Source organism: Glycine soja, chromosome 6, assembly GCF_004193775.1.
Source record: "Glycine soja cultivar W05 chromosome 6, ASM419377v2, whole genome shotgun sequence".
Classification (NCBI taxonomy): Eukaryota; Viridiplantae; Streptophyta; class Magnoliopsida; order Fabales; family Fabaceae; genus Glycine; species Glycine soja.
Window position 1 is genome coordinate 601,794 of NC_041007.1, and position 71,018 is coordinate 672,811.

General features: G+C 33.7%; 8 protein-coding genes and 2 pseudogenes across 12 annotated transcripts in view; 3 read left to right on the plus strand and 7 right to left on the minus strand.

Annotated features, from left to right (window-relative positions):
• The first annotated feature begins 2,289 nt into the window (after positions 1-2,289).
• On the plus strand, positions 2,290-5,152 carry LOC114414448 (arginine decarboxylase). The gene has a single exon (XM_028378716.1). It carries the CDS (start codon positions 2,740-2,742, stop codon positions 4,813-4,815), a length of 2,076 nt encoding a protein of 691 aa, XP_028234517.1. The 5' UTR covers positions 2,290-2,739; the 3' UTR covers positions 4,816-5,152.
• A 6,237-nt stretch (positions 5,153-11,389) lies between these two features.
• On the plus strand, positions 11,390-15,759 carry LOC114414449 (annotated as a pseudogene).
• A 1,617-nt stretch (positions 15,760-17,376) lies between these two features.
• LOC114414451 (30S ribosomal protein S31, mitochondrial-like) lies at positions 17,377-18,010 on the plus strand. The gene has a single exon (XM_028378717.1). The coding sequence runs from the start codon at positions 17,430-17,432 to the stop codon at positions 17,679-17,681; it is 252 nt and encodes an 83-aa protein (XP_028234518.1). The 5' UTR covers positions 17,377-17,429; the 3' UTR covers positions 17,682-18,010.
• Positions 18,011-21,372: 3,362 nt separating this feature from the next.
• On the minus strand, positions 21,373-24,089 carry LOC114414452 (NADH dehydrogenase [ubiquinone] 1 beta subcomplex subunit 9-like). Its single transcript, XM_028378718.1, has 5 exons — positions 23,873-24,089; positions 23,747-23,788; positions 23,444-23,525; positions 22,637-22,692; positions 21,373-21,657 (listed from the first exon to the last, which is right to left on the minus strand). Exons 1-5 carry the CDS (start codon positions 23,996-23,998, stop codon positions 21,616-21,618), a joined length of 348 nt encoding a protein of 115 aa, XP_028234519.1. The 5' UTR covers positions 23,999-24,089; the 3' UTR covers positions 21,373-21,615.
• Positions 24,090-24,758: 669 nt separating this feature from the next.
• On the minus strand, positions 24,759-31,763 carry LOC114414453 (kinesin-like protein KIN-7E). Of its 5 annotated transcripts, none has more exons than XM_028378723.1 (15): positions 31,202-31,763; positions 30,307-30,532; positions 29,658-29,747; positions 29,462-29,562; positions 29,197-29,310; positions 28,919-29,000; positions 28,778-28,845; positions 28,626-28,691; positions 28,414-28,538; positions 27,495-27,831; positions 27,073-27,174; positions 26,833-26,962; positions 26,077-26,711; positions 25,295-25,593; positions 24,759-25,202 (listed from the first exon to the last, which is right to left on the minus strand). In XM_028378723.1, the coding sequence occupies exons 2-15, from the start codon at positions 30,524-30,526 to the stop codon at positions 24,929-24,931; spliced, it is 2,643 nt and encodes an 880-aa protein (XP_028234524.1). In that variant the 5' UTR covers positions 30,527-30,532; positions 31,202-31,763; the 3' UTR covers positions 24,759-24,928. The 5 variants fall into 5 exon arrangements, with proteins under 5 accessions (XP_028234524.1, XP_028234523.1, XP_028234520.1 ...); XM_028378722.1 differs by having other exon boundaries at positions 30,307-30,622; XM_028378719.1 differs by having other exon boundaries at positions 30,307-30,669.
• An 8,893-nt stretch (positions 31,764-40,656) lies between these two features.
• LOC114414455 (endoglucanase 24-like) lies at positions 40,657-44,835 on the minus strand. Its single transcript, XM_028378726.1, has 4 exons — positions 44,343-44,835; positions 42,826-43,125; positions 41,820-41,981; positions 40,657-41,642 (listed from the first exon to the last, which is right to left on the minus strand). Exons 1-4 carry the CDS (start codon positions 44,757-44,759, stop codon positions 41,037-41,039), a joined length of 1,485 nt encoding a protein of 494 aa, XP_028234527.1. The 5' UTR covers positions 44,760-44,835; the 3' UTR covers positions 40,657-41,036.
• Positions 44,836-49,302: 4,467 nt separating this feature from the next.
• Positions 49,303-61,077, minus strand: LOC114414454 (zinc finger CCCH domain-containing protein 19-like). The gene is made up of 10 exons (XM_028378725.1): positions 60,127-61,077; positions 59,955-60,034; positions 57,655-57,839; positions 54,605-55,478; positions 54,379-54,506; positions 53,595-53,654; positions 53,460-53,510; positions 52,794-52,864; positions 51,686-51,840; positions 49,303-51,600 (listed from the first exon to the last, which is right to left on the minus strand). The coding sequence occupies exons 1-10, from the start codon at positions 60,870-60,872 to the stop codon at positions 49,520-49,522; spliced, it is 4,431 nt and encodes a 1,476-aa protein (XP_028234526.1). The 5' UTR covers positions 60,873-61,077; the 3' UTR covers positions 49,303-49,519.
• Positions 61,078-62,240: 1,163 nt separating this feature from the next.
• LOC114414456 (protein SRG1-like) lies at positions 62,241-63,861 on the minus strand. The gene is made up of 4 exons (XM_028378727.1): positions 63,698-63,861; positions 63,336-63,624; positions 62,804-63,114; positions 62,241-62,619 (listed from the first exon to the last, which is right to left on the minus strand). Exons 1-4 carry the CDS (start codon positions 63,788-63,790, stop codon positions 62,428-62,430), a joined length of 885 nt encoding a protein of 294 aa, XP_028234528.1. The 5' UTR covers positions 63,791-63,861; the 3' UTR covers positions 62,241-62,427.
• Positions 63,862-64,846: 985 nt separating this feature from the next.
• LOC114414040 lies at positions 64,847-67,064 on the minus strand (annotated as a pseudogene).
• A 1,004-nt stretch (positions 67,065-68,068) lies between these two features.
• The window catches only part of LOC114414457 (zinc finger protein GIS2-like), a 5,254-nt gene continuing 2,304 nt past the window's right edge, over positions 68,069-71,018 (minus strand). The window contains exons 2-4 of the mRNA XM_028378728.1: positions 70,391-70,607; positions 69,986-70,078; positions 68,069-68,976 (exon numbers count right to left, since the gene is read on the minus strand). Of these exons, the coding sequence (XP_028234529.1) occupies positions 68,415-68,976; positions 69,986-70,078; positions 70,391-70,515 (780 nt within the window). The 5' untranslated portion in view covers positions 70,516-70,607 and the 3' untranslated portion in view covers positions 68,069-68,414. The remainder of the gene's footprint in view (positions 68,977-69,985; positions 70,079-70,390; positions 70,608-71,018) is intronic.

Genomic DNA, 71,018 nt, shown 5'->3' on the forward strand with positions numbered 1-71,018 from the left:
ATATTTTATATTTAATAATTAATTTAATTATATGATTTGAATTGGATCAAATTAAAAAATAAAAACTTATTATCCAACTCATAAAAGACTAAATTGAGTCATGATTAACCTACACTCATAAATATCTCTCATTGTTTCCCGAATTTCTTTAATTGTTGATATCACTTATAAAAATGAAAAAGAAATTACTTAAGAGTTAACCATTGGTTTTAAAGTCCCACACTTCCAACAACAATATTTTTTTCCCCACTAAAAAACAACATTATTTTAAAATTAACAAACTAATATCAATAAATACTACAATAATTGAGTAAATTAATAAATATTACTACTAATGAATTAGTAATATGCTGCTACTAATAAGTTATCAAAATAGAAGTTCATATTTTCAATAAAAAAGGAAGTTTGTATTTTTGTAAAAGAAAAGACTAGTGATTGTAATGAGTGAATGGTAACATATTAAAGTGCCAATATAAAAAAAATCAGATATAATAAATACTGCTTATATTTTTAATTATAATCAAATATGTTTCTAATGTAAATAATTACAATGTTCTTAAAATAAATAATATATTTCGAATTATATTCAAATAAAAAATAGTTTTGTATATTTGTAGAATGTCTAAATATTTATTTTTTGAAAATGCTTGTTTAAATGATTTCGTACAAAGTTGTTGATTCTGATTCCTGAATGTGAGGCAGTCAAATATATACGCCTACTTCTTTCGTTCAGCAGTCAACAGATGTTTTTGTTTTTTAGAACAGCAGTCAACAGATAGTTCATAGTAGTAATAAAGTAATAATATCGAAGGCAAAATAACAAAGCGGATACTAACGTATGATGACGCGGGTCGATCTAGGCCGTCCACTGCAATCACATGTAAACATTAAACTCCTTGTACAAACCTATTGGCTCTCAAAATTGAAATGTGGCGAAATTTTGGGCAGTTTGTTTAAATTATATATATATATATATATATATATATATATATATATATATATATATTATTTTCTTTAACGTTTTTATTCAAGAAACATATTTTTTTCTGTTTTTTTTTTAAATATTTGTCTAAAAAGTATTTTCTTTAAAGACCATGTTTGCCAAGTTATTTTAACTCATTACTAACTTTTATATACTTAAAATGCTTATAAAATCTATTTATTAACCTTTTAAATAAAACAAAGATTAATTATTTATTTATCTTTCCACTCATTTTTCCTACACACTTTGTATAGTTCACTATTTATTTTAACTATTGTAATATTTATAATATTTAATTTATTATTTAATATTTTATTTTATGAATTTGACAAAGATAAATGTTAAATTTATTTATAAATTTTTGAATAATTTTATATTAGATAATTAATTTTAATTATTACAATGTCTACTTAAGTATGTTATTTTATAAATTTTTGAATAGTTTTAATTATCATAATAAAAATATAATGTCTACTTTTATGTTTTTTAATTTTATTTTAAACTTGATTAAAAAAAACTGAAGATATAATATAAGATTAGTAGTAAAAACATAATATGAAAAAATAATAATTGAAACTAAAATACAATGAAAATAATTTATTTATAAATAAAAATTACAAAAGTTTAAAGTAATTAAAAAAATAAAATTATAAAAATACAAAATATTTTTTTCATAAAATAAAACTTAAATTTACATAATAATATCATATAAATATGTTTATTTTATTATTTTACATTTTTCTAATTACTTTTTACCATATTTTTATCAAATACTTTTTTCATCTTTTCTCAAACACTTAAAGTTTAATAAAGTAAATTAAAAATTAGTAATTTTTAACTAACTTTTCAACCACAGTGATTTTTATCGAATATAGTCAAATATTTTTTTTTTAAAAAAATTTAACAAACTGAGTCGTTATTATTATACTTTAATCATCTCACTGGCATTACAGATTGCACGATATATACTGCCTCTCGAAAGAGAAGGGTGAAGGAGGAGGTCCCACAGTGCAGAAGCCACGCGGCAACTCGACGCCGATAATTGCAATTATGAAGCAGAATCGTCCTAAACTCCAAAAATATAGTAACTACCAGGAGTACATTTATTTAAATTTAATAAATAGAAAAAATGGATAAATATTTAATATTTATTTATCTGGTGATGGCAGCGTGATGAACACGGAAATTTGAATAATATTAAGGGCCAGGGCCAGAGAGCAAGGGCCCAAGAAGCCCAATACGTTTGTTTTGCCTTCCCCGTCTTCCTAGTTGCTTCCCTCGCTGATACCCTCTATAAATTGGCTCTTACGTTCATGCAAATCTCGCCCAGTAGCACCTTCGTAGGACCCTTATCTCTCTCTCTCTCTCTCTCTCCCGAATTATTGTTCGTTCGACCCTTTTACTTAGTATTCCCTGTTTCCGGTATTCGCTCCCTTTTTTTCTGCATTCTGGTTTTACTTAGATCTCTGTCCCGCACCAGATCTGGTGCAGGGTGAGAGGGTTGGGTTCATTAATTTTGTATCAATCTTCCTTCTGAGCGGTAGGCGTGGGGATACCAGAGTCTTTTCGGGAAGCAAGAGAGGGTTCTCTCCGTTTTCAATAGATCTCTCACTGTCTTCTTTTGAGGGGGAAGCCGGGGCCTCGGCCTCGGCGGCTTTCAAAGCCCCCACCTTCACAGCCCTATCAACAAAAAACCCTAACCCTATTTTTTTCTTCATTTTCTAATTCTTTTTTGATCGTCGCCGCCGCCACTAGAGATGCCTGCCCTGGCTTGTTGCGTGGATGCTGCAGCACCTCCCGGCTATGCATTTGCCGGTGACATCTCTTTTCCGGCGCCGGTCGCCCTTACTGGCGTACCTCCGGCCACGACAGACGACAGCAACAACAACCGTTGGTCGCCGTCCCTCTCCGCTGCGCTCTACAACGTCGACGGCTGGGGCGGCCCCTACTTTGCCGTCAACACCGCCGGGAACATCTCCGTGCGCCCACACGGTTCCGACACGCTGTCGCACCAGGAGATCGATTTGTTGAAGATTGTGAAGAAGGCCTCCGATCCCAAATCTCTTGGGGGTCTCAGCCTCCAGCTTCCTCTCATTGCCCGCTTTCCTGACGTTCTGAAGAACCGGTTGGAGTCCCTCCAGTCGGCGTTCGATTATGCAATCCAATCTGGAGGGTACGAGTCTCATTACCAAGGAGTTTACCCCGTGAAATGCAACCAGGACCGGTTCGTGGTGGAGGATATCGTGAAATTCGGTTCACCCTTCCGGTTCGGTCTGGAGGCCGGGTCTAAGCCGGAACTCCTTCTGGCCATGAGCTGTCTTTGCAAAGGCAACCCCGACGCGCTTTTGATTTGCAACGGCTTCAAGGACGCGGAGTACATTTCTCTTGCCCTGGTTGCCAACAAACTTGCCCTCAACACCGTGATTGTTGTGGAGCAGGAGGAGGAGGTTGATTTGATCGTTGAATTGAGCAAGAAGCTCTGTATTAAGCCCGTGATTGGGCTTCGTGCGAAGCTTCGGACGAAGCATTCCGGCCATTTCGGTGGGACTTCAGGAGAGAAGGGGAAGTTTGGGCTGACCACCGCTCAGATTCTTAGGGTTGTGAAGAACCTGGACCTCGCGGGCATGCTGGATTGCCTGCAACTGCTGCATTTTCATATTGGTTCTCAGATTCCCTCAACAGCGTTGCTTGCTGATGGTGTGGGAGAGGCTGCGCAGATCTACTGCGAGTTGGTTCGGCTCGGGGCGAACATGCGAGTCATCGATATTGGAGGTGGACTGGGCATAGATTACGACGGTTCCAAATCGTGTGACTCTGATATTTCCGTTGAGTACAGTCTCGAGGATTATGCAGTCGCGGTTGTTCACGCGGTTCAGTGTGTGTGCGACCGAAGGTCCGTGAAACACCCAGTTATCTGCAGCGAGAGTGGGAGAGCCATCGTGTCTCATCATTCGGTCTTGATTTTCGAGGCGGTTGGCACCAGCAGCACCACCGGGGGAGGAGCTTCCCCTGCATTGTCCGCTCAATATCTGGCGGAGGAGCTGTCGGAGGATTACCGCAATCTGTCGGAGCTGGCTTTTAGAGGGGAATATGAAACGTGTCTGGTGTACACGGAGGAGATGAAGGAGCGATGCGTGGAACAGTTCAAGCAGGGGACGGTGTGTATGGAACAGCTGGCAGCGGTGGAAGGATTGTGCGAGTTGGCGAGGAAGGCGGTTGGGGCGGGGGAATCGGTTCGGAGATATCACGTGAACCTGTCTGTTTTCACGTCCGTTCCAGACGCGTGGGGAATTGAACAGGTGTTTCCCATTATCCCAATTCACCGTTTGGACGAAAAGCCTTCGGTGAGGGGTATTCTCTCGGACTTGACTTGTGACAGCGACGGGAAGATTGACAAGTTCATCAACGGAGAGTCCAGCCTGCCGCTTCATGAGATGGAAGGAGGAAGAACTTACTATCTGGGAATGTTTTTGGGTGGGGCTTACGAGGAGGCGCTCGGTGGAGTCCACAACTTGTTCGGCGGCCCCAGCGTGGTCAGGGTGTCGCAGAGCGATGGCCCTCACAGCTTTGCGGTCACGCGTGCCGTGCCGGGGCCATCCTGTGGAGATGTTCTTCGAGTGATGCAGCACCAGCCCGAGCTCATGTTCGAGACACTCAAGCACCGCGCGCAGGAGTATGTCAGCCACGACAACGCAGCAGCGCTTCTGGCTGCTGGCCTTGCTCGCACCTTTGACAGAATGCCTTATCTGCTGTCTCTGTCTTCCTTTGTGGCTGACGATGTTGCCGCTGCTGTTCCTGCTGCTCAAGATCTGGGGGAGCAGTGGTCTTATTAATGGATGTGCTTCAATTCAAATAGTCTCGCACTAGTCATCATTCCCTTTGTTTCTGTTGCTTGCTTGGTTGTTCTTCTTCTTCTTGTTGATCGTCGTGGTCGTTGAGGTCTTCAATTTTTTTTTTTTTTATTATTCCGTTTTCGCTGTTTTTAGTTTTGTCCTGGATGCAATGCAGGATAAAGACAGGGTCAGTCAGTTATTGTTCTCTGCATTTTGTTCCCAAATGAAATGTCTATGACTTTCGTCGTCAAGTTCTAGGGTAACAAATTTTATTGTTGCCTTGCTTGTTATTATTATACTTAGAATAAAAATGTTCTCGCATGGACAAGTTCTTTTATTTTGTTTCGCTCCTTTTCCTTTTTGCTTTGTAGGTATTGTTTTGTGGCTTGAGTTTGAATTGGCTTCATCGTGTGTGCTGAGGCTGTGTGGTGAGGGGAGGAGATAGCGTAACAGAAGAAAAAGCTAGAGATTCTGATTGTGGTACCATTATTGTTGGTGGGGGCCTTTTTCTTAAGATTTTTGGCGTTGTATGTCGTAACAGAACCTCAACGGATGTTTAAAATGTGGTTGGTAAAATATGATGCTTCTGGGTAGTAGTCTTATTCATAGACTTAGTAGTTATAGAAAAAGGTTGAATTTACTTGTTACTTCGATGGTTGAACATTAGGATGGCGTGCTGCATTTGTTGAATTCTTTGCGTGTGGGGTTGATTGGAGGATGTTCGGCGTAGGCAAGTAGTGTCCGTTGCGCAATGTGTGAGACACACGAGTCCTGTTTATTTATTTAATATTTATACGACGTTCACAAATCACATGTTACTGCTACATATGTTTCCGTAGCAAATTCTATTTACTAAATTAATAATAAAAGGTTCTGATCGCTGCCACAATCCGAAAACAAGTTTCCAAACTAAGATTTCATATCTTTCTCTTGCCCGTTGAAATTTCACTTCATTAACAACTTACTTCACCCAGTTAGGACTCGCTCTTCGGGTTCATTTTCCATTTTTTTTATTTCATCTTAAATACAATAACAGCACGTTTTTTCTCATTAGAGTTACCCACGGGTCTGATTCACTTGAAGATTTTTATTTTTTTATATACCATTTCATACTTTCGCGTTAAGGTTTTCATTTCACCTTTTGTTTATTGAGTAGTGAGACAAAAATGTATCTTTATGTGAATTTGGTAATTGGCGTGTGGTCATCGATGAAAAAAAAAATTGGGATTGGCCATTTGGACCCATAGAAGATTAGAGATGGTCTAATTTTGAGAATACTCATAGTTTAAAGGAGTTGTTGTATGCTGTAGATTCTAATGTTTTATTTTGCTAATCCAAAAAAGAAAGTAGTATGCACCATAACTTAAGATTGGACCGGTTACATGGGAGCAAAAGTGTTTAAATCAAAACGTTGGACATGTATTTTGTACCAATTAATTGTGGCTTGTTGAGGTTGAATCAGGTTGAGTGATGTAATTTCTTAAAATTGTATTTTATCTGTAGCTAAATGCCTTTGAGGGAGGGTAATGTTAATGTGCATATTTACTTTATTCCAGCTTTAAGGCAAACAGTATTTGAGAGATCTAATGCATGGTTCCTTTTAGAATGTTGGTTAACAGGCTTTACTTTGCCTATGGGATGCTTTGTGCTCAAACCATCAAATAGTAAATATTGCTGTCTACTGCAGTGGCATTTGCAAGACCTTTCTTCCTTCAGGAAGCCAAACTATTGGACATGCATTGCGCATGCTGTGACAACAACATCTGAGCGTGCTGGCCTTTCTGCATCAAAAGTTTCAAATGGCAACTTAAGGAAGGATGATCTCAATGAGAACCCCATAATGAAAAATAAAACACTTGTTTCTAATGAAAACAGTAATTGCAATCTTTATTAAAGTAAAATTTCAATTTCCTATAACCATGTATTGTAAATTAAGCAATTGTCTTTTATTTTTCTTCTTCAAATTATATATCCTTTGGTGTCAATTTCAAGTAAACATTTGATTAAGGCATGCTCTTAACATGCAAGGTGGTTATTCAAATGGGTAGCCAGTTAGTTAGTGAGATCAAATTTGTTTCATGCATGCTCTATTTATGGTTTGGGTACAGATTTTGTAAGCTTTAATTCATTTACCTGAATACTCATAGTTTTTGTTGAGAAATAATTTTTGTTCTTATTTAATTATGATTAAAGGATTTTAATGGTTTATAATTTGGGTATTTTAACCAAGTGCAGATTTTTACATTGCAGCTTAGACCACTTTGATAAAATTATCCTGCTTGACTACTCGAGATACTACCAAGGTGACATACAACAACAAAAATTAGTAATAGATATTATAGAAACAAAGCTTGGTAATGAAGTTATAAGCATCATCGAGACAGACTGTGAGGTGGACTTTACTCCTCGCTTGGATTACAAGAAACTCAAAAAGCCTATATTATTGCAAGCAAAACACTAGAAAAATGTTTTCATACCTGTTCTTATCTGGGAAATCTGACTTGAATTTTGGTTCTTTTTGTATATTATCTAAGCCATTTTCCTTGAGGATGTAGCCAATAATTAATTATACTATATTGCGCAGTAATTTAATTTAGTTCTACAGGAAAGATAATTGAACACAAAGGCACATTAGTAGTCTTCAGTTATGCAGTTATGCCTGTTCTTTTATCAGTTTTTTCTGAACAAGAATTAAATATGCTACGTTCACCAATCTTGACCAGGCTTTGTACACAAATCACATGTCACTGTTACACATATTTCTGTAGATATCTCCTGCCCTATCATCGTCTTATACAATGTTCACAAATCACAAGTTACTGTTACATATGCTCCTGCAGCAGATTTTATTATAAAAATTAAACAAAGGGTTTAAATATATAGAATAATTTAAAAATGAAAATAAATAAAAACCCAATTACTTAAATCCTTTCACCACCTTTAGCTTTCACTTGCTCTGACACGTATATTCCCATGTGATGTCCAATTCAATTTTTGTGGTCGTGTATGATGTGCATTTGCTCGAGCCAAATGCTCTAGGTGATTCAAATTGTTCATTCACAAATAAAAGGTGGTCTTGCTAGGGATAACAATGATACTCGATCAATTCAAATTGATTGAATCTTTATTGAATAAAAAATTGGCACACAGCAAAGCAATAACAGAATACCAAAAGGATAAGAGAAGGATAATTCAATCACTGGATGTGCGTGAATTTTGTTATGAACAAGCATAGTAGTTGGTTATGCTCTTTTAGTACGAAGGCCACTATACTTTGTTGCTTGATTGGTTAATTGGTATGCTTTGCTGCATATATTTGGAACATTTTCAAAGTTTTGTGGTGGATATTTTTTTTTAAAAAAAATTATGAAAAAGAAATTAAGAAAAAAGAATGGATTGCGTTACTCTCAAAAATTAAAACCAATTTTTATAATATATTAAAATCAATTTATACATTTACCTTTTATAGAAGTTCTATTATTTAAGTTTTGTTCAAAAATTAAAGTGTATAAATTGATTTTAATTTTTGAAAAATCTTTTTTTTATCTTATAAGTATTTATAGAAAAAATTATTCATATAAACATTTAAGGATTTAGGGATGCGATGTAAACACTACACCTTTTGCGTTCCTCGTCTACAATTTAAGGTATTCCATTTTTTCTTTTATATTTTTTATGATATTTTTAAAGGCTTTTTATTTTTTATGATATTAACTTATTAAGGTTCCACAATTTTCATACTTGTTGTGCTTTAGTTTTGTCCACATGTATTTAAAAGGTATAACTTAATAATACACATTAAATTTATAATTTGTAAGAAAAAAAACACTTGGCTTCAACCCCTAACCAAGTTTCGAACCAAGAAAATTAATTCTATAACCAATTTGTAAAAATATTTTAGAATTCTATTATAGAACTAAAGATTCTAATGAGGAACAAATCTACGCCAAAGACTATGAAATAATTGTCTCATTAGTTAAACTTTTTTACTTAAATATATTAAATAATTAGGATTGTCCACGTAAATTATTTTTTAAGAAAAAATGCAAAAATTATTAGAGATAAAAAAATAAATTAATACTAATTTTATTCACTTTATAATTTTAAATTGATAGAAACATGAGTGTTTTGATTTTTTTTATGATAAGATTGTGCATTTGTAAAAGTTTATAATATTTTTTTCTCTATAAAATATCATTGATTATTTTTTACTACCACTAAAAAAGTTTTCTTGATCCGTCGCTGATCCTAATTATGATTATTAAAAAAAAGAGTTTTGTGCACGTGTTTTATGATGTTTATTTTATCCGGTGTCCACGGTTTGACATATGATAGGATCGACTTCAATTTTAAAATACACCTACTTCAACACTCCTGTGGCATGTACAACTTAGAACTCTCAAAAATATAAATAAAAATGTACAACTGAGTGGGGGAGACACATAACAAAACAAGAAAGAAGCTCCATAGTAAGTGCTAGATTGGAGTTTATTTTCAATTTGTTGGAAATATTTTAAGATTTATTATAAGATTAATAACAGTAGAATACACAATATAAAAAAAATATTTTACACTAAAATATAATTAAAATAATTTATCATTTTATAAATATTCTCAAAATATATTTTTATTAATAAAATAAATTAATTTTTATATAATATATTATATTAATATTTTATTTTAATAAATAATTTTACTAAACACTTGTAATTGAATAATAAACTAAATGTTACTTTGCAGCTATTGCATTTGTAATTTCATTCGGATTGAATAATATCACTTTTGAAACATATGGTAAAGGTGTTGTTGACAAGATCACCAGTGCAACAGTGGATAATTTGAAGTTGAGCTGGGTTATTCATAGGTGTACAAGTTTATTAAATCTTAATACATCATTTTGAGTTGTATTTGTCGAAGAGACAAGTCAATAGTATAACTCATGAACTTGTTAGAGTTGCACCATTCTTATCTAGTCTTTACACTTCTCATCATGAGATATCTTATATTGAAAGTTTGGTGATGAATGAAAATGACTTAAATGTGTTTCAGTAAAAAAGAAGTTAAAGATTTTAGAGGAATAATAAGCTAATGGTATTGGCATTGAATTCTCGTCGAATAACAGTGAATCGAATAGATATATAGGAATTATGTTGAATGAATTGAACAAGTACCCGCATTGGCAGCATGCCCAGCATCATACGCCAATCCATATTCCACCAAAAAAAGAATGCACCACTCCATAGGGGTGGGTATCTTTACGATTAGATAATTGCATGCGATCGACAACTTTACGGAAAGCATTGAGTTGACAAAAATACAAAAATAAAGTTAAACGGAAAGCATCTGTTATGCTATTTATGACGGTGAATTCATCATGCTCCCTGGATATTCTGTATAGTGAATGTTCATTATTAATGTTTTCACTTTGTGACGTTAATTAGTATCGTGCACTTAATAATTAGAGCTAGAGTTCCCAAGTACTGCTGTTTGTTGAGGATTGGGGAGGAACATATCATCGCTTTAAAAAGTGAGGGATTCATCAATTTTGGCTGAAAGACTGGAGTATCATATTCCACTTTCTGAAGTTTCAACTGATTAGCCATTAATTATGTATCCGTAAAAAAAAATAGCCATTAATTATGTAATGTTGTATGTACAGCGTTCATTATTGTAAAGGGAAATTACGTAATAGTCAATGGAATATTTGCTAGGCATTTTATATGTCTATCTTGTTCTGCTTTAGTGCCAAGAAAATAATGATGAGAAATGCAAATAAGGATAATATTGACAACGTTTAGGAAAGTTTGGGTTAGGTATACGAGTATCCTTCATTTTACATCCTAAATATTAATTAGGAGTTTAGGTATAAAAGTATGTTTGCTTGTTTCATTGGATCAAAATTCTAAGGTGCGTGTATTTCATACTATCTAAGACACATTGTGTAAAATGAATTTAGGCACTCCTTTAATCCTTTTCTTGAAACAATGATACATATCGATCAGCTCATATGTAGTTTTCAATAGTTTATACGAGATCTTAGGGTTAAATCTCGTCATCGTTATATAGTCTTATAGAAGTATAGTACGTAATAATAATAATACATATCACAAGCCTTCCACGCATAGATGTAAGAATATTAAGATAACATTTCACTTTACTTTTTTAGGATTTAAGAATTATTTTACAATTAATTAAAGTTAAGAGTAATAAGAATTTAAATTTAAAGTTGTTTGTGTTTAAAGAGTAACAAGAGTAATTAATTATTTATCATAAATCTAAAATATAATATATATTTTAAAAATGATTATTTATTATAAATTTTAATTATATACAATAAGAATTTATCTTGTATATTCCACATGTTAAAATACTAGCCATTCATACATTTTTTCCTATGCAATTTTTTTACAAAATACTTCTTTTTTTTTTTTAAATATATTTTATTCTTTGGTATTTTGGAATACAATTCTCAAGGGAGAAGGTAGCAGACTAATAGTAGACCCGATTCTACTGTTGATCTTGCGTGCGTACTTGTTAAGCAGTATTAGCACGACGCTACCCAAGAACATATACCATGTAGATATAGTCATCTAAACTTTTAACCAAAACACGAAGCACATGGTTATCTTATCTCATGACGATGACCTTCAAGAACAATAATAAATATCGTTTTTTTTTCTAGTTTCCTAGTTCTGCAAGCTCTCCCCTACTTCCAAGTTTCCACCCACTACTATTCCACACATTGAATTTCGTCTTATTTGATCGAATAGCCCGAGTTCCAAAGCTTGGAATTTGGAGGTTTGCTCATCTACTATATATATATTGAACTCTTTTGACACGGGAGAGAGGAGGAAAGAAAAATGGTATGCTCTACATATATACTACTTAGTATCATGTTGAACATGTTATTCCTAAATTATTTATTTCAACTTTATTAGCTGTAACACGTTTTCTTTATATATCGTCATATTTTATCATTCTATAGTCTATTAGTTAATAGTATTTAATAAGCATGCTTTTACCCGTTTTAACATAGACAATGAAATAGTACCGTGATGAATATTTTTTTGGTATACTGGCAGTTTTTTGACGGATACGGGTATCAAGGGACATCATCATTTGAGCAGACATTTCGATGTTACTCTGCTTCATTTATTGAAAAGGTCAACATAGCTTTATTACGTGAATGATGACTTCTATTGATGATTCATTACTATTCATACTAATTACCGCTGTTAAAATTCACTATTGTGTTTAACTGTTTATTAGTATTGTGATAAACTAAACTACAAGCATGGAAACTGTTTGTGAATCTACCTAACATGTTTGACCGGGGAATCGGTTCATTCGGTTGAGAGTCCGGTCTGAGCTTACTATGTTATTTGATTAGTTTTGCGTAATATTAAGTACAACCCATTGGTTGAATTAATGAGCCAGGAATATGGGTCAAGTTTAACAACATTGAATTAATGAGCCATCCCATACATTTTATTGATTAAATAGTATTTAGTATAGCACATGAATCATTTCATTTTAGAAGAGGTATAGTAGGAAAAGATTTTACAAAGTACAGACCTAGTGTGCTTCCGAAAAAACTTGCATAGACACCTGAATTTCTGTATTATACATATAGACTCAATTGTCAGCTCTGTTCACTTCTCAGTGAAAAAAATAAAATGATTTCCTCTACTTAATTTATGCATGCTTAAATACCAATATCTGATTGAAATAAAGTCTTTTAAGCGAGTTGGAATAAAAAAAGGAAAAACAGGGAGAGATCAAATATTGAAGAAAAAAAAAACAACACAGAAAGATTAAATTACTTTAATCTCTTAATGTGAAGCAAATAATCTTAAATGCTGCAAAATCCATCATAAATATATCTTACAGAAAATTATTCTAACTACTACGTTGTTTTCTTCATGAATTTTGCAGCCCGAAATTGAAAATGGTGATAAAAGTAAGTTTCCTCATCTAACCAGGTTTGGTTTTATATTGTGTATGGTTATCTGTCTAATGTACTGAAAATATGTTATGATTGTTGCTGCTTCAGTTATAGTTCCTCCTTCAGTCCTTGACCGTCTAGGTTAGTTTTTTAAACTCTGATCTTATATTTAATGCATGTTCTCTAATCTTTCCACTGATGTTGATGTCCAATTGACAAAAATAACAAGACTAATGTCCAGTGTAATCTTGCAGCATTTCTACGTATTGATTATCCTATGATGTTTAAACTCAGAAATGGTGCTTCAATTCTGAGCGGGTTTCTCATTGTGGGGTTCTGGAGTTCATTGCAGATGAAGGGACTATATATATGCCATACTGGGTAGGACCAGAGGAACTGAAACATTATGAATACCTGGTTACCAGTAGAATGGTTGTCCAAGTTTCTAGTTTCTTGATGCATGCTAGTTTTTAATGAGATGTTTTATACAGATGATGCAGAATATGCTTTTGCAAGAGGGAGACACCGTAAGACTGAAATATGTATCACTTCCAAGGGGAACATTTGTTAAATTACAGCCCCAAACAAAGGACTTTTTTGATATTTCCAATCCAAAAGGTATGTGAGTTGCCGGTGATCGTATCATATTGGATGAAAATAAGGAATAGTCGAATAGCCATAATGTTTATTGAACAATATAAATCTATATTCCTTTAAAAGCATATCCTTGTAGTTACGTCAATTCAGTCATGAGCTTATGCATGGGCCTCGTTATAGTGGGTTTTAAGAATTTAATATATGTTGGGTCTTGAAACATCTACGGTTCTCCTTAGAGTGGGTACAAGGTTATGTAGTTTTGACTTCAGTTAGTGAACTATTTATAATATTGATATGTACGTTTAGATGTTGGTTCGTATAAAATAGACTTATTTTTTAAGAATGAAATAGTCTCAATTCTCAAGTGACAGTAGGTACATTAATTTGTTCTATGCCTTTTGTTATTATTTCCATCTTTCTGTATAGAAATATTAGGAATCCCTCGGCATTTGTTTGTGTACAATTTTTAGACTTTGATCATATTTTACAATGCAGTTTAGAGACCACTTTGAGAAAATTTTCCTGCTTGACTACTGGAGATACTATCATGGTGACATACAACAACAAAAAGTATTACTTAGATGTTATAGAAACAAAGCCTGCTAATGCTATAAGCATCATCGAGACAGACTGTGAGGTGGACTTTGCTCCTTCCTTGGATTACAAGGTTACTACTGCAAGCAAAACACTAGACAAAGGTGTATATTCCTAAATCCTAAATTTCTATTCTTAAGCTGGTTCTTTTTGTATATGATCTAGGCTATTTTCCTTGAGGATGTATCAATAGCATGAAAATCTGACTTTACTTTTGGTTTCTCCCCGCAGGCAAGTTCAACCCATTTTTTGGGACTGGGAGACGCTTAGATGGAAACTCAATTCCTCCTGTTTATCCTTCACGGCCTTCTGATGTTCCAAATGTCAATTCATTGTCTTTTACAAATTCTAGTTCACCAAATTTCGCTCGTCCATCTCAGGGAAAGCTAGAGTTTGCATCGAGAGTTTTTACCGCACAAAAATAATAGGAAAGATAATTCTGGTGTTCTAACCCAATGTCTTCTGCAGTTTGGCCCTTCTTATATAGTAATAATTAGCTGACTGCAAACTAATATCATTTTCCTATTTACTGTAGGAAAAGACCGAGTCAAAACAAGAGGCACCCCAAATTTCAGCCTTTCACTGGGAAGAAGTATTCCCTAAGGATATAAAATCAAAGTAATAGACGGTAATTTACTAATAAGCTGGGCCCTATATGAGTACAATTATACAACAAATTGTAATTAAAAGTTGAAGGAAAGAGGAGAATAAATATTCCATTTAAACATCAGGGCAATACCACATATGTTAGCCAATAATGATACTTTACCGTGTTGTATAATTTTAATAACGACAGGAAAAAAATAGTAGAAAATCGTTTAGAGTTTGTATTATCGAGATAGATAGTTGATACCCGTGAAATATGAGTTAAATTGATAATCAATATTGGTTAAGAATGATTAGAATTTTTTCATTATATGGTAGTTTTTGATAAAATAATGAATAAATTAATATCATTGTAATTTTTTATCAGCAGAAGTGAAAAGAAGAAAATTTCAAATGTTTTGAAGGAAAATTAATGTAAAAACTAGAAGAAAAAACCTTGAAGAAAAATTGAAGATTTGAACAATTCGCTTAACGCACAAGACCGACTCAGCGTGCGTGCTCGTTTCACGCTTAGCGCAAAGAAGTCACTTGAGTAAGGCCAAGGTCACGCTTAGCGTGAAGTTCGCGCTAAGCGCGTGATTAAACCGTCATTCTCGCTAAGCTACCTTAGGTCTATAAAAGGAGTAGAAGACAGGAGGAAAATAGTGAATAAATTAATATCATTGTAATTTTTTATCAGCAGAAGTGAAAAGAAGAAAATTTTAAATGTTTTGGAGGAAAATTAATGTAAAAACTAAAGAAAAAACCTTAAAGAAAAGTTGAAGATTTGAACAACTCGCTTAACGCACAAGACCGACTCAGCGTGCGTGTTCGTTTCACGCTTAGCGCAAAGAAGTCGCTTAAGTAAGGCCAAGTTCGCGCTAAGCGCGTGATTAAACCGTCATTTTCGCTAAGCTACCTTTGGTCTATAAAAGGAGTAGAAGACAGGAGGAAAATACATACCAAATCTCAAAGCTCTTTATTAAATATATCTAAAGCCTGAGCATCTCTAGTATGGGAAACTCTCATTCTCTAGCCATTCTTCCCTTTCTTTATTTTAGCCCTCCAATCTCTTCTTCCATTCACATTAATCTCTGAAGTGTAAAGTCTCTCATGGCTATAAGAGGCTAAACTTCATTGTTGGGAACCTGACATGTCAACTCTTGTAATGCAACTCTTTCTTATTATCTGTTTAATACAATCCTATTTCCATTGCATCACAAGTAGGTTTGGCATGTTAGGTCCTAATATATTTGGATTCTGAATTCATCTTTATGCATTTAAACTATTGTTTAATTTTCTTCCTTCATTTTCTTTTCCTTTTAGTTTCACACTTATAATTATTTATCTCTTCTATTAATTGTTTAAAATCTGGGTTTACATTACTTTAAGTACAATTAAAATTTTTGTGAATTCGCCACTCAGACTTTTAAGTATTGTATTACTTAAAGACGAATAGTTATACTTATCAATGAGTTAACAAATAATCTTAGATTTCTTTTTTTACCTCAATGTTAAGTTGATTGTGGCTGAGTGTGACATCGAAATTGAATGCTAATAATCTAGCCATATTTCTTTCTCAGGCCTGGCTAAAGTATTCACCTGATAACCTACTAAATTGCAGTATTTTAATTTAGATATACGGAAACATCATTGAACAAGATGAAAGAAATTCTAGAAAGTAAAGACAAAGTATCAAGGCCTACGGAGATCTCAGAGAAAGAAAGAATTTTAAACAAAATTAAGAATTTAAGATGAGTAAATGATCATTTTCGTCATTAAATATGTAAATTGTTAATAATTTAGTCTTTGAAAGAATAAAATTTATAAATAATGTGATAATTATGTCTAATAATCAATTAGACATTAATATTTTTTAAGGATTAATTTGACATTAAATTATAAAGTTTAAGAACTAATTTAAAATTAAGTAATAAAATTTAAAGATTAATTTGTTAGTAAGTTTAAGATGTAAATATTACATCTTCTACATATTTAGGGACATAAATTATATTATTTGTTCTTTAAGTATTAAATTATTATTGATTTATACATTAAGAGATTAAAAAATCATTTATGCAATTCAAGATCAACAATACCAAAATTTTCTTATCCGTTATCACTTGTGCTTAAAAAAAAAAAGGATACGGTGAATTTCCAGATCAGTACAAATCGATGAATTGGAATCTAAACTTCCTAAATCCTAATAGATTAGTAGAAAAAAAAATATTAAAGCAATATTTGTGTACTTGAGAGAGTGTGTTGCTAGTATTTTTCTCACTAAAATCTTACTTGATTGTTGTAGTGTTATTACATAATTTTACACGTGTTTAAGTTTTACTTTTTGTATGATTTTCTGTTGTTTTAAATCTCTATCAATTATTAAGGACTTTAACTTAGTTGATTAAACAAAGTGTGTGAAAGTTATAAATTCTATGATACCGCATTTAATTCTTATGGATACAAAAAAAATCAATATTGATTATTTATATTTTGATATCATTATTTTAAATTATATTTTGAATTTGCCCTATTATTTAAAAAGATCTAATTTAATACAATGATATTATAAATGATTTTTATATAGTCATTTCATCATAAATTTTCACGTATATTATTTTGATTAGATCAAGTTGACTATGTAAAATGTTGGAGTGTCCTTACATAGTTTGAAGTTGTCATATTAACTCAGAAAGGAAAGATGATTATTTGCTAAGACTTGGTAGTGCTGATAACAATTCTGGTAGTGGCAATAGGAATGCCTTAGGGTAAGGCCTATCGAGTCCAATAACTAGTGTTTGAAGAAACGGAAGATGTAACCCGGCCCACATGAAATGGTATTCCATATGTTGGCATCGGTTTTCCAATAGCCGTGCAAAGGAGAAGGTAGAGTATGGCTGTGAATGGTGCGAGCGTGATGCTGCGGTGCAGCGTGGCTGCGAGGTTGTTCATGACGGCGGACAGGGTGGCGCCGGCGGTGCCTCAGGTGTGTGGGCGCGGGGACAAGAAGACGAAGAAAGGAAAGAGGTTCAAGGGATCGTACGGTAACGCTAGGCCGAAGAAAGAGAAGATGATAGAGCGCATCAAGGACAAGGTCGAAGTTCCCAGGTCCACTCCTTGGCCTCTCCCTTTCAAGCTCATCTGATTCCCTATTCTATTCTAGGCTTTCCGCTCACTCATATCACATATCTACTCTCTCGTTACCATTTTCTATTCAATTCGATTTTCACTTTTATGCTCTCTCTTTGGTTTTATCATCAAAACAAATAGTAGGATTTTGCAATTATAAAGTTCCCATAAACTATATGTTTATTCAAAAGCTTGTTAGTTTGTAATAGATAAGCCAATTGGTTGAGTTGGTAGATTACTGTGTACTTGTAACCCGTCCTTTTAATTGATCCTTGGAGAGTGACACTTGTTGCTGTGATTTATGACTAAATCCTTAATCCACGAAAACAGTAAAATATGTGGTCATGAGATTGTGGGGAGCTCTCCTCTTTGGACTTATTCCCAATATTACAGATATTTTGGGCCGAGGGGGGTTAATTTCTGAATTGCGGCATTTACTGATAGATTAGAATGCATAGCTACTTCTCTTGGTTATAGAAGAGTTTTTTCTATGAAAGGAGTAGGAGGTTTTAAATTTTAATCCCCTTCCCTTCATATAAAATCATATGTAGGCACAGGTTTATATATGTGAGTGTGTGAAGAGAGGGAGGGGGATATTCTTTATTGAGACTGAGAAGATTAAATATTGACTATTAGATCTAATCATCAATGATCAATATTAAAGCACACAAATCATGTTAGTTTTTTAAAAATGTCACATGATTTTTCTAAGTGATCCTATAACTTTATAGAATTTTTAATCTTGACCATGCATATAGAGGCTAATGATTCAAATTTTTTTCTTTCAATTTCTATAAAAAATAATGTTCTCAGTAAATTACAACTCTTGTATTTTGTATTTACTACATAGACCTTCTTGCTTTTATAAAATTCTATAGAAAACGCCCTAGTTCACTTCTATGTATAAAAAGGGCGACAGCTAACTCATACATGTTGTCACACCTAACATATTTGTTAACTAAGCTATTATCTCATGTATGTTATGTGATAAAGTGTCATCCATACCTTTGTTCAGCCTTCAGGAAAGAAGAAGAAACATTCATTTGGTGCTGTTGAATTGAAGGTTCATTATTGTGCACAACCATTTTAGTTTTTATTTAGTTATATGCCAAATGAGTGAGTTATTTCCCATTTTTCCGCCTATGAGACTGACTGAACCAGAGTTGGATCGCATTTGATCATGAAACATTTATGAATCAACAACCCAGTCAGTTAAGTGTTTTTGGTCTGTCTAGTAGCATTTTTTCTGTTGGTGTGTATGCATGTGTGTAGAGACTAGAGAGTGAGAGATAAGAACAGTCTGGTGTAGGATTTAGGATTTCATAATAGTGGGGACACCTAGCAGGGTTTGCTCACTCTTGCAGGCTTATTGTTAATTCCAGTGTAAATAACCTTAAAGAGCAAGAATATTGTGATCATATTCAAGAGATAAGAAATTTACTTCATTGCTTGATTGATGCTTCCCACTTGTACTGGCAATTCATTTGAAAGACTATCATTAATAAAACTGAAACAGTAAAAAAGTTGTTATAGTCAACACTGTGTTATAGTTTCCCCAACGGAAAAATGTAATATCGGTGTCATCACTGTTTTCGTGCAATAAAAATTTGAAACTAGCAAGCAATCCTAAAGCCTCTATAGCAGAGACCAATTCTTGATACTTCGGTCACCTTACACCAACAATTCTAATAAATTAAGGTAATTCTTGGTCAAGATTCAAGAACTAAGTAACATCTTTGTTTATAGAAGAGAATGGAGATTTGTCTCCGCAAGCAGTGAAGTAAAATCTACTGCTTCCATTAAAGTAATTCAAACAATAAAAGATCAAACGGAGACTTTTTTTTCCAGTTTGCTACTATGATAAATATCATTTTCCTTCCGATATTGTAGCTCCTCTAACAACCTAAAAAACAAGTCAGCAATTATGGGAATCCCTAGAGCAAGAAGCAGGAAACCTGAAATCATAATCAACGCTCCGACCCACGAAATCCATTGGTCTAGTGGGTGTCTTTGTGGTCCTAAGGCTTGGTATCCATAGCAGATGCTCCATATCAGCATGGCCATAACAATGAGAGCCCCAATTACACGCAATGTAGTTGCACGGGCACCCGAAGAAGTGGTGTTCGAGAACATCTTCCTCATCTTCTGCCTTGGTGGGCGAGTATCAGTTATCATATAGGCTGGAGCAAAATCATATTACTGAAAAGATGTAGGTGAAGTGAATAATTAAGATTAAATTAGCAACCTACCTATTTTTAGCAACAAAAAAAAAAATACTTGAACATCCTATTATGACGGGCTATTCGAGATGTCCAATATGCAAACGACATCTATTCGCCATGGGATACATCTTCAACGCAGGGATTGCCTCTCCAAAGCTCAGTCCACCAATTTTTTTTTTTCGTATGTTTATTTGAGGTAATTATATACTAACCCCACGTAAGCGCTTATTGCACTAAAATCCTTTTGTTTATAAAACTATACCAACATCAGTTACTTTATAAGAATGTTGACCAGTGCCGTATTGGTAAACGAGCCAAACTAAAAATATATTATTTTATAATTCCAGAATAGATTATATTTAATGAAAAACTATATATTTTAATAAAAGTAAAATTATTTAATTTTTTAAAATAAGTCTTGTTATCAAATATTTCAAAGACAATGGTTGAAGAGTATTTAATACACTATTAAAAGAAGTGAACTAATTTATATATTTTAATATAGTTTGTTTTTATTTCACTGTATACTTTCAAATTTTTTCCAATTAGCTTAATGAATTAACATTTGTCTTCAAAATAATTTATGGTATTTAATTGAATAACTTTTTCAACGTCTTTAACACACTCTTCTCCCGCACAAGCACCTTTCTTTAAGGAACACTGGAAACATATACCTTCGTTTCTTCAAATATGGACCCTATACATAGTCGCCTTAGAAGTGACAGTTCAGGGGAAAATTGTAATTATAGAAAAATATATATCAGACATCAGTATAATAAACAATAACTTCACAGGAGGCAATTTTTTTTATTCATTTCGTTGCTTTAAATGAATTAAGATTCTGATATAAAAAATTTAATTGAGAGAACAAGTCACCCTTTTCGTGCGGGGTATTTGGCAGGCTCAACCAAACTAATACTCACGGATTAGATAGGTTGATAGATAACTTCAAATTACACACAAACAGAAAAATGAAAAAAAATAATTAAAGACATCTTAATTCAGAACTTTGCAATATAAGTATACATTAGAACATTGAATCATTGAGAGTATATTTTATAGTAGCTATATTGGGTTTAGGCTACAACGCAATGCCACCGTCACCGATTCATCTGCCCTACATACGGAAAAATCAAACCCTTTTTCGTTTTCTTTTTGTAGTAAAGTCCCATAAAAAAAATGCCCCCACTCCAGTTACATTAAGGACGACTGAGTGGAGTTTCGTTCCTGTTGGATATTCAATTCAAGATGGACTATGGGACATGGGACTGTTAACTATTCTTTTCATGAGGCAGTCCGCTGCAATTGCAATGTAGCCAGAATTTTATTATTTAACCAATTTCTTCTCATACCTTATATAAGGTTGTTCTGAGAACTCATAATAAGTACTACTACTAAACTAGCTCTCATTAACCATTGTAATAGCGTGATAGTGTAGCTCAACAGTTAACGTTAGGTTGAAATGATATCTGGAAGACCCAATAATTTAGAGTTTGCGGCCAATATATGCAACTGGTTTTCTTTATGTAAAAAAATTCAGACTCACTAACAAGTACCAATGACAGAATCTTAAAAACAGTAAAATCCAGGTACCATCTGGTTCGGAGGACATCAAATTTTTCAACATCATAAGCATGGATGGACTCAATCGGTATCAATTTGTGAATACAGAACAGTTTGATTGCAGACCTTTATTCATTGCAAGGGTTGGAAAAAAAAAATCAGATTTCAGTCATTATCTTCACGGCCATAATTATAAACTATCTCAATCTGCATAAAAAAACACTATCAAAGTCAGTTAGAAATAAGCATATTCCAAATCAATAAATTGGAACAACTTTTAGGTATCTCATACAGAAGAAAATGAACAAGGAACATGAAAAGCAAGCATAAAGGAAGAACACCCTACTCACAAATTGAGAATTTCCTCCTATTCCTCGTCATATTTTATGCATATACCCTTTCTGATCAATAGTGGAAAACAGCATACCAATTCACTGATATACGAAAGACCTTGATATTCTTGAATGGTGGGTGAATATCCAATAGTGGATTTATAGAATGATAGGTTTAATTATTTCAAAAACTAAGTAACTACGGAAGTTAGCCATGCACAAGAAGTAAGCTTATAACAGTTTTCATCTTCACGATTAGATTAATATGACCAACGGAGATCTCAGTTAGCTGGTCTTGAACATTCCATCACTTTTTCAAAAGTAAAAATTGCTCATCCACCAATTGTACTCATTGAAGAAATATGGGGAGAACAATGCTTGTTAACTTCTAAAATTATCACACACGTTTAGTATATAATGCAGAGGAGATGAGATACATTTATTCCCAGCTATGTTAATCACTTAATAATCACAAAGAAGTTCAGTACATTTCCCAAAGAAAAAGGCCACAAAGTGTATAAAGTAATTAAATAACACAGGTAGACACAGATTTGGAACATTTTGTGTGATACCCTCACACGACAGGTCAAATGACCCAATGCCAAATAGGGTCATCTGATGACCGTGATGAGAAGTATAGACACAATGCCCCATGCAAAAAGAAAAGCATGGGGCCTTATGCAGGTATTTTAGGCCTCTTGCACAGTACATTGTGTATATCTCATCAAATGAACTTGTCATGAATTCTCAATTCTACAATAATTTTAGTGATACCCATGAAAGTAGCAAAATCAATAAGTAGGACCAACAAAAAATGGAAAAGATAAGCGTATGATATAACCATAACAACTTACCCCTTGAGGTGGAGTTGGGTTGCGAGTAAACTTGGAACCACCAGGAGCCCAAGGAACTATTATACATCAGAAAAGAGGAGTAAAACAAGTCAATATCTGAACTGGACTAAATAACAGAACAGGAAAGAGAAGGACCAATGAGTAGAGTAACATGCGCAGATAAATCTACCTTAAAACCAGAAAAATTAAAATATGGGCGATACCTTGCCTTTGTGCCTATGCTCCAAGGCATATTGTAGCTTAGGTAAATTAAATCTTTCAAAACAATGGTTTTTATTTATTTATTTATTTATTTTTGCAAGTTTAACAGTTTGATTACAGTGACAAGCAGAGATACTGACTATGGAGTCTTAAAATGTGGGTTTGGATCTAACTCAACCTCAAAAAGCTAGCTCAAAGGGATAGGGTTGCCCCCCACTTATATACTCTATGTTGGCCTTATCTTTAGCCAATGTGGGACTTGGGTTTTTCCCAATATGGAGGATATGCCTAAAAATCATTTGATGGAAGTACCCTGAACTCCCATCAGCACTCTTTCAATGTGGTCCTCAGCAAACAAATGCAGAAGGGGTGTAGTTATGTTTAAAGCAATCATGTTTAGAATTATTTACAATTAGAGGACATTAACATAATATTCTCAACTATATCTCCTTATCCATTGCTTGAATGACATCAAGGATTTGAAAAAATAAAGTACGGCAATATTTTCTTATGGATGTGATATGTTGAAATTTCCAATCGAGAGTGAAAGAAAACAATGTGGCATAAGATATATATGAAACAGTGTCGACAAAGAGGTTAATTTACCAATATAGGGATCGGGATGGCGCCACTTGTTGTAGGAAGCTTCAGCATCCGTTATGAGCCTGTCAATGGTATCAGGGTCTTCCTGTAATGGAATCAACACAAAGCAAGCTCAACATCAGACAACATATAAGAAATCGAATGGATTTGTCAATGATGGAATACGAGTGACACAAATCCATAATCACAACATAATTACTCCAAATAGAAAACAATTAGGGTGCAAAATATCACAAGGGATGTGTGGATCGAAACTATGTTACAGATGCGATGATTTGGAAGGTAAGTAAAAAGAGGGAAACGAACCACGTGTCTGTTCTCCTCGAACCTTTCGCGGAGGTTTGAAGCCTGAAAAAGAAGAAAAAAGGAATTAGGGAGAGAAAAAAATAGAGATTGAAAAGGGGAAATGGGAAAAGAATGAATGAATGATACGTCGTCGTAGAAGAGGTGGCGATGTACGGCCCAGTTGAGAGTGTCTTTGAGGGCGCGGCGGTAGAGGATCCGAACCCTCTCCTTCTGCGCCGCGCGCCGAGCAAGGTACGCTGCCGTCGAAGCCATACTTTATGCTTTTTCAGTTCACTCCCAAGTCTCAAGTTCAGCCAGGGATTCGAAGAAAAATGGCAAAGGCAAACAACCTCCAAGTCAAACCCTGCACGACGTCGTATCAAATTTGGACCAGACCGTCCCAACATTGGGCCTTTTCTCATTTTTCATCTAATTGTGCCTAGTATAACTGGTTTGAAAGAAGTGAAATCATATACTAGGCATTTGAAAGTCCAAGTAAAACAAACATACAACTAGAGTAAATGACATTATTCTTTCTTATATAAAATATACACTCTCCTTATCTATAAATGAATGTGAATTATATTTTAATCCTTTTTAATAAACTAAATTCTTAAAATTCTACCCCCAAAAATAAAAGCACTCTCCTTGACTGATAAATAATTATGCAAGCATCTTTCAATTACATTGTCTTTTTCTTTGTATAATTTTGAATGTTTTATTATTGATTTTAGTATTTCTTTTTAGATATTTAAAGGAGATGAATGCATATTTTAAACATGTTTAATGTATGAGATAGTAATGTAATATTTTTTAGTGTTTGATGATTTATCACAATTTTGTCTTTGAAAGGTACCCAAGGAAGAAGTATTGTTCATTTTGGGACTTGATGGCCCGGTTTTGCCAATAGAAGATGCCTTGGTGGGTTAAAAAAAGAAGAATATTTATAAACTCTCATTTGCCTCACTCCTAAACGATGTAAATCATGTGAGACTTAATGAAATTTGAACAATGATTCTATAATACCAAGAGAGAAAGCGGAAAACATATTGATTAATAGGCAAAATGAAACGAGCAGAACATGTTATGTTATACTAGAAATTGTTCTTAACTCGTTGAAATACAGGTTGTAATGTATCTAAGAGACTGAGTATTCACACTTGACAGGGATTAGGTAATTAAAATAAGAATAAATTTGGTGGCCTAAAAAAGAGACGCCCAGGTATGTGGTGAGAAGCTAAGGCCAAACATCTCCTTCAGCCCTGTAAAGCTCAATAACTTTGCAACAACCGCAGCACTCTCCACGATGTGATTCATATCGGTGCTGCTCCATATGCGATTCGCCAGCTGCTTCCTCCGGCGCTTTGAATCCAATTCAATGCCCCACTTGCTGAAGAGATTCTTCCTCTCTTCCTCGGATAGCCTTCTCTGCATAAGCTTGACCAGCACCTCTCTCTCCCGCTGAACACCCTTCGCGCTGTTTCCCCAAACAAACACATGTATGTCAGTCAACATTAAGCACCATGCATATCAGATGCTCATGTGACAGAAACAAGAGAGAAAGAGAACCTTGAAGCGTTCATGGACTGATTTCCACTGGCAAATGTTTCTTTGAGGAAAGATAATCTTCTAAACTCCACCTCCATGTATATGGAGTCAGTTGGATCACCCCTGAATAAAAGAAAGAAGTAAGTCCTGTGGAACAATGATACCTTGCAGGCTTGCCACAGTTCCACTATTTCTCTTTGCTGCTGCTTGAATTGCAGAGGCCATTCCACAGGAGATTCAGGTGCCTCTAACATTGAACCCACACCTACATCTTTCATATTCTTTTCAAATCTAAAAGTTGTTGTCTCTGCTTGCTGATCCTACAATTCAGAAACTAGAATTTAGTCAAAAATATCGAGCATCAAGACTAAAATTGACTTTCCAAATGAGACTTTTAAGCTTCAAATGAAGCATTGCACAAATAGCAAATACAAGTAACAGTGGTAACATATATGCTGTGTGGACTTATTATCCATGGCTGCTACGAGTATCAACATGAATATCTAGATACGGTTGAGGTTCAACATTCTTCCAATATTTGCTAATTACAAGCAACAATTTAACACAATAAATATCAAAAAGGAATTAATATCAAGAATGGCCAGAGTAAAGCTACCTACTTATGAAGCAATAAACACTTTTAATAAAACAAAATTCATAGTTGTATTAGTAACTGGTTAATATTGCATAATGGAAGAAGCATTTGAACAATTGCAGTTGGTTCAAAGAAAAATAATAAATATGTAATTTTTTTAGCTTAAAATTTAAGAAATAAGAAAGGATTTGAAATGATTCATTTTCACCTGATCATCATCAACAAGCTGCTTCTCATACTCAAGTTTTGCCATTTCCTTCATCCCAGCAACAAAAGTTTGGAGGCTAGTAACATCTTCATTAGCATTTGATCTCATGCTGTTGGTTCTTAACTCATCCATAGAGGGGCTTCCAACAGAAGATGGAGAGCCATTCATTGACAATTTTGTGGAAGAACCATAAGTTAATGGAAGGAACTTTCTCTGCAATTCATCTGGTCTTCCAGGGAAGCATTTTTCAAAACTACTGGCCGGAGTCCTCTCCATTACTCCCGCTTTCTCAGGAGAACTACTTGTGTAATATTCCCTACAACTCCAGCTCCTTAGTAATTTAAAATTCCTACAATTTGGCACTGTCTCTGACATAGTCATAGGAGAATCATTACTCAATTGTGAATCATCGAGTCTCTGCTCCAACACACCATATGTTAATTGGTTCTGTTTCTCTTCCCTATCTTCATTCACAGGGGTCGGTATCTCCTGGCTTATTACATTTTTCTCTCCATACAATGTTAATGCCAACACCCCGTTGTTACTTACTGATAGATCAGCATATTCAAGGTCATCTCTACTTGATTCCTCCAATTCAACACTTTGAATTTCTTTGCAGCATTCATCAGGGTGTTCTGTACAAACAAAAGTTATCAAATGACTAAATATGATGCGGTTCTACTCTTGAATGGTATTAACTATAAACTTCTATCAGCCTACTTACTACTGGCAAAGGGAAGAAAAGAAAAAACTTACTATCAGGACTACTTTCACTGTTTTCATTGTTGTAGTGAGGATTGTTGAATTCTCTAATGCGTAAATCAGAAGGATAAGTGCTTGATGACTCTGATATTGAATCATCATCTTCCCAGGTGTCCATCCTTTCCTGCATATTAGCACAATTTATTAATGCCAAACTGAATAATAAGGAGAGGAAACCAAATTCAGAGGCATAATTTTCTTATATAAGTTCACTAATTAGGAGATAGAAATTACTTTTCTAGATTTCTGATCATTTCCAACCATGCGCAGCAAATCCTCAACCTGAGATTGAGCAAGATGACGTTGCTCAATAAGCTCCCTAATCTCCCTCTCCATCTGAATAATTGAAACCCATATTATCAACATCCAAGGAGTAACAAAAATGTAACATGCACAAGGGTGGACGATGTATCACTAAGCACCAATCATACAGCTTTAGGTATGATACAAAATCTAAGAAAATGGTGAAACCAATTTTAGATATTACGACACAAGTATTGTTCATCAAGACAAATGGACAATTAACCAGAAAAGGGAGGTTAATGCACCAAAAGTTCTAAATCAATATCTTCAAAGTCCCACGTCTAGATATGTCCACAATCAACATAAAGTGAAATATCATATGAATTAAAAAAAAAGAGAGAGCAAATTATGACCTTTTGTATCTGGAGATTTTTCTTTCTCAACATTGCTGCACAATCACAATTGGTGGAAGGAGGACAAGGAGTTCTCAACTCACTCTCTAATCTGGCTACCTCTTTTTGCAGCTGCTTGACCAATACCTTATCAGACATCACTACATTAACCTGTGCTTTAGTAGTCACTTGTTTTGCACAACAAGCAAAAAGAAGGGTGTTTCTAGTTTGCTCAACATGGCTCCGCGCAGGGCTCAAAGTGCAAATGATGGCTGTTCTAGAATTGCCACCTAAGGAAGGCTGCAGTATGCGCGTCAACTTAGAATCTCTGTAATTGATGTGTCCTTGTCTTCCCTTACTGCATCCAAGCACATGATGTCAGCCAACAGAAACTACTGAATTTTACATTTGAACAGCTTCATAGAAAGTGTAGCCCATCAGATAATTATACAGTGAAAAGCTCTTTCTAATTAGTCACAACACAAGGTACATAATATGAATACCTGTCTTGCTTCTTCACCCAAATTTTTATTTACTGGTAAAGTTAACATTAACTAATATTCAACCCTATACAAGGAATTTAGTATCTTATAATTAATAAAAGAAGGCTATCTTAATGCTCTTTTTCTCTTTTCTGAAAGAAAGGCTATCTTACTGCTATGAGCCTATGACGAAATCAATAATTTCAATCTGATAGTGGCGAAAAGAAAAAAAATAAGCTAGTCAGTTCTTGCATAGAAAATACAAAGTTAACCTTGTAGCCTGACAGGTTGTGAAGTCATAAACAATGAAGATATGATTAATTAATCAACAATAAAATAAGAGGCAGCCATCCATATGACTTACAGTTGAATTAAACAATCCAGATGTAGGTTTGCTAACAATATTAGAAGCTGAATAAAGAAGGTAGACACCATAGGCTAAGAAAGAAGGGGACAACCTAAGTTTACGAATAACTGTTCCAAGAGTGAGTAAACTCCGATTTATATGACAGCCTTCTTTCAATCTGGACCCAGCTGATAATGCCTGAGATGCACGCTCACTCCCTGCCAAATCAACAAAATTCTGCAGAGAAAAGAAACAAAAATAATAGTAAAATGATCTAAACATTTTATGTTGAGTGAGAGGAAGAACTTAAAATTTTAAACATACCACACTAGCAGCTAAAGTGGTTGAGCTGCTTTTACCCATGAATTCTCTGGCAGAACTTTCAATTGTCTGCAAGGTTACAATTCCAATAACAAAAGTCAACAAGATATAGACAACACAATGTTCTAAGCAAGCAAGGGGGAAGGCACACGCACCAGTCTGATAATTTGGTGAGATCGAGAACTCTTGTCATTGAGGTATGTCTCTCCTACCTGTCTCTGTGCTGCAAGAATATAGCAGGAAATGTAATGCTGTAAACCAACTTGTGTCAAGAAAGTTATGCAAATTTCTTTTACCTTCACAGAATGATAGGAGCTCTTTCAAATGCACCCAGTCCCGTAGAGTCTCCTCTGTAAGTTTCTCTACAATTGGTCCTCTCTGAAAAATAGAGAAACAGTTAAATAAGCAATATCATTTCTTCTTCAATTCAATATATTATATGTTAGATTTCAACTTAAAACCAATTGGAATTAAGTAAATTTATCCAACAGATATATAAGTTACACCATGAGAATTGAAGCAGACCATGTGAGACTTCCTAACATTATATATATAGATTACGGAATGCATTCACCTCAGGATCATCACGCAGCCTAAGTGATGTGTTCTTAGTGATCAGGAGGTCTCTAATAATTTCGTTGTAAATTTCAATTGCTGAGAACTTCAACACAAAAGCTCTTTCTTCATGCTAAAAAAGTTGCGGTAACCTTCTGTTAGCAAGACTTGTAATATATATATATTTGACAAAACAAGATTTGTAATATTAGAAACAAGAACTATGGTGAAAAATGATACTGAAGAATTAAACAGCTAGATCTATAAATTCACTGTCCAGTTACCTTATTTATATAGTCAAAAATATCTGCTACAGCATATTCAGTTATTCCAATCATTGTGTATGTCTTTCCACTACTCGTTTGCCCGTAGGCAAAAATACATGCTGGAAGAATGTATAAATACGTACTTTAGTCAAAGTAAGGAGACTGATTGGGAAGTGTTCATGAGAAACTGGGTAGCATAAAATTATATGCTTACAGTTTATTCCGCCAACAACTGAAAGAGCAATTTCTTTGGCCCCTTCCTCATATACCTGCTTTGTGGAACAGTCACCCCGAAAAACTCTGTCTACAACCAAATCTTAATAAAAATTCAGAAACATTCTATCCATAATAAATGAACCTCTGACACATTATATCTTAAACTTAATCAACAATGCTTCCAAAACACAATCATTACAAAAAAAACACTAAGCAAAATGCATTTTGAAGTGAGGCGAAGTACAGTCATTTTAAAGTTAAAGAGAAGGGGAAAAAAGGGATTGGCATCTTAGTTGGTTATGTCAAATAAAAACAAGTGAAAAAAGAATCATCAAAATGTTTGTATCACCAATTCAATTAAGTATTTTCCCAAGTTGGACCCAGGAAAATTAAAAAAAGAAGTGCATCTCTGCCATGGAAAGTCAAGGCAAGAGAACTTGAAAGTTGAAATTATTCAAAGCAACTAAACCTTGTTCTCCAGGCAAAGGAAAGTGATCAACAGATCCAGTAACCGTACTTTATGAATCAAACCCATGTTCTAAGATTCTAATTCTTGTCAATATAATGCAAACATAGAATTGTTTGATTTTGATTCCAATTTATGACAATGAATAATATGGCAACATCAAAGATATACATTTGCTTACCAAAGGTGTAGGCACTTGGGAATGAGGAACCTTCCCGAAGGGTGTTCCGGTATAAGATGGTAGTGTCATTGATGCATTCCCAATCTGCTGCTTCATTCACATCAATTTCCTTCTCACTCAAAGGTCTCAGCCTCACTAACACCAGAATCTTCTCCTCATGGCCTCCCACTCCTCCCATCTTCTCCCATTTAACTAACTCTTCTCCAGAAACAGCTCCCATTTCTCACTTTTAAAAGTGAAAACACGTGATGTGGTAAATTATAAAAGCTATTATTGCTTTCCCAAATATGCAAGATAGTTATAGGAAAACAGCTGGCTGTTCACAAAAATACCAAGCCCTTAAATTTGAGCATTATTCACATCCTGAATGAGAAGACAACAACCCATTAACTTCAGCTCATAAATAAATACGCAATAACAGCAACAAGAAGCTAACTTTAGAAAGACCAGGAACAACAGAATACTGACTAGTAATTACTATTTAATCATCTACTATCAATTCTCACTTGTCGCTTGTAGGCCTTATATGACGAGAACTTGTCTTCAATAAATTAAAAACAAAAAAAGAAAGTAAAATAACAAAGAAGAGAGACGATCAACCTTGCTTCATCTGGAGAGAGAAATAAGAGGGAGGTGAAGAGCAAATAAAAATATTTTTATCCTTCGTTCATCAATGACCAATAAAAAATAGTTTGATCGTGGCAAACGCTCAATGTCTGAGAACTGAGAACGCTGTTCAACGAGACAAGACCATAAATCGTTAGTTACACGGAGCAATGGTCCCAAAACAAACAAGGCCATCCCTTTCACTCTCCCTCTTTTTTCTTCTTTCCAACCAACACATACGGTCGGATATTCTTGTAGAAATTAATGTTTCACGACTCAATGAAATTACCTTCAGCTTTCTCTGTCCTTTAACGTCTGCCTCTGACGGTGAGCGAACCGCAATTGAAAGCTTAACCACAAATGCGACCCAAGAGTAAAACTAAAATCAGCACACGCATAACGCAATGGTCTCTCTCTTCAGAATTCGCTACATGGCATTGGCAGGCACCTCAATGCCACCTACTCAACACAACTAACTGCTTCAGAGTTCAAAGTTCAAACCTTTGAGTAGACTAGAGCCACTCAAAACCCAGAATAGTATAAAAAAATCTTAGTACGATCCACGAGGTGTGTGACGTATCGTCCAAGTTTAGATTTTTTGTTAAACAAAAACAGAAAAGGTAAGGTAGAGGATGAAGCTGTTTTTTTGTTGAATGGGATTGGAATAGATTAAGAAGAGTAGGGGGAGGGGTAGTGAAAACGGGTACAAGTTAACGATCCACGATCTGAAAAGGAAAGGTTGTAACGCCACCCACACCATGCAATGTAAGAGAGAGAGTGTGTGGTCGGCTTCTTTTCTCTCTCACTCACACCTGCAACCTGGGATTCTAATATTTCCACACCCACTTTATTACGTCTTCTTTCTTAACTTTTAAGTTCATTATTTAGTACTCTATTGAACAAAAAGAGTACCAAAAAATAAAAGGATTTTATAAATTGGTTAAGTAGAGAATGAAAAGAAATAAAAATCGAACAAACTAATTTTTTTATAAAACTTCAATTTTTTTTTAGTTTTTATAAAAAAAATATCGTACATATCTAGCTTCTCATTTATTTTCCATCATTAATATCAATCTATGAGGTTAGAAATTTATGTTCTTATTCATCTCCTTTTAGTCACTCAAAATTTGATATTTTTTTTATGAAAATAAACGAAAGATTATAAATAGACAAAAATAAATAAAAAAACTAAAATGGAATTTATTTTTTTGCTGGATGAACTAAAATGAAAATATAAGTTTTATAGAGACTAAATATGCACTTAATTTAACCTTAATATCTTAGATAAAGAATGAGAAATGAGATAAATAAAATAAAAGTATTTTTTCTTAAAAAAAAAGAGATTCTTTTATTATTGTTGTATTCTATCCTAAACTGAACGAAAGATTGTGGTAAAGTTTTCTTCCTTTCTTCCGTACGTACATAGAATTTCAATCATGGTGTATTTTTTAGGTGAAAGATTATAGATCTCTTTTAATTCGTAGATTAGAGACTATTATCACTCGAGCTATATGATTGTCACTGGTCTAATAGAACACTGTTTGATTTTCATTCCTTCCTTAATTCATTATTTTTCTTTCAACCGTAACAAAATAATTCTATTAAAATGTCTTAAAATAAAGATAAGTCATTCTAATAAATTATTTCCTTAAAGATGTCTTAAAATCCTTGGTTGGAAAGTGAAAATAATTAAGAAGAAAATGAGTAGATTTTTAAGTTATTTGAATTAGGTGGAAATTTTGATATAAAATATCATTGTATTTTCTCTTCCAAAGAAAATAGTGATGATTATGGTTAAATTTTCTCTATACTTATTGAGTAAGGTAGAACACAAAATAGTTTCATATAAAAACATTGCCATTATTATATGATAATTTATCTTATTATTATAAATAATGTACATGTACTGCATAAAAGATAATCTTGTTAGCAATAAGATTTAACTCAATTGTAAATGTTGTAAATTTTTAATATCGTTGATTCGTATGAATAAAAAAAATAATTTTTTTATTTAAAAGATAATTGATCTTATTTTCTCTATTATAATTGAGAGAAAATAAAATTGTGAGATACACAATAGACTTCCATCATGTTTCTTCTCATTATTAAACAAGAGAAGTAGTCCTAATCACTAATCTTCTTCTTTCCATTACACTTTTTGTTTCTCTTAAAATTTATTAAAACAAACAATGGGTAATTCAGTGTGAAAATTTCATTTTCCTTTTTATATTTATTTATGAGTTAAACTAATTAAAATATGATAAATAGGACCTTTTATTTACTTTATTTTACTTTTTTCATCAAAGGTTAAGATTGCTTCTTTTAAACAAGGCGGATCAAGTAATTGAAGTATTTTTATGTAAGATTAAGAGAAAAAATATTACCCATTAAAATCTTATAATGAATGATAATAGTATAATACAAAAATATGTGAAAAGTCATTAACAGTTAATAATTATGTGACTCTAAGTATTTTTTTAATTTTAATCATTTAGATATAAGTAAACAGTTAAGATTTATTATCTTATATGTCGTGTGTTAATGTGTATTATTAATTTGATAAAAAGTTATAACTTTATACCCTTGTCTCTAAAATGAACCTTTCCCTTTGAAAGAGTCTTGATATAATAAATTTACATTTAAGAAAAATAGATTATACTCACTGATCAGCTTGTAAGTTTGTTTTTTCCACTTTTAATAAATTTAAGCTTATTTTTCATTAACAAAATATTAAAGATTAACAATTAATACTTGTTAATAAAAAAACTTAATTTTATTTTCCTAAAAAAATATAATTATGCAATTTAGGTTTCTCGGATTTTAATTATGTGAATTAAGTCTTTCAATATTACAATTATGTAATTTAATTTATCCATCAATATTTCGTTAAATATTTAACATTTCGTTTAGGTGATGTTAAATGATGATGTAATAATTGATCCATTATCTAACACATATATTAACATGACTTAATTATACTTTAATTTTTTTTAGAATTGTAATTGTAAGGTATGTAATTAAATAATATCAACACATTAACTATCTTATCATCATCTAATATCATTTTAATAAAATATGTTAAATATTTAATGAAAGTTGATAAAGGAATCAAAATCTGTAAAAATTTGTTGGCCCAATAATAATATGTGTGGAATTAATTTCTTACTTAATGAGTTAAGAAATAATCGTGATATCTGATCCAATAAAAAAGTAAAAAAATCATATAACTGTAAAGCCTTGATAAACAAATATAATTAAAAATTCAAGATTAACAAAATACAATTGAAACACCTAAAAAACTAAAATATAATTACATCAACATTTAACAATGTGTCACATAGTCTTGTATGATATAATTATTTATCCTCTTTTACTCTAAAAAAATTTAAAATAAGTCACATACATTAACTAAGTTAAATCCCTTTAATAAGATAATTCTTCTAACGTTTTAGACAGCATGGTAGGTGAACATTATTGTGCTTCCTTGTAGCGTGAACTCATTTGTTAAATTAGATCTACAGGAAATAAAAACAACAAATGTGTGGCTCCAATATTACAAGCTGAAGCGTGCGTGCATCACGTCGGGGATCTATTAATCAGAGCTGCCCTTTTTCGCCTTTCACGCAGAGTACGTAAAATGTTGGGTGATCGACTGGACTCTGAAAACTATTTTGAACATGATACTTAGTTTAATTTAAGTAAAAAGAATTTATATTTTTTAAACATGTGATCTTATATATTGAAAAAAAAATTGTTTGATCATTCCTCATTTTAGCGATAATATTATTTCAAAAGATTAATCTCTCACTTACTGAATAAGTAGATACTTTATCTTTGAGGGAGGAGTTATAAAATTTGTTTGAAGGAAAGAGATGAAAGAAAAAAATGACCGTGAGTTTAAATTTTATTATTAACAAAAAATTAACATCTAACAACTAACATTCACGATAAAAAAAATTGTCTTTTGAGGAGGGGAAATTAATATCTATGCTATGAACTTTTTATAGCTATTAGACTAATAATTAAATATTGTAAAAAAACAATCAATTACTCTCGGTGTAACATGTGTTATTGTTGCCTCATTAAGACCATGGCTTAAAATGTGTAGAGAGAATGCAAATATATTTTTTTTCTCTCTAGCACTGACAATTCAATTCCTACCAAAAAATTTATGAAAGTTCTTCCTTGTGGAGTTCTAAATTCCTCTATACTGTGTAAGTTACTCTGAAATCAATAAATTATTGATATTATATGAATGACATAGATTAGCCAAGCTTAGAGTATGCCTGCAAATAAATTAATTATAAGCATCAAAATCTAAGACATCACATAATTTAGTTCGGTATAGGGTTTTTTTTTTTGTATATAATATAGGGTATTAATAAAACACTCGATCTTTATAACTTTAATTATTCTTAATACTTTTATAATTGAGTTAAATTCTATGTTGATTTTACTAAATATTTTGGAATTTATTTATTAGTTAGCAGGGTATTAAAAATATAAAAAATAATTTTATTTTAATCTTTCTCCCAAATTTATAAATAAGAATTTAATCATCATATTAGTATAAATGTTTTTACACTATTGTCCAATAGAAATTATTTTTAAGATAATTTTTACAATAATTATTATAAAATTTAATAAGCTTATTATATATAGTAATATTTGACTAAATGGAATTTAAATAAATATATTCAAATTCAATCCTGTAAATAATACTATAGTATTCATTTCTCTGTCTGCTTCGGTGGTTAGTCGCTTTGCAGGAATAGTCCATTCCGTTGGGACGATAACATGGCGAAATTGACCTTCTAGCTACCAGTTACCATGCAATCATGCATGTTTCAAGAGGTTAAGGGAAAGTTTAATTACTAATTAAGTATCCGTGGAGCTTGTTCATGAATCCATATATAATTAACACCCCTTCCTGCAGCACATGCAAAAGTGAAGAAAAAGTAAAATTAAGCCTATAAAGAGGCTTTGGCAAAGCTTGAGTTCCATGTGTTTTGCGTAAATTACGTTGTTCCTTCCTGCATTGCTCTGATGCCACGTGCAGGCTTTTTGCCCTACAAGCTCACTATATATATTGTAACAGATAAATTTAAGGTTTAAGACATTAACCCATTACCAAAATAAAAATTAAGTGGCAAATGTATATTTTATTTATTTATTTATACAAATTCAAATGCACATTTTTATTTATTTATTTATACAAATTCAAATGCATATTTTTTTTGGTAGCTAATGTCATGTAAGCTCCCATTTCTATAGTCTATATAATTTAAAATATTGTATTTTGCTCACTATAATTACAATTTTTTAATCTTTTTATTCTTGCCGTATATTTTGTTTTTTCCAAAAATCATCTAACGTTGTTACATATAGATGTTTGTTTTTGGAGAGTACATATAGATGTTTTAAAACTGCATGAAATAAAAACCGTCTATAGTCTATAGATGTTTGTCTAGGTGTACAACAGTTCAGAGTAATACAGGAATTTTTATTTGTGGGATTGAGTGTATATCATGTTGCAATTGGTTTGATTGCTAATTCAGAGTGAAACAGTATGCAACTGGTTTGATTGAGTGCAGATCATGGAACATTTGGCTCTTTTCGTGCAAAATGATAGGTGATGAATTTCTTGAGCAACTTACTTTAATAATTGAATGTACAAGTTTTAAATTATGTTGTCGTTTCAAATAATTTTTAACTTGTATTTATATGTTCCATGTCTTTGGAATACATATGGGCCAGATTATGTAGACCTACTTGGCTATGCATCAATTTTCTGGAAACGGAAGACATGTCTTCAAGAAGGACGTGCCATGGGTTTGGAGACTGGTTCATTGCATTCAAGTTCAAGGTTGCTTCAACTCAGATTGTCCAACAGACAAAAACTGCACAACACAACTTTGGTCATTAACCATGATGAATTGTTTGTTTGAAGTAACAATGTGACATTAGTCATGAATGGCTTACGTACCATGATTCCAGGGACAGCAGGTGGGATTCTCCTGTGAAGGAGCTTGGGGGTGTAATTAGCAACATGCTGAGGAGTGGCCTTGTCCTGGAGTAACCATGCTAGGCTTGAGGAGAATACTTGTTCTCAGCCAGGTAGAAGAATACCTCAGCCCACACCTTTTGGCCTACTTCGAATCCCATGCGAGGAGAGATACAACGTGTCCTCTAAACAAAATGCATAATGTTTCAATGGTTTTGTTACCGGGAACAATGTTTTGGTAGAGAGTTTCCTCAAAGAGAATGGTAGCAGAGATGTATTCACCAAGACCAGGAGATGACTTGAGAAGAGTAGCTGAAGCAGAGGCCATTGTTGAATCAATGTAGCTGTAAGCTAGGTACTGTCCAAGTGATGTCCGTGAGGGAAAGAAAGAAAGAAAGCAAGCACGAGGTTACAATTGGCCTAGCTATTAGCTACTTTGTTTTGTTTTGATTCTCATTAAGCAATGGTGGAGATTCAATGACAGGATCTGCTCCCTATCATTCCTTATCAATCCCTCCCATGCCTAAAGGCACTGAATCATATTCATTGGCCTACACTTGGTTTAAATGCATTCCAGAAATACATTTTTTTTGTAGTGGGCCTTTAGGCCCTTTCTTTCACACACACAAAATAATGTCTTCCTCATCTTACTCAACTATTTTGGCAGGAGAATAACAATCAAACAAGGCCAGAGACTATTTAAAAATAATTATTTACTTAAACAAATTTTTTAATAGTAGTTATTTTAAAAAATATCAAAAGATACTTAAAAAAAATTATTTGCCGAACAGTTAAACACATCTTTTATAATTTTTTTTGAAGCCAGTGTCTTGTCAATCATAACCTTAATTGGAGTTTTTTTTTTTTGCTTTTTACCAATAATTATAAAAATGTTTCAATAATATATTTTGGTATAAACTTTTAAATGAAAAAGGGAGTACAAATAAAGTGTTTTTTTTTTTAAAAAAAAATTATTACGAAACAACTGAAATTAAACGTATTCATTTCAAGCCTTTTTCATCTTGCAAGAAGACGTTTCTTGAGTAGTGTTAATAGAAATCAAGATATTGTTTTTCCTCTACTCTAGATTCTAGACGATCCCAATTCGCAATAAAGATTTGCAGAACAGACGAACAATAGAGAGTGCTATTGCTCTAGCCCTTATTTCACCATCAAAGGTTCATCTTCACATATTTTTACCTTTACCGTTTAACTAAAATATCAGTCAAAATCCATATTCATCGTTTTCCAATTGGTATTACCAAAATCCATATTCCATGCTAAAAATAGTAGGCCCACTAAAAGAAGCCCAACTTAACTCCTTTTCGGTCACAAATACAGATATAGACTCAAATTAAATATTGGACCCAATCCATGTCCATATCTTTACTGTGTAAGGCACAAGATTATTTAAACTTTTTAATTTTAAAAAATAACAATACTAGATTATATGTCATGTAAAAAATTAATGAAAATAATAATGCTCTCAAACCATCTAATAATTTATTATACGAAACCTGGTGACTTTTCTTTTACTGAAAACCCTGGTGATTTTATTTTTCTTTTATTTTGGTTAATTATATTTTCTTTTTTAAAAAATATATTTAAGTATGTTGTCCTTGTCTTTTTTAAAAGGATATGTTATAATTGTTGTTTTTTTCGTCCGTGAAAATTAAAAATATTACTAGAAAATTAGTTTATAATAATTAAAACATTATGAATTGGTCCTTTAACTAAGTTATAGTTGTTTTAGTAGATAAACCAATTATCAACAATAAGCAACTACGGACAATTATTTCATGGACATTTTCCCATTATCTACTTCTTACATTGTTGTAATTAATTAGCTAATTTTAAATAATCCATTGATTTGACACGATGGCATAGTGTCCACTATCTCTATCATTGAAGGTGTCTCCTCCTCTCGAGACTTGATTCTGTTTGTAAATAGATCAGATTAATGTAGTATTTTTCAACAAGCTTATGTACTCTATGTTTTATCATTTGTTCAACAATAAGTGTGAGTGACGAGTACGGTTTGCACGATGGAAGACGGAACAATGACGTGAGAGCATGAAAAAATAATATTTTTTTAATATCAAACACTTTCTAATAAATTTTTTACATTATTAATTAATTAGAAAATAATATTAAATATATATTTTTAAAAATAATTATTATAAAAGTTAGTAATGTTATTATACATATACTCCTATTATTATTATACAATAAGAAAGGAAGATTTTACATGTTTGAAAAAGAATGTTAAGTAACACTGGGTTGGATGACTTAGGTGGGAAATTCACGAGTTCTGTGGCCGTATAGAATGTTTTAATTGTATCAAGAATTTAAATGCACCCAGGTCAGAGGGTCAGTTGCCATTGGTGTTCTTGTGAAGCATCACCTAGCCATGAAAAAGTGCTATAATAATTAATGAGAACAGCAAGAGGATTGCGGCGGGAAGGCAAACCCAGAATACTATATATACGGTGCCGGAGGTCGTGAGCCCAATTAATATGGGTTGGTGAAAAACAACATTGGTAATGGTGGGTGGTTGAAATACTAGTACAACTGCTACACAAATTGGCTCTCTCCTGTCATTGCTCATGTAGTTTTACCTTTTCTGTTTTTTTCTATCTTGAACTTTTTATGATGATCTCTGCTACTAGAAATCAAGATATTTATTTTGTCCAAATTTGACCCTGGAACATTTTTTACATACTTTCCTTCCGCAAACGCATCTTTGATTATAGAATTCATTATGGAACTTAGCACGTACCTCCCTGCCATAATTGGCATTAAATTTACTTGATCATTTTCCTTTCTCAACCACCAGTCCATCCTCGTACATATCATTTAATTTGTCCCATGATTTACGGTGGCAGGGTTAAGCTTTGCATTGGTATCAACACATTCAATGCTCTCCTATCTCCTCCTTCCACCATTGAAGTAGCATCTTCATACTTTATTTTTCGGGCAGGTTGCAATATTTGCAAATGTCATGAATTCCCACATAATACTCCCTAGCTATTACTGGTTGATTCAAGTCATTCTCCATACACATTCTATTAAATCGTTCAAACATGCGTCCATGGTGGTGATACGGACACTCTATCTTTCCATTTTTATTAAATTCTGTCCAATAAGATCCGCTCGTTCTCATCTCCGTAGTGTATTCTTATTGCCCAACAACTTATCACGAAAATGAATCTTTTCTTTAAGTTTGAAGATTTTCCTTCTTCATGAAAGAATAAATCTCCAAGTTTTCCTAGCTTGAACATTACCAATACTTAAATATACCGGTTACCAGTCTCTTATAAATTATAATTATATACCTTGAAATAAGCTTAGGCTTAGCAACCAATTTAGAAATGGAATGGTAGCCAAAAGCATGGGATAATGTAGCGTATAAATCGCAAGATGTTTTTAATTGCAAAATGAGAACGGCAGGCGTGTTTAGTGAGCTATACATACATAGACTTCGCATTCATAAATTTAATTATAGACAAATTTTTCTAAGAGCACTTGTATCAGAAGAAAATAAAAAGACAAAATAAAAAATATTTTTTATAAGTTAAAATTAATTTATGTATAAATTAATTAACATTTTTTTCATATTAACTTTTTTCAAAATTTATTTTAACTTGGGCATAAGTTAATTTATCTTATGATTCTTTTTTCATTTCTTATAATTGCACATAGAAAAAAGTATTCAAACAAGGCCTAAATATATTATTAGATTCACGATAAAGGAAGCCACACATTTGATTTTCCAAATAATTATGATCAAGAATAATACACACAGTATGATGTCTTGAGAAAAAAAAGAAAAAGAAAAAACCACAGTATGGCAATCTCACTCATATTTCTTGGATAAAGCAAGTAAAAAAAAAAAAAAAAACCTTGCAGTAATCGAGTTTTTTGCTCTTCAGCCTTCCCAGTGAAAAAGACACGAACAACTTCTGGGATTTGAAAATGATCTGTAACATTCCTCCTATATATGTATCCAACACATAGCAAGCCTCTTCGCTCTTGCTTTTTTCTCAAGATGAGAGACATCTTTTCTGCAGCATATGTTTTTTATTTACAAAAAGATCTGTACGGAAATTATAGTAATTAATCAAGGGTTGGGATTAGCAACAAAGTATGCTAAAATCCCAACAAATGGTGCATTAATGTATGTGGTTGGTTCGGACTTCCTAAAATCAGCCCTATCATCCTCATACACATCATCTTCACCTGGTCCTCCCACAATAGCTCCCACGAGAACATTAGGATTAGGATTGCTTGAGTTGAAGTAGATTGAACCTTCTTTGCAGGCAATGAATTGAGGATGGTCCTTGATAGAGGGTAAAGAGGAGCCACGGTGGTGAATATGCTGCGGATACTTGTTGCTGTAACCAACCATGTACGACATACCCATTGGGTTATCTCCCAAAATGTAATCAACTTGCTTCTTAGCATGCTGGCGAAGTGTTTGTGCGTTAACATAGACGTTCCCACAATTGATGGTTTGTGAAGTGCGAGATAGGTAATTGGCGTAAACCAATTCAAGGAATGCAATTGAAGTTGCATGTTGCAAGTTGCTGCCCCCAGGCCTGTATATTAGTCCACCGGGAGTGTACTCTATATGTGAACTTGATGTTTCGGGTATGAGCGTGCACAGAAAGCTCTCTGCTGAAGTCTTGTAGGATTCAAGAGACATTACGTTTCCATCTAGAACTTCCTAAAAATGGTAAATTTTGTTAGTAAAAAGATTAATTAATTAATACCCCCTTCGATTTGTATATATGCGAAAATTAATTATGTAATGATATATATATGGTCACATAAATTAATTTGTGCATGCAATTTCAATATTGATTCTATTGATCATAACAGGGTAAATATATTGGAGGCTGACCTTGGAGACAAGAACATTAAGGCCAGCATGCTTGTTGTCCCAACCGAACTCATTTATATTGTCTTCAGCACCAAGGGTTTTGCCATTGCTTTGAATGTAGTTGAGGAAATTTTCATCCTGAGTAGCCCTCCTTAGCCATGCGGCTCCCCATAACAATTCGTCCTGTTAATGTATAGTAAATGACAATTGACGTGTCAAATCCAAGTGATCCCAAGTACACAAATAGCCACAATATCAATTCTATCTGACACATAATTACACATTAATTGTATATTGCTTACAAATAATATGCTGTTTGTCCAATATATGTAGTTTGATGCTGATTGAAAAATATATAGTCACATGTCACTTTGAGAAGGACCCAAAGATTCTCGTGACCCATCATCACCCATGTTAGTTTAACTCCTCCATCAATGTGTCATGCTCATGTGAATGGGATAATGTCAGGATGCATTATATCAAAGAAGACAAGTAATTTTAAATCTTCTTAAGTACTTATCTTCATATTTTTATTATTATTATATAAAGAAAATGTTAAAATATTTTAAAATTTAACTACATTTTGTTCAAGTTTTTTTTCCTATTAAAAACTATTAGTAATAAATATAACTGTACTAAATTTATAATTTAATGTACAATTCTAAACCAACATAATTTTAATACAATATTTCTAGTTAAATGTAAACATTTTTTTACCATAAACAAAAGTTTACCTTGTACACTTCCTTTAGGTCTATCTAAAGTAAAAACCAACAAATTAACATGGTATAATTGAATTTTGCATGATGGCTTCGTTTTTAGTTGTCAGAGTCTTTTACTAGCATTATGCAAAGGCAATATCATTGTGAATTGTCTACATATCCTTTTCAATGTCTCGTGCATTGAAACTTGAAAACAATATCCTGGAACGCTTTTATTATAGACATAGTACATTGCATCTAAAAGCAAAAAGCAATCCCCTATATATTGAAAGTAACAACTAACAAGTGAATTAATTAGTAATTACCTGATAACCATCGAAGTCACAATAATATGGGCAAACACCACTCCTAACATTAGCATTGTCACTGTAGGCACCCCTATAGGTATCTGCAAATTGAAAGGCCTTAGCAGCATTTCGTAGCAAAGTCTCTGAATAAGAAGGATCCGATGAACGAAAAGCCATTGATGCAGCAGCTAGTGCCGCAGCAGTTTCACCAGCTACATCTGAAGCTGGGTTTGGAGCATCAACAGCATACACTGTCCTGTTTGTGTCCATGTCCTCAGGCCTTTCCCAACAATTGTGGTCAGAGATTGGATCACCCACCTACATAAATTTGTGATTAGTCTTAATTATTCGTTAAATGAAAAGGGAATGGAACACACTGCCATCCTTGGCGCGTCGGTGATGTATTCGTCTGGATTAGGAATCCAAATGGAAAATAAATGAAATTTCGCATTCTAAAATCAGGAGGACAGTTGAATCATAAAGTGATAAGCCTATGAAACTCACCGACTTCGAGGATCAAAAGTGATCCACTCGTGCACGCATGACCAAAAAGACAAATAATTAGAAACAAATGTAACTTCGTTTATCCATAAAAATTCAAAATAACACTAAATAAGTGTAAATGCAATTAGTACTACTTTTCAATTTAAATTATTTAATAAAATTTCATACTTATTTTCTAACGATAAGAAGAAAATTTAAAGAATTTAGTTTAGGAAAAATCAACATGAAATTTATTTAATAATAAAAATATTTTAAAAAAATCAAATAATGTATTACGTCAATGGACCGACAAAAAAAATTATGTATAGTGAAAAGAAACTGTATGACCAAATTATTCTATAACTTTTTTTCACTTAGAGGATTAACTCAATTTGAAAAATGGTGGTATATTTAAATATTCATAAATATTAAACATTTTTCTCTTTCTATCCTATCATACAATATTTCTGTATTTTTTTTCCTATCTCTCAAGCTGTCGTTTGGTTCTAAGTGTCTTAGATATCGTCAACCAGTGCCAGTAATGATTATGGATGAATCATTATTCCAATTAAGGTGGTGATTATGAAATTGTTGGAATTCTATAACGGATGGGATTAGAGGCACAGAATTTGACGTTTTCTTCGGTTATCAAAAAACAAAAAGGAAAGCCACGTCATGATCATGATTAGTGAATCAACTGAAACGGGAAGGGAGATTTTAAGAGAGTGGGATACGGGCATTATTATTTTTCGATAAAAATTATACTCCGTTTCACACCTTGTATACTACTAATAAATATATAAAAAAAAATACTAATATTAGATAGTTTAGTATTAAAAAATAATAAAAACATATTCCCCCTTGTATCTAAAAAAAAACATGAAACATCAGTCTGAATGCTACATGTAATTAAAAATATTGAAAAGAACAAAAGTATTTATTATATTACGTAATTAGTAATTAATAGTAAAAAAACAAAAGAGACGTGATCCAGTATGAGTTAGAATGCAATTTACGAAACAGGCATTGGCATAGAACGTTGATTTACTCACCTGAACGAAAATGCGGTTTGGCTGAGAAACGGTTTTGAGCAAATAATCGGTAGCCCAACGGATTGCGAGCAGCGCGTTTCGGTGTTCATTGGGAGGCATCATGTCTCCGAATTCGATGACGCTCCAGGACAGCATTGTGGTGGTGAATGCCATCGGAAACCCGAATTTGATGTTGTCGCCGGCGTCGTAGTAGCCGCCGGTGAGGTCGAGCTTGTAGGTCCAGCCGTCACCAAGAGCCGAATTGGCGCGCCAGGTCTGTCTCTGGTCCTGCGGCAAGAAACCCGAACGTTGGCCCTCGAAGAATAGGATTGCCTTGGACAATGCCTCCTTGTAATTGTGGGCGCTTCCTGAATTAATAATGAAAACAAGAAAAAGAAGAACAAGAGTGAGTTTGGCGTTGGACTTAGGAAGTGCCATTTTTGGTTAATTAATCGTCACGAGTGTGCGTTGAAAGTGCTCAATGGGAGAGAACAAAGCTTTTATTTCTACTGCCTTTCACTCACTCTCATTCTTAAACTGGAATCTCTCTTAATGCATAAGCCAACTCTTATAATATTCCCACTCTTCCTCATTTTTCTTTTATACTTATAAATTCTAGTACTATTTTTTTAGTAAAACATAGTAGGGACTAGGGTCTTTGACTTTTTTTAATAAAATTTCAATAATTTTTCACATTCTTTTCATTCTTGAATATTAAATTATTTTATATTTCATGACACTTATTCTCTTACTTATATGGTATTGGTAGGATGATTTGTAAAAGAATATAACATTATTAACTAATATTCCCATGCATAGTCGATAAAAATTAAAAACAATAATTTTTTTTTACCAGTAATCAGTAAATATATTAATGATGAGAGAGATTAAAAGAATTAAAACTAACAAAATATTTGAAAACAAATAGGAGTGTGTCTCACATTAATGTTAGGGTTAATTTTGAAGAAAAAATAATTATAAATTGAAGATAAATTTAATGTTACCAACTAAATTGATTAATTTTATTGATCTGATAAATTAGTTAATTAGATTATATATAAAAAAAAGGATTAGAGGAAATATATGAGTCCAACCTTGCAAAGGCTTCGTTTTGCTGATATATATAATTTCCATAGGTTATGTGTCTCTTAATGGAGTTCAATCCCTTTAAAAAAATATATGGAGTTCAATTATAGATTAAGCCTTTTAGCATGTTTTGCATGACTAGTAGGTTAAACAATTTCGTTTAAAATGTGATTTTTTTTAGAGAAACTAAAAATGTTGACGAAAATTAATGAAAGGAGAAAAACTTATAAAAAAAATTAAGTGACTAAAAATTGAAATCTGAAAAAAAAATTGAGGAGTTAAAAATTTAATTAATAATCCTGTTTTTTCTATAGTAATCAACTAATCAGAAATAATCTCTTTAATTATTTTTCTTATCAAATATATCAATTTACTAAATTGGATAAGAGTGTATAAAAAAAATGTTTACATAATGAATGAATGTGTTATTTATTCATTATAGTACAGTTCTATCTAGTTTAATACTAACATTGGAATTACTTTGTGCAGTATACGGCTGGAATCTTATTGAAGAAGAAAGGTAATTAAGAACCCATAATCGATAGCAGAAATTTAAGATTTAACAATCGGGCAGACGGTTGAGGTCGATATGTAGTTTTGTGTGCCTTGCAGTTGCAGGCAGATTCTTAGGGGAGAATATGGGTTTTAGAAGTGCTAGTTGAGAAGATATAGTATAGTGGAGTAGTGGATTCCAAAAAGATACGTGGTCGAGGACAAAAAATATACTTATCTCTCCTTTCAAGATAGCCAAAAGAGACGGTGCTCATTTATTTTTGGTTCTTCTTTAATCCCTCTCAAGCCAATTTGGTTTCCGTAAAATATGAGTGAGAATAAAAAGCCTTGGCCTTGTAAAAAAATTGGAATTGGTTCTTGCCATTTGGTGCATGCACTCAAAGAATTTTATTCTGCTTTAACATTCCGCAAATCCTAAAAGATCAATCCCAATTTTGATAACTTTAGATGCCAAGTACTTAAATAAGGGTGGTGGTGCGCGGACTTTTTTTTTATAAATATATCACACAAATTCAACTTAACCATTCATCAATCTTTTATTTGTTTCTGCCAGTCATTAATATTTTTTGAAAAAAAACGTATTTGAGCAAAATAAATGTTTATACATTTATATTTTCAAGGAAATAGCTACTGTTTTGCAATTAAGTTTTAAACAGAAAATAAAAGATAACACCAATAAGGGATAATATATAATAAAAAAATTATTAATAAATATTAGTTTATTAGAATATTAATTTTGCTACTTTATTCGCATAATAAGCCATGCATAAAAATATATTACATCAACTATTATTTTAAAATAACATAATTGAGATGAGTGTGTGAGTGTTATAATATAACTTCTTGTTAAATATTTAATTCATATGAATAATAAAAAAAAGATGACATGTCTAAATATGTGTCGCCTTCTAAATATGAGATAATATAGACTATTTAAAAATAGATTTTTTTTTTTGCAGAAACTGAGAATAATAAAATAACTTGAAAGATTATAATTAAATCTATTCAAAATTATCAGTGTTAAATTTTTATCCTAATAATAATAAATATATTTGATATATTCATTTATATTAACTTTTATAAGATGACTCTCACTATTATTTCTCTTGTTTATAACAGGTGTATTAAAAAAATCCCAGTTAAAAAATATATCTAAAAATTAAATAAAGATAAAGATATAATTAACAATAGTAATGCATAATATTGTTCTTAAACTTTAAAACAAATAATAAATGACAATACTTTTTCTTGTAAAAATAAAGAGTTTTAATAAACAGAATGAATATAAAGCTTTCCGTTAAATTATAATGATAATAATATTCTTCACTCTGTGAGGTTATTAGCGTGCAGTAACTTTGTGGTTGAACTTTATAGAGTTAGAGATTGAGCTCCGACAGTTTGTTTGTTTTTGTTGGCTGAGGGACTTTGCCACACCTACAAGGCAAAGAATCCTCTTCCAACTTTAACGTGATTATTTTGGTTTGCAATAACATTGCAGAACAAATTTTCATCGCGTATTGTAAAGAGAAACAATAACACTTCTTGTTACACACAGTTTTCATTGTCGCACTGGAAAGTCAAATTAAGGTGGTTAGCAAAAACAATAATAATGACTGTCAAGTCATTACGAGAGTGCACTGCTATAAATTTGAATACTAGATGAACTTTAAACTTGAACATTAACCAATATTTTAAAATTATTTTAGCTTAGAGTGTGAATTGTTGTGAATTATTTGATATTTGTTTTTAATTCCTATGGATAAAAAAAAATATTTTAAATGATAGTTACATTGACACGTATAAAATTCATTGTAACTCGACTACTCAAGTCTATGTCAAGTTACGAATTGTATATTGAAGCTTCAATGGCTGACCATGTAGTTCGCAACAAAAAGCAAAGGCACGTAGCATAGAAGCTATTTAGCAGACAACATATCAAATTATCACGACAAACCAGTTTGCATATCATTCATTGCAACAAGAGAAGTACAATGAAACTTGAAACCATGCATGATCTAGTATATTTTCCATATCTATATATGTCAGGGACCACGCAGAATCCATGCACGGAACAAACTTAAGACCAAGAATCTCAGAATATATATAATCCCCCATGGTGATGCAATTTTATTAAGGACAACCATCAGATTCACTTTGGTCCCCTCCAGTAACAATTTAGATTATTTTCATCTAAGGCCTTTTTTAGTTTTTACATATTACCCACTCTGTTCAGGTTTATTGCAACGCCTCATGCATGTCACTAGGCTCGCACTTTTTTTTTTAAAAAAATTTCTGTGTAACCGAGAAATGTCTCAATTTTTTACGCAAATATTACTGCAGTTTTCTGATATCTCGTCCATGCTGGAAATCTCCACTTGTCTGTTGAAAATTGAAATACTCTTCCCCTGTGACATGTGGAGAATTATAACTTCGAGGTTGGGGAATAGCATGTTCATGTTCTGAAAAAATAAGAACAGTCAACAATCATGAAATGAAAAGATACCATACAATAAGGAGGGAGTAAGAAAAATGATATAAAGAAATAGAAATAACCACAACATGAGTTTTATTGATACAACGAAAATAACATGAGTTTTATTGAGATAAGCTTCTTAATAAATAGTTATAAAAAATAAGAAGTTAAAATAAAATAAACCTCTTTAAAAAGTTAAAATTAACTTATATGAAAGAATTTTATTTTTTTTGACAGAGGAAAGAAACTTATTTTATTTTACCCTTTTAATTTCTTTTCTTGTAAGTATTTATTGATAAGTTTATCTATATATACATGAACAAAAAGAAATGGCAATTATGCAGTAACAAAAACATATACTATAGGGGAAAAAATAGCTAGGATTTACAGGTTCTATATATTAGGCTTGTGATCCGAGTGATAACTTGATAAAATTGGAATATTTTTAGAAATTAAATATCAAAATGAGTTTTTCTAAAATATATTAAGAATATAATGAGACTACTTTGACTGTTGACTCAATTAACTCACTAACCAAATAGCTATTTCAATGTTATGTAGATTGTCAAACTAGCTAGTTTGATGTAATGTTTTTTTTTAAAAAAAAAAAAAAACTAGTTCTCATATGACATGTCACTTGGAACTTGCTAGTTGGAGTAGTGAGTCTCGTGGCATGCCATGTGCAAACTCTCTTCTAACAAGGAACACTGGAAAAATATAAAGAATACATCGAATGTTTCTTATAATATTGAGATTTTGGGTAACCAGGTAAGAGTTTGGGTAACCAAGCAAGAATCAGCTCCATAATGTAGGAGGTAATAAGTCAGCTATGTCTTTAAGAATTTGGTTATTCTAGTGTAAGGAAAAAAGGGCATAAAAAGCCTGATTATGGAAAGTTCAAGGTTTGGCTAGAGAACAAGAAAAAAATAACTTTTCACTAGTTTCTCGCATAAGTCAACTCCAAGTAACAGCGCCAAAAAGACAATTAAGCAAGACAAATAAACGAGATACTACAATGCACAAGTTCTACATACATGACGCATCCTAATACAACGTTTAGCCATGAAATTGGAAAATACTGTACAGTAAGAGATGTTTCTCTGCCACTAATTAATTAGCCCTACAACTAAGTGTGTAGAAAATCACAAGAAGTCCCCTTCCTGCAACGTCCACTCTCATAATACTTGCAGACTCCTCTTTGTCCCCCAAAAGGAGGCCTGGAAGAACCTCCTCTGCCTCCGCTGCCAAATGATGATTGCCTGTTCCAAGATTTACCACCATAACCAGAATCTCTACGATCCCCTTGGTTGGGGAACCTGTCTCCATTATGACTTTGCTCACTTCCCCACATGCCTGGATTCCCAGTCGGTGCAGCCCAACCAGGATTGGCATTTCCAGGTGCAAGACCCTGACCAGGCCCAACCCAACCTGCATTTGCATTTACATGGGAACGGCCTTGACCAGGTCCAACCCAGCCACCTGCATTCACGGGAGGCAGCCCCTGACTAGGAGGCAGCCCCTGACTAGGAGCAGCCCATCCTGGATTTGAATTTCCAGGTGCTGGCACCTGCGCAGGCATCCAGTTTACATTCATGTTGGCAGGTACAACCCCACCCCAGTTCATATTCTGATTTCCTGGCATGCCCATGCCCCAAGGCATATTGGGTTGAGCTGGAGATGGAGCTGTGGTGTTTGACTGACTACTTGAAGCTGGTGGTCTCCAAGGCTCAGGTGCAGTCATGCCCAGAAATCCAGGTGTGGGTAAACTCGCAATTGGATTTCCAGTGTTAAAAGAGGCAGTGTTCTGCACAGACGAAGCATCACCCCAGGGGGCATGGGAAGCTGGCTGGGCAGGCATGGTAGCAGGATTATTTGGTTCTATCCTTTGAGATGATGCACCTCCCCAGGCCAGTGGTTCTGGCTTTGGAACCCCAGCAGAACCCCACCCTTGAGTTTCAGCATGAGAGTTGTGGCTACTCACAACCTGGTTTTGCATATTTGCACCTGTCATTTTGATGTCAACCCCTGAAGCCACAACAGGTGCCACTGCTGTTGCTTGTGGATGTAACTTGTTATTATCCGTAGAAGCTGAACTAATACCAGGTTGTGAACTTGAGCCTTTTTCAGCATTTTGTACAGCATGCTCTGGGTGCACTACCACAGAGGCCTGCAAAACTCTGTGACTGCCTGGGAATGAATTTCCTACGAGAGACCCAGGCAACTGGACAGGTGTTGGTGACCATTTATTTTCAAAAGCCAGCCCCTTAGTCCCACCAGGAGTAGTCTGGGGAGTAGGTGAAGGAAGATTTGTTGCTTCATTCCTAACACCAGCATCAGAACCCCAGCCATTTGCAGGGTTCTTGGGGACCTCAACTGCCAATGGAGAAGTTCTATTAGCTAAAGAATTCATATTATCTTTAGATCTCCAACTTCCTCCTGTTGTTTGTCCCGGAGAACCCAGAGTACTATGTGAATTCCAAGATCCACAATTTTGATCTAATGACAGTCTTTCTCCAGCTTGAACTTCTATACCTTGTTGTGGAGACTTCCTAGAGTATGAGGATGGGTAATGTAAATCATACACCGATTGAGCTTTATCCACTATTGATGGTTCCTTAGAAAAATTCCCTGCCAAGGCATCTGTTAGGAGTATAGAATCATCTTGCTTCTCAGTGGTTCTCCAAATCCTCAAATCAGCAGGAAAGTATCCTGTGTTACTCCATTTGTGTAGTTGCACCATGGAAAATGGTCCCTGAACTTTTCCAGATGGATCCTGGTAATGCCACATCTTTTCAGTTTCATTTATTTTCACAGCTGGAGGAGTTATTCCGGCAGAAGATGGTGCTGCAGAAGCTTCTGATACAGCAGAAGAAAAAGACTCAGATGCTACCAATGGTTGGGTATTTTTAGCGCCACTTTCCAAGGTTGAAGATAGCTTTTGCCTCTCCCAGCTATTAGATAGTTGTGATTCCCGATCTCTTCCCCGATGCAATTGAGCATCATTTAGTGCCTCGTTAGCATTAGAAGCATTATCACCTTTGATTGAAAATCCCTTATTAGACAAATTTCTGCCGAGTTCATGATTCACATTAGAATAATTCCTTGTTCCACTCCAAGAATCATTTGAAATAGAACCACTTCTAGGAGAAACAATATCTCTCCCCCTCCTTCCAAATGCAGTAGACCCTCTTGGTCTCATGTAGTTTTCTGCAGGAATAGAAATGAAATTATCATTAAATGTTAGAAAACGAAGAAACAATGAGTTTACTAGTTCAAACTCTTTTAACACTACCTTGTCTTTTATCATCCACTTCATTTGCATCTTCTTCAGACTCATAACTTGGATCCATGTTTGGATCCACGTGTATTTCTGGAATTTCCTCCAACCTGCGTTGACGTTCTTCAGGTGTTTTCAAAAGCTGCAATTTCTCTACACATTCTCTGAGCGTGAGAGAAGAGTGAAGGATCAAGACAAAATAGAACTTGAGTTGTTGGTCAATTTCAAATAATCACAAAAAAATTGGGTTAAAAATAATATAATAACCACATTATAAACAAGTAGGGAGCAGCAAAACATATTATCCTAAATAAAAATGATTATTATCCATTTCAATACAAAGACTGGTGTTAGATAACATGATAAGACAATGAAAATTGTTTAATATGTACAATTGTTAACTATCACTATACAGGACTCGGACATTGACGGAGGAGAATAATTTTTAAAGCATTTTGTTTAAACATCTATTTAACAAAATATGATATGAGCCCTGAGCATATTTAAAACTTCATATACAATGGACTAATCACCTTTATGTATTTATTTATTTTGGTCACAGTTAACCAGAAAATTAAGGTCCCCAAATTGGTAGAAGGCAGTTAATAATTTACAATTCATATATGAACTTTACCATGATTAGAAACCTCATAAATGCAAAATTAAATATCAAGACTTGTAAGGGCTGAATTATTAGAAACTGACAATCTACAGACACCACACAAAAATGCAATTTGCTCGGTAATTGAGCAACTTATTAGGAAACATATTAATAAGATATTCGAGTATAGGGTGTGACAAATTCAACAGCCTCATATTTAACATGTTAAAACCAACATACCAATTCAATAATAAAAAAAAAATACCAATTTTAATTTTTTCATCTATCTCATTCTCAAAATATGATATAGGTTTTCCCAAGTAGTTACGAAATCACAACGCACACTTACAAACACCTATAAAAGATTTTCTTCATTCACACAAGATTACATTTTAAGAATTATCAATTCCAAATTATGAGGAGCTGTGGAAACAATAAATTGATGAAAGGAATCAACAAAAAACATTCCACAAAATACTGCCAGATATATCATATTTGAACTTTCTTTAGAGAAAAGGATATTCTTTTCTGCGTCCTTTCTCACTAGCTCTATCACGGAGATGACTCAGCCGCACTGTCTCTGTTTCTAGCCACTGTAATAGAAAAATAAGCATTTGAATTACTTTACAAAGACCAGAAAATATATTTCAAAACTCACATAAAAGGTTGTTTAGAGAACATTAGCATTAGGAAATGAAATGAGGATTTAACCAAAATACAACAAGAATTCAATTTGATAATTCAAAATAATTGGGACAATCAGTAAACTTCCAAAGTGAATGCATCAATCTTATTTGAAAGCATTTATATCATGAATAAGAGTTTCCTGAACACCATTACTAGGCCTCAACAGATTTAAGACTGAGATGATCGATGAGAAATTTAACTACAGAAAGAATATCATGACCCCTCTCCTACCAGTAATCAATGCAAATGAAGGATGTAATCAGACAGAGGATATGATAACTCTCAAGAGTCTTGTTAAATAGGAATTGAACTTTCATCAATATAAGCATATGTACAGAAACTAATACATCAATAAAACTTCATCTCTCAATTGAAGGTAATTTTCTTCAATACATCAATAAATCACAGAAACAAGGAGAGACTGAGAAATTAGGAAATTTAAGAGATGGGTGAGCACACACCACCAAACGGCTAACACTAAAGGTATAGAAAACAACTCACATCTTTTACTCTAGCTTCCTGAAGCACCAATGCTTTGTCCTGAATGTCACCCTACAAGCACAAATTTGTGTCCTCAGTACAAATACAAAGTATAACATCTGATACCTGAAATGAATTTATTGAACATAAACTTACCACAGTTAGCCGATTTATGAGGCCACACTTTATGCTTTGGCGGAGACGCTTGCATTCATCCTAACAGAAAACCAATCAATATATTAGGGAAGGAAATACATTAATCTATGCATAAGTTAATTTTGTAAAAAATATCAATTCTGAGAAAATCTAAAAATACAGATAATTTATTCACACCATCATAAGGTAAGAGTCAAGTATAAAATTAGTTATTCAAAGGAGTTATAAGGTTGGCTTGGTGGTTGAAAGGAGAAGGGGGAGGGAGAGGTCATGGGTTCAAATCCTTCCCACTAACAAAAACTAACAAACTAACAATTAACATTTGCCAATAAAAAAAAATACTCATTCAAAGATTAGTGTATCACTATCACCTCATTAGTCATCTAATGGTTTTTGTGACCAAAATAGTCCCTAAAAAATCCACACATTTATGCTTGTGAAGGACTAAAATGGTGACACAAGGACGGATTCAGTGTCATCAAGGGACTAATTAGGTGGATTGTTTTTTAAAAAACTACAATTATGGAAAAATATTTGGAGGATGAATTTAAACAGTCTATTTTGACCAATTGAAGCAACCAACAAGAAGTAAAGTTGATTATCAAATGGAATATCACCATTCATGCAATTAGGATGTGCGAGAGTTTGGGGGTTTACAATGAACATTATCATGCCAAGTTTTAAAGTGGGCAAGTTATTACTTATACAATGAATTACTCTAAAAGTTAACCAAAACTGAAGATCATAAACAAAAAGAAGGGGTAAAATGCAGTCATTGAATCACCTCTGTGAACTCCTGATTTGAGATAATATCAATTGAAACAATCTCTGTCTTGTTTAAATTTAAGATTTCTAGCAAGATTTCTGTCATCCTTTTACCAACTTTATATGGCTCTGCTGCTTTGCATGTACCTGACCACGTATATTATTAATAAGAAAACAAAAAATCAAAGTTTATTTTTATATTGCAAATAACTAAATCATGAAAGTTGTCTAGATATATTATTTACCTACAACCTGAACCAGCCTATACAAATCCTGTTTCTGACCACTACCAGAAATTCTTATTCTCACAAAAGAACCAACAACTTTATCATGGAACTTCTCTGTATCTTCAAGAAGATCTTCCACCAAGTTACGTCTTAGATAAATTAAATTAATATTATGGTTATCAATGGCTGCATAATCATCAACATTAGTTTGAAGTCCTCTCTCATCACCCTTTTTACGATTTTTTCGTCTCTTATCTTTGCCAGCTTTCGTATGTGAATTGGGATTGCCATCACCTTCCAAATGACTCATTTCAGTGTCAACAACACTTCCCTGCAGATCTTCAGCCTGAGAATCATCTTTTAGAAGGAAATGGGATTCAAGAAGCTTTAACGTTTCAAAATGTCCCACTTTTGGTTTTCCAAACAGATTTTGAAGTCTTGCATCACAAATAATCTGACTTTTTCGGCGAGGATCTCGAAGCTTATTTCTTTTAATATACTCTAGCAAAAGAGTATGCACATCAAACTGAGATAAAACAGATTTGTCTCCATTTCTCATGTGCATAACAAACTCCAAAAGCTCTGTTGAAGCCCACTCTGAGCTGTCATCTCCTTTGGAACGGGACTTCCCCCGTTTCTTGGCCTTTTTTCTTTTAGAACGACTCAAATCTGCATTCTCATAGGAGCTATCTGAATCTGATCCTCTGTCATTAGTGGCATCAAAAATTTCATCCGGTGATTCTTCTTTAGAATGAAGCATATCAGATCCCTTCCAAGGGTTTTTAGCTTGAGTGAGTTCATCAAATGTGAGAGATAGTTTTTCTTTTATATCTATGTAATAGTCCTTGAAGAGATACTCCCAGCTGTTTCTGTCATCAAAATCTATTTGTCCCTGCACCAAACATGAAAAATAATTATTAGTAGCCAAAAAGAGGTGCCCCTGTTTAATATCATTATAAATTCACATCTACAATTCTACATTTTATCTTTAAAAAAGCCCATTTATAGGGGATATGTCAAACTGCTACTGAATTAGGGGGAGACACTAACAGGCCCTGGTCTCCTAGGGATGATGTGGTTCATATTCTTAGGGGTGCATGAGGGAATCAGGGTAAGGGTTACTTTATGAGAATAAGGACAGTGCTGAAGATGATGGTTATTATGATGTTGACTAGGCAGGTTCACCCTTCGAAGATCAACTTTTGGGTTATTGTGTATTTGTTGCAGAAAACTTATTTTCATGGAAAAGCACAAAGCAAAGCATTGTAGCTAGATCCAAAGCAAAGGCCAGGTACCATACTATGGCAGCATCAACCAGTGAACATAAGTAGCTAAAGCAGTTGCTTTAGGAGCTTTAAGGGAGAAATTAATTTGTCACAATCAAGCTGCTTTACAAATTTCCTCCAACCAAGTTTTTCATGAAAGAAACACACCTATAGAGATTGGCTGTCATTTTATCAAATAAAAAGGTCATTCAAAAGAATGGCCTTGTGTCTTTGTCAACTCCAAATCCCTTAAATGACCTCAAGTTGACTTCATGTGTAACAATCTCGGTACATATGTATTTTGCATAACTTTCATCACTAGTTTACATGCATTCTTCTGTTTCATTCTTAGTTTGTGCATTTTTCCTCTACTTTTCCTTTTTGGAACTTTGTTATGCTTTTTCTATTTGTTTTGGATGGAAGGAGAGTTTTGCAGGTATTTTATTCGTTGGGTGCATGACTTAAGGATGAAGAGCATTTAGAGTGATTAGAAGTCCCTTAGACTGACTAGTAGCATGATAACACAATTTTAAAAAAAAAAATCATTTTTAACAATCATTTTCCAACATATAACAACAAAACTGAAATGGTCAGATCTCTGAATCCATCCATTTTTAATCCCATGGTTATCAATCTCAGAAAGCAGTACGTAGTAGCCAGCCCCAAATATGCTATAGCTAGATAGCAGATATTGGAAAAGACCATTAATTTGAAGACTAGAAATAAAAGGTAAATAAATTTTACATTACACACAAAAATACTAAAAAGTATCCAAAAAAGTGAAAATGCATTTATAATTAATAATTAGAAGTCATGTTCTTAAACTAAACATACAAGTCAGAAACAACAAAAATTAAATAAGTATGAGCCAAATGGATGATGCTATGACTGGTTCAAGGGTGACAAATGAAGATGGAGAAAAAGGGACTATTAGAGCAGAAGGGGATGAGCAGTAGAACAGAATGAGGACTGTGGACACACACACAAAAGAAACGGAAGGGAAGTGACATAACAGAGGCAGAGCAAGTCCATGAACCTTTCCCAAGACTTCTGTGAAGAATAGAGAATGAGTTACCAATTGACAGAAAAGAGTATGTGCAAAATAAAGAAGTGGGAATGCCCAGGCTATGACAAAAAATGCAGGGCTTGGCTGGAAACAAAGCCAGTGAGCACTGGGTATTAGTAGGTTTGAGTTGAAACAGTTGAGAGAGAATTGCATGTTGCGTGAATAGGGACTTGACTGGTTACCAATTGAATGATAAAACATGCTTTATGAAGCAATTTTTCCCAAAGCTAAAAATAGTCATGTTACTGAAACAGTATTACAAAGCAAATACAAACAATCACTTTAGCTTTGAACAAGGTGTCTAAAACACATCATGTTTGTGCCAATATAACACATGAAATGCTAAAATTTTGGCCACTGTTGCCGCCACAACAGCCTTTACTGAAATCCCCTCCGCTATTTGAAACTTGTACCAGTCAAGGGCCGCTCCATGATGTTGCTATGGAGCCACTATTGCACCCTATTGATTACTATGTTTGAGCCAACAGATTCACTTGTTTGCTCATGTTAATATGCAAGCCCGGGAATGCTTAAAAATTCTAAAATGTACACCAAGAGAAAACCACAGAGAGAAGTTAGCAACAAGAGAAGTAAAAAATTAAAAACAACGAACCACAACTTTGAAACTACTTGAAGCACTGCAGAAGGATAAAGACTTATCATTCCAAAATGCAAATATAACTTTAAAATAACAATTTTCATACGACAAGAAAAAGAGATTGGGAGGGAAGTTTTACCACATTGTTTCCCTGTTCATTCTGTTCAATTAACATTACGGTTCTCATGCATGTCTCACAAAAGCCCTTGTTTCCCCTAACACATAAGATAACAGTGTCTTTGATGCACCCCTTGCACAAAGAAAACGTACATGTATAGCACATATAAGATGCATTCCTCTCACAGTTGCTGCAAAGATGCCAACCTAGGATCATGAAGATAAAAGATATGGAAAGTCAGATACAATAAGGAAATATATTGTAAAGATTATTAGGTTTTTGCAAGTTTGATACCTTGGCATTCAATATAGATTCAATTATGCTCAGAACACAAGAAATAAAATCTAATACAAATAACTGTTCTGGCTAAAGAAGCCTGTGCAAACAAGAGATGATAGAAAATATGGGGGGGAAAGCATAAACCTTCATTAAAGTGCATTTAAGTTTAACACGGTTACACTTCACAAATACAGTGTACTAATTAGTGAAATTTGCCATAGAATTGATCAAACATTTAGTGTTTTAAAATCTTTCTAACTTGTCCAGTAAATAATAAAAAAAAAAAGGATAGCTTTAACATAGCCATGATAGCAGCTCTCCTCTTAAAAAATTGGCAATGACAATAGTAAATATGAATCACCTCCTATCCAACAATCATTCACCAATATATGAGAATACATGCCAGGGTGTTGTCATGCCAAAATAAATAATGCACACAATAAAACACAATTCTAAATAACAACCATCAGAAAGTTTAAGAATTTTGATTTACTAGTAATAAATTCATAATGGGTAATGAATTTTAAAACATAGTTCAGTTCAGGACATTCATAATTCAAATATCCAGGGTGCGTGAGATGTAAAGAACAGGATTCCCTCAATGCCTCCCAAGCAAAGGTACCAGTTCACGTGAATAAATCAAGTCACAAACTAGCACGATGACTATAAAGATATGCAGAATAGACAAAGTGAAGAATCTGAACAGCCATAAAACTGGACAGGTAGTTTTTAATTATAGTACTCCAGTGAATGTTGGGCAATGAGTATGTTAATATAGAAGTGTGGCTCCACAAAAAATGGCAGGATACAGAATGATTACATACAAGGAGATATAAGTGTGGTACTTATCGAGGAAAAGATGATAGAAAAACGATTAAGATGATTTGGGTACATGCAAAGAAGATTACTGGAGAGTGGAGACTATGGTGGGAGAGTAGATAACATGATTTTAGCACATGAAAAGCCTATGTCATGGTAGCACTGCATCCACTGCTATAGCAAATGAAAAGCCGCTGTTGAAAACCGTTATACTACTTGACTCCTATTGTGACCGGGTGGCTCTGCTCTGCTATCCCACTATATTGCGCATTATTAACTACAATGTCATGAGCATACTAAAAGCCTTGACATTGCAGCCGAAATTGCAGTCATGAAACATTTTTTAAAACCTTGAATTTATTTTAAGCAAATGCTTAAAGGCATTGGTTAAGGAACAGAAAGAAGAAAAAAAATTATTGGGATGCACAAAATTGTGCTACCCACAACTTTTTTTACGCTCTCCTATGATTTCTATAATAAATATTTTCTCCTTTTAATTCCTTAACCATGACCCTTAGTCCTAAGGGTACTGGTTAGTAAGCCCTTTATTTTATATATAGTATCAAAATAAAACATCTTTTACACATACATCCAATCAGATTTGACATCATTATATTCATTAATATGATGTGGCAATAAAGTAAATTCCTATTGGATGTTTTACAATGACGGTATATAGATATTAAACTCATCTTAAAAATACTTCAAAGTAACTTCCCAAATTCCAAATCCTAGTATTACTTACCTAGATGATTTCAATAAATATTCAAACTCCAAGTCCAACTGTGAATTTTATCTCTAAAAGAGTTCAAAGAATCATAAAGCTAAAGTAAATACTATTGGGAAAAACCCAAATCCCACATCGGATAGAAGTAATAGCAAGATAAAGTATATAAGTGGAGGGAAATTCTCACCCCGTGAGATAGCTTTTGGGATTGAGTTAGGTCCAAACCCACATTCTAATACGGTAAAAAGCCTATCCTAGATCCATTAAATGAGTCACACGCTATGTTATCTACGCACCAAGCCCAAAAGTATTGGGCGTAACGAGGTGTATTGGAAAAAACTCAAATCTCACATCTAAGTAGAGGACAATCCTCACACCATGAGCTAGCTTTTTAGGTTTGAGTTAGGCTCAAATCCACATTCTAAGAATACATAAGCAAATCAAAGGACAAGGACAACAAGAACTGAGACAACACAGAACAAGGTATGAAACATACCGCAATTCCACTTTCCCTTGGCTCGAAAGAAGGCCTCGTCACGATTAACGCAGGAAGGATGGTAAGCCTTGGGGCATCCCCTGTTCAACTCCAAAGAAAAAGCAATGAATTTTCCGAATAATAATGGATAAAAATAAATGCGGCCACAAGTAGGTAACAAATTGAGTGTCACCTGCGGTCACAAAGCACAAGGTCACCCCCATCGAAGCAAATGAAACAAACGTCCTCCTCCATCTTTTTCCTTGATGCAACTCTCCCTGTAGCCTTAGCATTCTTCCCAGCGCCACGCCTCCTCTTCCCGCCACTCACAGCGGCACTCTTCTCCGACTTCTCTGTGTCTTCTGTCATTGCCATTCCACCATCTTCTTCTTTTCCTTGCTTCTCTTCTTCTTCTTCTTCTTCTTCTTCTTCTTCTTCTGCTGCTGCTTCTTCTTCTTCTTCTCCTTCTTCTTCCTCATCTTCTTGTTGCTGTTCTCCTTCTTCCTCCTCATCTACTTGTTGCTGTTCTTCTTCCTCCCCCTCTCCTTCTTGCTCTACGTCCTCTTCTTCTTGTTGTTGTTCGTCTTCCATCAAAGCGTCTTCATTTGTGTTCCTGTCCTCAATTTCGTCGTCTTCGGCATCAATTGCCAAATTCGGTTCCTCTTCCACCATATCCGTCTCCAAAGCCACGTCATCCACATCAATTCCTTCGTTCGCCTTCTCCTCAATCATCTCGTCACCCGCTACGTCCGTCACTTGCGTTTCGGCGCCATCGTCGGACACCGCCAGCGCATCGGGTTCAACCGCCACAGCCTCCGTCGTCGTTGCCGCCGCCTCTTCAAGGTCAACGGCAGAGGCGTAGGGGAGATTTGGCAGGTCGGTGTGGCATTGTGAATCAGAGTGTTGTTGGAGTGGAGCTTCCTCGTTTTCGACGTCCATGGAATAGGGATTGGGAAATCCCTATGAACGAACTAGAATTGAAATCTTGTTTAATTTAGGAGTAATTGAATTATTATTCAGAAAATGAGAACAAGGAAAGGGGGATTTGTGCGTGTGGGGGGGGCTATTATATAAAAGAAGGAAACGGAATGTGACGGAGAGGGGTGCGAATGCATAGCGAAGTGGTTCTCGTTTCTGCGTCGTGTGTTTCCCAAAGACCAAACTATCCTTCATTGCTACACAGAATCACCATCTTGCTACTGTTGCGTTGTGCCCTAGCCCCTACCATACCTCAATGGTCCATCTTCGGCCCGATAACTTGGCCTGCACTTGCGTTTTTCTTGCGTAATTCAAAGTAATCTTGTTTTTCGACCTTTTTTCTATTGGCACCTCCTTGACTTTATCCATGTTTTTATATTTTTTATAAAATAAAAATATATTTCTCCAAAATTAATTTAAGGAAGATATATTTGAAAAATATTTAGATGTGGTATGTATTAAATATATTCCAGAAATTAATTTTCAAAATGTATTTCTAGAACTTCATAAATTTTATGAAAATTAATTTCTAAAATATATTTTAGTAATTTGCAAAAAAAATCTAAAAAATTTCAAATGTATCAAATGCATTCAAAAATTTTATTTTTTGAAAGAATTAAATTTATTTTAGATATTCAATTTATTTTTGAATTTTAATAAATGCATTCAATATTTATTTTTCAAAGTGTAAAAATACACGGAGTATTTTCTCACCCCTTTTCTCTCAAAAACAAAAAATCTCACCCCTTTTCCATTTGCACCTCCATTAGTTGTTTTATACATATTTTAATATCATTCCTAACAATTAATTAGGAGAATATATATTTGAAATTGATTTTCAATATATTTTAAAACCGCTTATGAATTTTCATGATATGTTTTTAAAAATTTGTAAATTTTCTGAAATCAACTTCTAAAATATATTTTAGTAATTTGTAAATTTTTCAACACTGAATTTTTAGAATGAGAGGCAACAACTATGAGAAGAAGGAGAGGAAGGGAGAGTACAAACAAAAAATGAGAGCCAAGAGGGGATTGCGGCACAAGGAGGTTAGAAAAGAAAAATAATCATGACAACAGGACAAGTTAGTAGCAGATTTGACTCTATCTACCTTCATCCTCACCAAAGACACGGTGAGTATAAGTTTAGGTTTAAGAGAGACAATCTCATATCTTCAAACTTAATCTTATTTTCGTCTGAAGTTGTGGGAAATTGGCCAAACTTTTCTTTAACTTTAGTTTACTTAGATATTTTTTAATATATTAACTTAGTGATTATATTATGTTCCAATATAAGCCAATGATACTCCACATCAATATCATGCATCCTAAAAAAACATACATCTCAACCCTTAATTACTCTAACAAATCATGAATTCAATTTATACTAGTCTAGCGGGCATAACTTGCAATTTCGTTACACTGAATTTGTTAAATTTCCAGTCTCTCTTCCTTAACTGCTGATAAGAAAAAGACTGTCTTATTTAACTAATCCAAGAAGTATTCAGTTTCATTGTTAAATCTTTGAAGCTTCAATTGGTCTTTTTCCTTGGTGATAATACTGGAAATAGATCTCAGAATAATTTTTCACCGGTTTAATCTCTTTTTCTGAATCCGCGAGGCAGAATATTGCCACTGTGAGCCTTTCCTTTTCTGAATTTATCACTGCCCTGTGTATTGGACTCCGAAAAATTCCATTGCTCAGTATCTGTTAACAAGTTCTTAGTCAGTCCTATCAGTTATCATGGACAAGCTTTGCTGTTGTATCAGTCAACTCTATTGGCAAGTTTGCTATTTGCATGAACATGAAGTATAAGACCCTATCTGAATAAACTTCTCACTAAACACTTAAAGGAAAAGAAAAAAAAAAGAAAAGAAACTTCAATTATTACCTCTGTTTGATCACCAACATTAATGACGAGAGCATCAAGGATGATTGGAACTTTAAACCACTGATCATATTTGAGGCCTTGCAAGCCTTGTACTAGTTTATCTTGCAACAGAAAAGTAATGGTGGATCCATCCGCATGTGGCTTCAGGCCGAGAACATGATCAGGCATTGGACATGGAGGGTAGTAGTTGAATCTCAGAAACATAACATCTCTCTCTCCACATTCATTTAGGAAGCAATCCTCTTCCAAGTTCAGTGAATTTGTCATGGCCTTAATAATTACTTCAGTTTCAGCCTTATACTTTCGGTATACTGTAGGACAATATTCCTGCATTGAGATTAAATACTCGTGTCACTAGCCCAAGAGAAATGGAGGAAATTGCTCATTCCTTTGCCAAAAATAATAATGCTATGCCCGTGCCCAATTTGGATGAAGTTCTAAATACGCACTTGTAAAAGAAGAAAATTAGTAAAGAGATAAAATGGGTTGGAGCTACTAGAGTACTAGCTAGTTACTTCATGTAAAAAAGAACATTCATTGAGAGTTGGAGGGGACAGGAATGTATAACTGAAATCATTGGGGTTTTGAGGCCAAAATTTGAACTTCCTCTGATCTTCAGGAAGCACTTTCAGGTATACTCTGTCAGTCCAGTCAAGCCTTTGATTTTCTGAATATATTATATCATTGTCATATCCTTCAATATTGTTTGGTTCCCTTTCCCTAGCACATTTTTGCTTTTCTTCCTTTGGAAGTTGAAAGAATTGCTTTGAAACTTGTCTCATTTTGTCCAGAAATGAGCTTTTCATCCCATGGTTTATTGCCTGAATCCCACAAAATAATTGACAACATCATTACTAAGCAATAATAAAGTAATTAAAATGGATGAAGGGAAACCTGAAAGCAGCCCCATGAATTGAGTGCATGGTGGAGTTTAGCAAGCTCTTGCTGTGCTGTAGATGGAGATGAGAGGCGATGAAGGTGGATCATTAGCTATTAGCTATCGTTATTTTTTTTAACCCCACAAAAAATATCATAATGATTGATGTTTTGTTTCATTGGTCACCTTTGGATTTTTTTTTTTTGAAAGTTATTATTTGATGTTTTAAACGTATATTTTTTTTAAAGTTATTATTTGATGTTTTAAACGTGAGAAACACATAATTTTAAATGGATTATTTTTTGCTTAGAATGTTATTATTCGTTTTTTTTTAACTTTGTAACTGTTCCATGTTAAAATAGCTATCAAGAAATTCATGTGTTAAAATGATTTATATTAAATTTTAACAAACTGAATTAAGATTTAAAGTTCAATTAAGTAAATCCAAAAAATTATATTTAATTGAGTATTAAAATGGTTGTTGAAAACATTTTTTATCTCACTATTTATATATTATTTTCTTTTACTTTTGTTTTTTTTTCATAAATGAATATTTTTTCTTTCATTAGAATTACTAACGGAGGTTTCATGAAATTAACAAATAAGATTAAAAGTAATAAGAAAAATAACAAGCCTAATAAAAAGAAATCACATGTTAATTAACTCTTCTATTACCGCATATTTTGTTTTCGTTTTAATATGCATCATATATTATAATCTCATTTATTTACGGCGCAAAACTTTAACTATGGTGTATGTTTTTTTCTTTACAGAAATTATGGTGTATTTATTACTATAAGGGAAAATGTGAAATACTATCCTCAAATATACGTAGAATAATCTCTCTGTCAATTCTTTTGTTAATATTTGGCAACATGAGATATGACTAACTTCCGTCAAATTATTTAATTTTTTAAATTTTAATTGCTAAAATAGATCACTTTATTTCACAGTCTCTTTTAAAGTACCCATATCAAGTTATCTATCAACCGTTAATACTACTACTAGGATCATTGAATGTCACCTCCAAGGACGAAGTAACTTCTTATTTTTTGGTGAAGTCCTTTCTTTTAATAACTACCGCACCATTAGGGATACTCTGTCGACGCCGATGGTACCGGAATTTTGATTCAGTGACTCTGGGTCACGGTGACTTCCGTTAACAATTACAAAAAGTTGAAGTTAAATGCAATTACCTTTCAGCTTTTATAATATTGTGCAGATAAGCACCGTGTACTTTTCAGCTGCACACAAATAAAACTTCATAGTCCATACATCTCAATCGTTAAGTTATCTAACAAAACACGAATATAATTCCCTTTTGTTTAACTAAATTCCGAGAAGCATTCAGCTTCATCGAAAGTTAATCTTTGAAGCTTCCATTGCTGGTAATACTGGAAATAGATCTCAACATAATTTCTCACCGGTCTGTATAACACTGGCCTTCACTCGTTGACTAGCTTATCCACCGGTTTAATCTCTTTTTCTGAATCCGGGACGCAGAAAATTGCTACTGTGAGCCTTTCCTTCTTTTTATTTATCACTACCCTATGTACTGGGCTCCGGAAGATTCCGTTGCTCATTATCTGTTATTCACATTCAAAGGTTCTGATTCAATCCTATCTGTTATCATGGACTAGCTTTTTTGCTGTATCAATCAACTCTATTGATAAGTTTGCTCTTTGCATGAATGTAATGATGAAATTTTAATGATAAATGACACAGTTGTAGTAGCTCGATAGCACATAATAACAATCATAAAATGGTGGTTAGAAAGTGTGTCCAAAGAGAGATGGAACGCATGTTTGTTAATTCAATTGAATCAATTAAAATATCATAAGATTGAGATGAATCAGAGGCTTGCAACATAAGCCTAAACAATTGATATTCATCAGTTAAAATATCATAAATTTTATTTTATAATTGATACTAATAATCTAAAATTTAATTCAATAATTAAACAATGCTAACCCACAAAATTCTAACTAAAACAAGAAGGCTCAGTTATTACCTCTATTTGGTCACCAACATTAATCAGGAGAGCATCAGGGATGATTGGAATTTTAAACCACTGATCATCTTTGAGGACTTGGAGGCCTTCTACTTCTTCATCTTGAGAAAAGTTATGGTGGATCCATCAGCATGTAGCTTCACGTCGAGAACATGATCATCAGGCATTGGACATGAAGGGTAGTAGTTGAACCTCACAATCATATTAGATCTCTCTCCACATTCATTTAGGAAGCAATCCTCTTCCAAGACTAGTGACTTTGCCATGGCTTTAAGGATTACTTCACTTAGCAGCCTTAGGCTTTCGGTATATTGTAGGACAGTACTCCTGCATTGAAACATCCAATGAGATTAAAAACAATGTACATGTGCAATTGATAGAGGAGCTAATACTTGTGTCTCTAGCCCAAGAGAAATGGAGGAAAAAAATAATAATGAAACGAATAAAACTTAGATAAACTTCTTAACGAGTAATTAATTATAAGAAAACAAAATTAAAAAATGAAACGAATAAAACTTATCATAAGTTAAAATAAATTCATGTATCTTAGTTTTTGCAAAAGTTAGATGAGAATAGTTACAAAAAAATTAAGGTTTGTAAATTGATTTTAACTTATGAAAAAAAAATTCTTTATATTTTTTCTCTTATGAGTATTTATTGAGAAATTTATTGTAACTGAGACATTATTCATGCTTGTGTATTTTAATTTAAAAACTTAAAACAGTAGTGCTTGTTGGAGCTACTAGAGTACTTGTTACTTGATGTAAAAGAATATTCAGTGTTATACGACAAGAATGTATACCTGAAATCATTAGGGGTTTGGGGCCAAAAATTGAAGTTCCTCTCATCTTCAGGCAACACCTTAAGGTAAACTCTGTCAGTCCAGTCAAGCCTTTGCTTTTTTGAATATATTACATCATTGACATACCCTTTTTCTCACCATGTCCAGAAATGACCTTTTCATTCCAGCATGATGAGAATATCATTAGTATCTACTCCAATAATTTGCTTTGATACCAACTTATATCGATAACAGAAATGAAGTCAACTAAATTTGGTAATAACCCGATTTCAAGCTTACTAGAATAGCTCTCTCGCACACTTTAGTGTGATATTTAAAGTAAAGGGAGACCTGAAAGCAGCCCCATGAATGGAGTGCATGGCGGAGTTTAGCAAGCTCTTGTTGTGAAGTAGATGGAGATGAGAGGAGGTGAAGGTCGATCACCGGAATATCATCATCCTGTGCATCACGAAATCCAGCACCACCTTCCTAGTTAGTACATGTAATTTTTTGGCAGATTTTCGGGATTCAACATCAACAGCAGCTCTTGGACAGGTTTACCAACTATCTCTTCTTCGCCCGATTCTGCCATCAAGGAAGGTCAACGGAATGAACTTGGGAGTTGGAAAGAGGCTTGCTTTTATTTTATGTTTTCTGTTGTCGCTCACGCATCGCTAATATACTGCTATTTTCACACTAAACATATTTCTAGGGGAAAAAAACATTAAATTAATTTTTTTTTCTCTTTAATTTATTGCTTAGATTGAATTTGATCTTTAATTTTTTTTATTTAATTTAGTTTTCTAATTTTTAAAACTAATTCAATTTGATCATTTAAGTTTTTTTTAATTTAGTCCTCTAACTTTTCTAAAATCGATTCTTTTTTTTCTAAATATATATATATATAATGATAATTTAAAATTATTTAATAAAAATCTTGAATTATCGTAAAGTTTGATTTCTTATTATTTAAACTGAAAGAACAAATTAAATTAATTTAAAAAAAATTAAAGAATTAAATCAAATCTAAAAAATAAATTAAAAGATAAAAATTAATTTAACAAAAAAAATGACAAAATATGATGATTTTCTCTTCTTTTCTTTCATTTTTTTATAAATAAAATCAAGATGCGTTTAACACCGTATTTTATTCTTGCAAGCAGGCAGTTTTGTTTAATTTCTAATTTCTTAAGCCAGAGCTTTTGGGTGATTTTAAAGTAATTTGGGGAACAATTTATAATTATAAAATCTAATGGATAAATCACACCGGATAGTTAGAAATTAGAACAAATATCACAACCAACACATATGCCGCAAAAAAATTACCGTAACTAATAAAGTAGAAAGACCACGTCTTATTACCCAATTAACCTTATAAAGACCTCGTCCAATCTACAAAGAAATCCCAAGCTACCGTTTAGCCATTGGGATTATGTGAGTAAAATATTATTATGGGATAAAATGAAAATAAATAATAAATTATTTTATTATTTAGACATTTTTATGATGAAAAAGAAATAATTTCATCACAGATCAAATTAGAGAAGGAAAAAAATATTTCATTTCATTTATTTTTAATTATCTAAGTAATAAAACTAACGACATAAACCATGTTATTCCATTTCATTTGGGTAATCCAAATAAAACCTTGGGGCCTTGGGGCACAAGGCTGGGGCTAATTTTAAAAAAACAACAGATCTTTTAAAACTAACGACATAAAAACTTGTACTGAACCAATAAAAAATAACCTCATCAGGCAACCCAATGCATCCCATACATGTTTTACCAGTAGCAAATTCTTATTCCCAGCACAAGCATTGTCATGTCTCTAGCCAGTTAAAAATAATAAGGCAAAAACACATACACTACCAAGACTCAACAATCTGTCCTCGGCGAGAAAATCACAGAAAAACATCCATATAACTGGTAACGCATACCATCATCAGTACCTCCTGGGGTAGCGGTCCATAAACCGACCCGAAGGGCACTCATATGCCAGGTGACCACGACCTCCACAATTGTGACAAATCATCAAGGGGCCCATGCAATCCCTACTCATGTGACCTAATTGCTGGCAGTTCCTGCAAACAACATCTCGGTAGCCACCGCCGCCGCCACCACGAGCACCGCCGCCGCCACCACCGCCACCACTGCGGTCTCCAAGAACATTGGCTTTCGGACACTGTCTAGCCACATGCCCAGAAACATTGCACAAATTACAAATTGGATCGTTAGGACAATCACGTGCCAAGTGGCCTGTCTTCCTACAGTTGTTGCAAGCCTTCTCATTCGTACATTCCGCGGCAATGTGCCCCTGCTTATAACAGTTGTTGCACAACCTCAAGTCCCCTGGAGGCATTGGAGGGGCTGAGCATTCCCTAGCACGGTGTCCAGCTTTACCACAGGTGTGGCAAATGCCCTCATTTGGACAACTGCTGGCCATGTGGCCAGGTTCTTTACAGTTCCAGCACAGCGACTTTGTGGTACATTCAGAAGCAATGTGCCTGATCAAACATTCAAAACCAGAAACATAAAACCTTGTAAACAGATATTCTGATATAAATAAATAAACAAACAAATGAAGTATTCTTTTAAATAAAGATTTGGACGTAAATGTCAAACAACACACATTTCAAACTTAAACTTATCAAAAGATCTGGTAATGGCAAAGTGAGTCATCCTTTGTTTTCCCCTCGCATATTGGCTCCAGTAACAAAGAGGCCAATAATAACAAAATAAAGAGCTAATATTCTGCCATCAGATTCAACAAGCAAAAAGACTTTCATCCAAAAGAAAATATGAAGCACATGGCACTAACATAGGTGCAGTATCAATAACAGTCAACAGTTAGGCACCATGAATTTAGAGGTGCAATTTTGAGACGGAATCTAACAGGTGAATCAAAGCAAATAATACTATTTTTTTCTTTTCAATTTTTTCAGACAACACAACAGATACTGAGATGCCTCGTGAAGGATGCAGCGCTTTGATAATCAATAATACACAGTAAAGCAATTATTGAACCCTAGCCTTCTGCCATCCATGAAAAGAAGAAAAATGTAGAGAAAAGGACAGACTAAAATTGAGGAACAAAAGCAAAACCCCATTATTAAACAAATAAATAAAAATGAACAGAAGATGAATGATAATAGGTAAATTCCTGAAAGTTAACCAGAGTCCAATTAGGAGCAAAAAGAAAAAATTACTAAAAGGTAAACAAATTTCACCGCAAAAAAATCTTCAGAAGTAATGTAACTAAAGTGTAATTGTACTAATTGGTATCTAAATATAAGGAAAGAAAATGTAACTGAAGTTGAAAATAGCACTGACACAATAGACCTGTTAACTAACTTCCAACATAAGAAACTGTATTAGGCACCCCTCCCCCCCACAATTTAATTTAATCATTTCCTGAATCATCTTTCATCACATGAAACCATTATAATTCAGAGCAAGAAGAATATTACAGAATTAAATGCTAAATTCTTAAGAAACATAGAATGAATTCCATACCCAGGGAGGCCACAGTTGTGGCAAATTGCAACATTCGGGCATTCTCTTGCATAATGACCAGGCCTCTTGCAGTTCTTGCACAGATTGTCTCGGCTAACAAAAAAATCAAATTAGTTTTGCCACTGCAAGAAATGCATGCTCATGTTCCAAATGTCAAATGGCATTGAATAAATGCACCCCTTCTGTTACTTAAAGTTCCAAACTACAAAGCAGCAGCCAGAAAGAAGATTGCATACCACAAGAACAGAAAATAAATTGGTCATGCTTAGGGTTTTACAAACAGCTTACTAAAGATTCAAAGCATCTTCTAGTAAAAGCATACTTCAATCTTCTTCGGCTTCCCTAACCAATGCATTTAAGTAGGAAAAACAACAGCTTATAAATAGTTAAAATCCAAAAGAAAACCTGAAACCCCGACGTGAATCTCTCCTGTAAGGTGCATCTCGATAGGAAAATCGATCAGAGCGGATCTTACGGTCCATTGGGCTCCTGCTTCTGCTCCTGCTCCTGCTGCGGCTGTCTGAACTCATTTTCCACTTTTTTTTTCTTTCCTACCCTCTACCACAACTGATCGGCAAAACCACCTCCACCACAACCAACACCACCAGCCACTGCCTCCTTCCTGTCCACATCACAACCAACATCCAATATCATCCTTAAGCCAACTAGCCCAGCCAAACCCCCTACCTCCCCTTCAAAATATAAAAACCGCAAATTCCAACAGTATACAACATGAAATTTCAACAAGCAATCCATCTCACATTCACATCAATCAAATACCACTGCACTCAGCACCCAAAGTATAGCAAGCCCCTAGGCTCCATTCTTCATAATATTCACGTGCTTCTCACAAATAATAACATTTCCAACATAGGATCACTCTACCTTTGAAAAAACAATAGAAAGGATATCACTCCATCTTTTGGCGAAGCTAACCCAGTAGTGAAGATGGATAAGGTAAAATATTGTTTCACACACAAAGTCATCTGGAAGCATAGTTTTGGTTCGGGAATAGTGGAATACTATTTTCCTT

Excerpts from the sequence above, each read along its gene's own strand:
- LOC114414453 (XM_028378723.1), bottom strand. The coding sequence starts at position 30,526 with ATGGGAGCTGTTTCTGGAGAAGAGTTAGTTAAATGGGAGAAGATGGGA. Across the intron at positions 29,001-29,196 it reads GGCTGCGTGATGATCCTGAG|AGAGGACCAATTGTAGAGAA; the intron begins GTGAATGCATTC and ends TCTATTTTTCAG. Across the intron at positions 27,175-27,494 it reads AAAATCTCCAGATACAAAAG|ATGGAGAGGGAGATTAGGGA; the intron begins GTCATAATTTGC and ends TCAATTATTCAG.
- LOC114414452 (XM_028378718.1), bottom strand. The coding sequence starts at position 23,998 with ATGGCTTCGACGGCAGCGTACCTTGCTCGGCGCGCGGCGCAGAAGGAG. Across the intron at positions 23,789-23,872 it reads GCCACCTCTTCTACGACGAC|GCTTCAAACCTCCGCGAAAG; the intron begins GTATCATTCATT and ends CTTCTTTTTCAG. Across the intron at positions 23,526-23,746 it reads TCGAGGAGAACAGACACGTG|GAAGACCCTGATACCATTGA; the intron begins GTTCGTTTCCCT and ends ATTCCATTACAG.
- LOC114414454 (XM_028378725.1), bottom strand. The coding sequence starts at position 60,872 with ATGGACGTCGAAAACGAGGAAGCTCCACTCCAACAACACTCTGATTCA. Across the intron at positions 60,035-60,126 it reads CTTGTGCTTTGTGACCGCAG|GGGATGCCCCAAGGCTTACC; the intron begins GTGACACTCAAT and ends GGAGTTGAACAG. Across the intron at positions 51,601-51,685 it reads AGTGGATGATAAAAGACAAG|AAAACTACATGAGACCAAGA; the intron begins GTAGTGTTAAAA and ends CTATTCCTGCAG.
- LOC114414455 (XM_028378726.1), bottom strand. The coding sequence starts at position 44,759 with ATGGCACTTCCTAAGTCCAACGCCAAACTCACTCTTGTTCTTCTTTTT. Across the intron at positions 43,126-44,342 it reads CAAACCGCATTTTCGTTCAG|GTGGGTGATCCAATCTCTGA; the intron begins GTGAGTAAATCA and ends AAATTTATGTAG. Across the intron at positions 41,982-42,825 it reads GTGACTTCGATGGTTATCAG|GACGAATTGTTATGGGGAGC; the intron begins GTAATTACTAAT and ends ATACATTAACAG.
- LOC114414451 (XM_028378717.1), top strand. The coding sequence starts at position 17,430 with ATGGCTGTGAATGGTGCGAGCGTGATGCTGCGGTGCAGCGTGGCTGCG.
- LOC114414448 (XM_028378716.1), top strand. The coding sequence starts at position 2,740 with ATGCCTGCCCTGGCTTGTTGCGTGGATGCTGCAGCACCTCCCGGCTAT.
- LOC114414456 (XM_028378727.1), bottom strand. The coding sequence starts at position 63,790 with ATGATCCACCTTCATCGCCTCTCATCTCCATCTACAGCACAGCAAGAG. Across the intron at positions 63,625-63,697 it reads ATTCATGGGGCTGCTTTCAG|GCAATAAACCATGGGATGAA; the intron begins GTTTCCCTTCAT and ends TGTGGGATTCAG. Across the intron at positions 62,620-62,803 it reads ATGTTGGTGATCAAACAGAG|ATACTGAGCAATGGAATTTT; the intron begins GTAATAATTGAA and ends ACTTGTTAACAG.